The 72,089-nt window shown below is 43.9% G+C and overlaps 2 protein-coding genes across 2 annotated transcripts; one reads left to right on the top strand and one right to left on the bottom strand.

Annotated features, from left to right (window-relative positions):
- The first annotated feature begins 19,642 nt into the window (after nt 1–19,642).
- LOC138661689 (inositol-tetrakisphosphate 1-kinase-like) lies at nt 19,643–43,579 on the top strand. Its single transcript, XM_069746543.1, has 10 exons — nt 19,643–19,928; nt 30,418–30,442; nt 31,891–32,013; nt 34,144–34,261; nt 35,005–35,100; nt 39,280–39,320; nt 40,393–40,558; nt 40,824–40,891; nt 41,669–41,828; nt 41,936–43,579. The coding sequence occupies exons 1-10, from the start codon at nt 19,834–19,836 to the stop codon at nt 42,157–42,159; spliced, it is 1,116 nt and encodes a 371-aa protein (XP_069602644.1). The 5' UTR covers nt 19,643–19,833; the 3' UTR covers nt 42,160–43,579.
- Nucleotides 42,318–61,984, bottom strand: CCER2 (coiled-coil glutamate rich protein 2). Its single transcript, XM_069746544.1, has 6 exons — nt 61,793–61,984; nt 60,664–60,710; nt 54,028–54,121; nt 53,589–53,657; nt 49,697–50,436; nt 42,318–42,939 (listed from the first exon to the last, which is right to left on the bottom strand). Exons 1-6 carry the CDS (start codon nt 61,836–61,838, stop codon nt 42,865–42,867), a joined length of 1,071 nt encoding a protein of 356 aa, XP_069602645.1. The 5' UTR covers nt 61,839–61,984; the 3' UTR covers nt 42,318–42,864.
- Between the last annotated feature and the right edge of the window lie 10,105 nt (nt 61,985–72,089).

Below are 72,089 nucleotides of genomic sequence, written 5' to 3'. Positions count from 1 at the left end.
CATGACCTGACCAGTACAGGCTCTGGAGCCCACTGCCTCCTTCTCGGCCCGACCAAGCCTTTTATATTTCGCAACTGCGACACAACTGTCACCTGACCCAGCGCCGTCTTCAATCTCTTCCCTGGGAACATGCACTTCCACTCTTGGGGTTACTACTACTCTAATCCTGTTTGCTTTCACTTTCTCTACAGTCTTTGACTAGCAGATGGCACTGTTCGCTTGCAGTTACTCGACTAGGCATTAACTGTGTGCGTCTTCTCTCTTGTCTGCCTCCTTACAGATCCAGAAATAGAAAAGATATAGCTTTTGGAAGGCAAGGAGGAAAAAATGAAAGTGAAGAGGAACCCACAGGGATTCTTTTGCCCAAGGGCAGAGGTCCCCAACCTTTCTGACCTTGAGAGCCGCATCCATTAATGAAAGAGGGTCACGAGCCACATTCACCTCTGAGAGAGGGTCGCGAGCCACAACCAGCTCCTTCCCCACTCACAGTAGTGACACCGAGAGCCTCCATTACCGGTATGATGATAACCAAAGCTTTTCCACTGAAATCACACCAAGGCAGTATGCCAAGCAAAACGGTTTCCTATCTCACCCCCATTCAGATCTGCTCTTCCATACAGGGCTACACACAAAAGTCACCATTTAGACATCTGCTCTTAATAGTTCTTTACACCTGGTGTTATTGGTGCCCAGATGCAACTGTGCTTATTTTTTCTCCATAAAAAAAAACCTTTGGGGTCGGAGAGCAAGGATGAAGTTGGCATTATGGACTCCCATGTCGTATGGTACCAATTCCTAAACTAGAGATTTGACCTTACAACAGTGGCATCACTTGAAGTTTGTGGGCTCCAATGCAAAATCAACCTTAGGGTCCCCAAATAAAATGTTATCATATGGGAACCTTTGAGGCACCCTAGGCTCCGGGGTCTTGGTGCAAGTGCTATTCCCTGCACCCACTGTCCTGCCCTAGTATATCTGGTAATATCCAGTGATTACCACCTCTAAATAATTACACTACATGGCATTAGCTGAATACACTGGTATCAGGGATTTTGTTCGCCTACGAGAAACTCTAGACTTAAAGATATCAAATGCAGTTATAGACGTTTCCTTGGCCAGGAAAAACTGGTTCTTCCGCATTTTATTGAGGATACCTCAGACAAACCGTCTTTTCCAAAAGTAATGCCCCATAAGGTCCTGTCCTGTCAGAGAATTGCTTTTATGACAATTTCTTCAATATAACGTAACTATTACTATTGCTTTACTAGCCTTCAGGAAAGTGTAGGATTTCATGCAATATCTTCTGCCAAGGTTTTTGAACTTCCATTTGGGGTGAAGCTAACATTTCCCACTTTTGGGAACCATGGGGGTCCTATTGCACGTGTTGTGTTATGTTTGCTAATGACAGGTGTTATGAAGGCAATCCAGAAACACAGTGTGCTTAGCTATCAGAGCGCACACAGTGATCTGACAAATACCCAAAAATACAAGAACGAGCTCTGAGACGTGGAAACTCTGTAGACTGCACACCTGATCCTATCCTAAACACAACTAAAAGCGGCTGTGGATTGCGCCTAACAACTACCTAGGCAACTCGGCACAGCCTAAGAAACTAGCTAGCCTGAAGATAGAAAAATAGGCCTGACTTGCCCCAGAGAAATTCCCCAAAGGAAAAGGCAGCCCCCCACATATAATGACTGTGAGTAAGATGAAAAGACAAAACGTAGGGATGAAATAGATTCAGCAAAGTGGGGCCCGATATTCTAGGACAGAGCGAGGACAGTAAAGCGAACTTTGCAGTCTACAAAAAACCCTAAAGCAAAACCACGCAAAGGGGGCAAAAAAAAACCACCGTGCCGAACTAACGGCACGGCGGTACACCCTTTGCGTCTCAGAGCTTCCAGCAAAACAAAAGACAAGCTGGACAGAAAAAAAGCAACAAAAAAGCAAAAAGCACTTAGCTATACAGAGCAGCAGGTCACAGGAACAATCAGGAGAAGCTCAGATCCAACACTGAAACATTGACAAGGAGCAAGGATAGCAGCATCAGGCGGAGTTAAGTAATGAAGCAGTTAACGAGCTCACCAGAACACCTGAGGGAGGAAGCTCAGAAGCTGCAGTACCACTTGTGACCACAGGAGTGAATTCAGCCACAGAATTCACAACAGTGTTGTCATTCAAAATGCTTTAAAAGGAGAGCAATTGTCACACTGAGTCACTTCTCATGGCCAAACCGTGAGACGGAATAGTGAAAGAGTCAGAGGTCAGAAGTCAGGAGGGTACGTCATGGACAGAAGGAAGAGACAAAGCCGTAGTCAGGTAATGTTTCGAGGTCAAAATACCAGGAAGATAGCGGATCAGAACAATGGGGTTAAACAGACAAAACGAGGTCCAATGTCAGGCAACGAAAGATCTACAATCAGAACACAATACACAGAGAGACAAACCACACAGTAGCTGAATGTACGACTGGCAGAGGTCTGGGAGTAGTAACCTGGTTAAGTAGCCTGGCAATTACCTGGGACACTGAACACCTGGAGACAGCCTCCCAGTCTCACTGACAGCTCAGCACGCCCCTGCACCAGACTGGATGACTGAACTGTCAGTAACTGCATCCCAGACACACTAAGGGATGGAACCGTGACAGCAATGAAGAAAAGAAAAAATGAAAGAGGAGGCTGAGCATGTGTTCTGCTTACACTGTTTTTGACTATGGGAGTTATGGAAAAGACACAACTTACCAGTTGTTGATACCATAATGTTTATGGTTAAAAACAGAATAAGTGCTTCCTTTTACTCGTGCCCATACACATTAAATGTATGTCACTTGAAGCAGAACTCGACGATGATCCAATATGTATCCAAATGGCAGACGTTTGGGAAAAAAATAATTGTGCATGTTAGATTTCAACATGTCCAATCTTTTTGTTCTCATGGGATATAAGATGCCCTTAGAGTTGTCTGACAGTGACTTACTCTGTCTATTCAATACACATGCATTCCTGGCCAAACTGAGCATACATGTGTATAAGTGGATCTAAGAGAAATAACTTTAACCCCAATGAGCATTTGGCTAACACTGATTGATGGTTAATAGACAACATGAAGGGGTTCTCAGGGACTAAACAGTTTATCACTCGCAGCTGTTTTCTGCTCCGATGCTTGCCGGCTATAAGCAATGTACAGGGTGGGACACAGTAGCCCCTTTACGTTGTTTTGTGACCTCTGCGGCTTACTGCACCTTATCTCCTCTTACCTCATCTCATTATTTTATAACAATAGGCAAATGCTGTCTGGTGATTATTTTTCAATCTATAAATTCTGAATACTAGGTGGACCGCCGCCCCGCCTGCCCTTGTGTCATATATTTGCTCTTGATAACAGCATACATTACAGCCTTTTGTGTTCGTCGTCTCATTTGGTTTCAGTCACCAAACATATGAACTATAGTTGATGGCCATAGTCATTGCGGGAACAAAGTTGTAGAAGGGGTCGTCTGGTTTAGAAAATGTGAAAAATTAATTGTGGGGGGTCATCTATCAGGATCTCTTTTGATTAGTCATATCAGTGATTGGTTAGAAGCAAAAGACATGCAGCCCACTGATTACAATGAAAGTACAGGTGCTTTTCACAAAATTAGAATTTCATCAAAAAGTGAATTTATTTCAGTTCTTCAATAGATAAAGTAAAACCCATATATTATATAGAGTCATTACAAACAGAGTGATCTATTTCACGTGTTTAGTTCTGTTAATGTTGACTATTATGGCTTACAGCCAATGAAAACGCAAAAGTCATTATCTCTGTAAATTAGAATAATTAACAAAAAACACCTGGAAAGGCTTCCTAAGTGTTTATAAAAGTCTTTTAGTCTGTTTCAGTAGCTCCAAAATCATGGGGAAGACTGCTGACTTGACAGATGTCCCGAAGTCATTGACACACTGCACAAGGAGGGGAAGCCACAAAAAGTCATTGCTGAAGTAGCTGGCTGTTCACAGAGTGCTGTATCCAAGCATATTAATGGAGAGTGGAGTGGAAGGAAAAAGTGTGGTAGAAAAAGGTGCACAATCAGCCGGGATAACCGCAGCCTTGAAAGGATTGTTAAGAAAAGGCCATTCAAAAATTTGCTGGAGATTCACAAGGAGTGGACTGCTGCTGGAGTCATTGCTTCAAGAGCCACCCCACACAGACGTGTCCAGGACATGGGCTACAAGTGTCACATTCCTTGTGTCAGCCACTCATGACCAGTAGACAACGCCAGAAGCGTCTTACCTGGGCCAAGGAGAAAAAGAACCGGACTGTTGTCAGTGGTCCAAGGTGTTGTTTTCACAAGTAATTTTGCATTTCATTTGGAGGTCGAGGTCCCAGAGTCTGGAGGAAGAGTGGAGAGGCCACAATCCAAGCTGCTGGAGGTCTAGTGTGAAGTCTCCACAATCAGTGATGGTTTGGGGAGCCATGTCATCTGCTGGTGTAGGTCCACTGTGTTTTATCAAGACCAAAGTCAGCGCACCCGTCTACAGGACATTTTAGAGCACTTCATGCTTCCCTCTGCCCACAAGCTTTATGGAGATGGAAATGTGATTCTCCAGCAGGACATGGCCCCTGTCCACACTGCCAAAAGTACCAATACCTGGTTAAGAAACAACAGTATCACTGTATAGAGAATCTACAGAGTATTGTCAAGAGGAAGATGAGAGACACCAGACCCAACAATGCAGACGAGCTGAAGGCTGCCATCAAAGCAACCTGGGCTTCCATAACCCCTCAGCAGCGCCACTAGCTGATCGCCTCCATGCCATGCCACATTGATGCAGTTATTGATGCAAAAGGAGCCCGACCAAGTATTGAGTGCATTTACTAAACATACATTTCAGTAAGCCAACATTTCGGATTTTAAAATCATTTTTCAAGCTGGTGTTATAAAGTATTCTAATTTACCGAGAAAATAACTTTTGGGTTTTCATTGACTGTAAGTCATAATCATCAACATTAGCAGAAATAAACACTTGAAATAGATCACTCTGTCTGTAATGACTCTATAGAATATATGAGTTTCACTTTCTGTTTTGAGAAACTAAAATAAATTAACTTTTTGATGATATTCTAACTTAGTGAGAAGCACTTGTATGTAATACTTTCTTTGTCCTGTGGTGGCGCTGCAGGAAAATCGAATACTTAGCAAAAATTACATCTGATCGCTGAAGATCCTAGCAGTTGGAAACTCTGAAATCACTTATCATCAGGAGACCTTTAAAATACAGAAGGATTGAATAAAAGCAGACACCCCTTTATTTCACTCGTTGATGTTAGAGTAGCGAAGCCCTTACTATGACTTGTTAGCTGTACTGACGGGATTGATCTACAGGTCTCAATACCAACTACAGCCTGTACAACTGCAATCCGTCTGTGCATACCTCTCCGCACAATGAGTATTAGCTCAGGGTGTTTTCATGAAACAGGACACATGGCCTCATGCTAACGTCATGAAAATGCATCAGCTGGAGGGAAACCTCTAGAAGCCAATTCTCTTGACCCAAGACAGTATCATTAGACTTCATTGTTATGAATGTGAACATTTATTTTAAGTAGAAGTTACAGTGGGGAAAATAAGTTTTTGATACTCTGACAATTTTGCAAGTTTTCCCACCTACAAAGAATGGAGAGGTCTGTAATTTTTATAGTAGGTACACTTCACCTGTGAGAGACAGAATAAAAAAAAAATACAGAAAATCACATTGTATGATTTTTATATAATTAATTTGCATTTGATTGCATTAAATAAGTATTTGATACAATAGAAAAATGGAACTTAATATTTGGTACAGAAACCTTTGTTTGCAATTACAGAAGTCAGACGTTTCCTGTAGTTCTTGACCAGGTTTGCACACATTGCAGCAGGGATTTTGGCCCCCTCCTCCATACAGATCTGCTCCAGATCTTTCAGGTTTCGTAACTGTCGCTGGGCAGCATTGTGTTTCAGCTCCCTACAAAGATTTTCTATTGGTTTTAGATCTGGAGACTGGCTAGGCCAGTCCAGGACCTTGAAATGCTTCTTACAAAGTCACTCCTTAGTTGCCATGGCTGTGTGTTTTGAGTTATTGTCATGCTGGATCTTCAATGCTCTTACTGAGAGGAGGTTGTTGGCCAAAATCTCACGATACATGACCCCATCCATCCTCCCTTCAATACACTGCAGTCAGCCTGTCCACTTTGCAGAAAAGCACACACAAAGTATGATTTTTCCCCCACCATGCTTCATGGTTGGGTTGGTATTGTTGGTGTTATAGTTATCCTTGTTCTTCCTCCAAACACGGTGAGTGGAGTTGATACCAAAAAGTTTTATTTTGGTCTCACTTGACCACATGACCTTCCATGCATGCTCTGGATCATTCAGATGGTCAATGGCGAACGTCAAACGGGCCAGGACGTGTACTGACGAGAGTGTGGGTACCTTGTTGCGTGCCCTGTTAGATTTTAATCCATGACGGCATAGTCTGTTACTAACGGTAATGTTTGAGACTGTGGTACCTGCTCTCTTCAGGTCATTGACCAGGTCCTCCTGTGTAGTTCTGGGCTTTCCTGACCTTTCTCAGAATCATCCTTACCCCACGATGCGAGATCCTGTATGGAGCTCCATACTGAGAAAAACTGACAATCATCTTGTGTTTCTTCCATTTTCTAATGATTCTGCCATCAGTTGTTGCTTTCTCACTGTAACAACCCTGCCAGCATCACTGCATGGCCGCCTATCCCCCACCTGCCTTACACACCAATTTACTCACTACTCCGGGCCATGCTGTGATTTCTGTCTTCTGCCGGCTCCATGCTGTGTGCCTCTTGTCTCCTGCATGCTCTCTGCATACTTCCTGGCTGTGTGCATAGGGGGTGGTCCCGGTTATCCCAAACTTTTATTGAAACTGTGTGCATTCTCCTAAGTTGTCCTCAGCCAATTGCCAAGAGGTATCAGGTACTTAAGGCATTCCCACCCCTAGGGGAATGCCTGAGCAACTTCCTTCCTCAGTGAATGTCTTGCTCCTGAGGTGCCAGGTCCCATCTCGCTATTTCTCTTGTGTCAGCCACCCAGTGGGGCTTTGTACCCTGGCCTGTGCCTGTGTTTCTCTTGTGTCAGCCACCCAGTGGGGCTTTGCAGGGCTGAAACTAGAAATTTTGGGGCCCCACACTGGCAAAATTTTCGGGGCCCCCTTGAGACTCCGCCCAGGCTCCACCCCAGCCCCGCCTCCAGGCTCCACCCCTCGAACTGTCCACAGTCCCACCGCTCTCTCTTGGAAAAACTCCACTTCTCACCTATCACACATTAACAGTTCCCATCACCAGATCACACATATAGCCGGCAGCTTTTGTTTTGGCCAAAAGATTTTTTAACCCCTATCTGACCTCGGACGGGATAGTACGTCCAAGGTCAGATCCCCTGCTTTGATGCAGGGCTCCGCGGTGAGCCCGCACCAAAGCCGGGACATGTCAGCTGTTTTGAACAGCTGACATGTGCCCGTAATAGGCGCGGGCAGAATCGCGATCTGCCCACACCTATTAACTAGTTAAATGCCGCTGTCAAACGCAGACAGCGGCATTTAACTACCGCTTCCGGCCGGGCGGCCGGAAATGACGTCATCGCCGACCCCCGTCACATGATCGGGGGTCGGCGATGCGTCTCCATTGTAACCATAGAGGTCCTTGAGACCTCTATGGTTACTGATCGCCGGTGGCTGTGAGCGCCACCCTGTGGTCGGCGCTCACAGCACACCTCCATTTCTGCTACATAGCAGCGATCATCAGATCGCTGCTATGTAGCAGAGCCGATCGCATTGTGCCAAAGTAAAAAAGTAAAAAAAAAAAGTTGAAAAAAATGTTAAAAAAATAAAAAAAATATAAAAGTTTAAATCACCCCCCTTTCGTCCCAATCAAAATAAATCAATAAAAAAAATATCAAATCTACACATATTTGGTATCGCCGCGCTCAGAATCGCCCGATCTATCAATTAAAAAAAAGCATTAACCTGATCGCTGAACAGCGTAGCGGGAAAAAAATTCGAAACACCAGAATTACGTTTTTTTGGTCGCCGCGACATTGCATTAAAATGCAATAACGGGCGATCAAAAGAACGTATCTGCACCGAAATGCTATCATTAAAAATGTAATCTCGGCATGCAAAAAATAAGCCCTCAACCTACCCAGATCACGAAAAATGGAGACGCTACGAGTATCGGAAAATGGCGCAATTTTTTTTTTTTTTTTTTAGCAAAGTTTGGAATTTTTTTTCACCACTTAGATAAAAAATAACCTAGTCATGTTAGGTGTCTACGAACTCGTAATGACCTGGAGAATCATAATATCAGGTCAGTTTTAGCATTTAGTGAACCTAGCAAAAAAGCCAAACAAAAAACAAGTGTGGGACTGCACTTTTTTTGCAATTTCACCGCACTTGGATTTTTTTTCCCGTTTTCTAGTACACAACATGCTAAAACCAATGATGTCGTTCAAAAGTACAACTCGTCCCGCAAAAAATAAGCCCTCACATGGCCAAATTGAAAGAAAAATAAAAAAGTTATGGCTCTGGGAAGGAGGGGAGTGAAAAACGAACACGGAAAAATTAAAAATCCCATGGTCATGAAGGGGTTAAGCCGCCACCATAACACGGTAGACACTTTTGGCCGGGCCCTACTCTGCTGTATCCTATTAAATATTTGTTAAAATATGCAATACAATTTAGGTATATTTTTATTTATTTTTCAATTTTTAAAATGACCTATAATACTACATACAAGGAACAAATACCACAACACCATGACCAGATGACATATTACCACCACAGTGATCGAATAATATAAAATACAAGGAACAAATACCACCGCATCATGACCAGACCACATATTACCACCACATAGTGACTGAATACTACAATACTGATCAGTAATAAAAAAAACCTCCACAATACTATCACCATCAGTGCCATTATACACAGGAGATCTATACTTAGTAAGCAGTGTAATACAGTGATCACTGGTGACATTGTACACAGGAGCTCTGTATATAGTATACAGTGTATAGTGTCAGTGTATAGGTAACACTGACTCACCAGTGACATCTCTAGGTGAAGTCCTTCATCTTTCATCCAGCACAGACCGCCATCAATTCATCCAGCCAGGACTCATCTCTGCAGGAAATAACACAGTTATCTCGAGTTCCGCTTGTAGAATACATTACTTAATTTTCCCAGCCTCTACATTACACCTCATGAAGAAGGCGACATAGTATCACTCTACACAGTAACAGGACCGCCCCCCATTTAAAACAGTATACTCAAAAAATAAAATAAATGCATCACTGCAATAATAATATCCCTTAATTAGCCCCTATGGTAATAATATTCTCCATCCTAGCCCCCGTGTGTCTCATTCCAGGCTCCAGCCATATGTTCTCCCATCCTGCCCTCATGAGTATCCATTCTGCCCCATATGATCTCCCCATCCTGCCCCATCTGTCTCCATCATATCCATCCTGCCCCATCTGTCTCCATTCTGTCCCATCTGTTTCCAATCCTGCCCAATCTGTGTCCAGCACTCTGCCCCATCTGTTTCCAATCCTGCCCAATCTGTGTCCAGCACTCTGCCCCATCTGTTTCCAATCCTGCCTCATCTGTGTCCAGCACTCTGCCCCATCTGTGTCCAGCACTCTGCCCCATCTGTTTCCAGCACTCTGCCCCATCTATGTCCAATCCTGCCCCATCTGTGTCCAGCACTCTGCCCCATCTGTGTCCAATCCTGCCCCATCTGTGTCCAGCACTCTGCCCCATCTGTTTCCAATCCTGCCTCATCTGTGTCCAGCACTCTGCCCCATCTGTGTCCAGCACTCTGCCCCATCTGTTTCCAATCCTGCCCCATCTGTGTCCAGCACTCTGCCCCATCTGTGTCCAATCCTGCCCCATCTGTGTCCAGCACTCTGCCCCATCTGTGTCCAGCACTCTGCCCCATCTGTGTCCAGCACTCTGCCCTATCTGTGTCCAGCACTCTGCCCCATCTGTGTCCAGCACTCTGCCCCATCTCTGTCCAGCACTCTGCCCCATCTCTGTCCAGCACTCTGCCCCATCTCTGTCCAGCACTCTGCCCATCTCTGTCCAGCACTCTGCCCCATCTCTGTCCAGCACTCTGCCCCATCTCTGTCCAGCACTCTGCCCCATCTCTGTCCAGCACTCTGCCCCATCTCTGTCCAGCACTCTGCCCCATCTCTGTCCAGCACTCTGCCCCATCTCCGTCCAGCACTCTGCCCATCTCTGTCCAGCACTCTGCCCCATCTCTGTCCAGCACTCTGCCCCATCTCTGTCCAGCACTCTGCCCCATCTCTGTCCAGCACTCTGCCCCATCTCTGTCCAGCACTCTGCCCCATCTCTGTCCAGCACTCTGCCCCATCTGTGTCCAGCACTCTGCCCCATCTCTGTCCAGCACTCTGCCCCATCTCTGTCCAGCACTCTGCCCCATCTCTGTCCAGCACTCTGCCCCATCTCTGTCCAGCACTCTGCCCCATCTGTGTCCAGCTTTTTGCCCCATCTCTGTCCAGCACTCTGCCCATCTCTGTCCAGCACTCTGCCCCATCTCTGTCCAGCACTCTGCCCCATCTCTGTCCAGCACTCTGCCCCATCTCTGTCCAGCACTCTGCCCCATCTCTGTCCAGCACTCTGCCCTCATCTCTGTCCAGCTTTTTGCCCCATCTCTGTCCAGCACTCTGCCCATCTCTGTCCAGCACTCTGCCCCATCTCTGTCCAGCACTCTGCCCCCATCTCTGTCCAGCACTCTGCCCCATCTGTGTCCAATCCTGCCCCATCTGTGTCCAGCACTCTGCCCCATCTGTGTCCAATCCTGCCCCATCTGTGTCCAGCACTCTGCCCCATCTGTTTCCAATCCTGCCTCATCTGTGTCCAGCACTCTGCCCCATCTGTGTCCAGCACTCTGCCCCATCTGTGTCCAATCCTGCCCCATCTGTGTCCAGCACTCTGCCCCATCTGTGTCCAATCCTGCCCCATCTGTGTCCAGCACTCTGCCCCATCTGTGTCCAGCACTCTGCCCCATCTGTGTCCAGCACTCTGCCCCATCTGTGTCCAGCACTCTGCCCCATCTGTGTCCAGCACTCTGCCCCATCTCTGTCCAGCACTCTGCCCCATCTCTGTCCAGCACTCTGCCCCATCTCTGTCCAGCACTCTGCCCATCTCTGTCCAGCACTCTGCCCCATCTCTGTCCAGCACTCTGCCCCATCTCTGTCCAGCACTCTGCCCCATCTCTGTCCAGCACTCTGCCCCATCTCTGTCCAGCACTCTGCCCCATCTCTGTCCAGCACTCTGCCCCATCTCCGTCCAGCACTCTGCCCATCTCTGTCCAGCACTCTGCCCCATCTCTGTCCAGCACTCTGCCCCATCTCTGTCCAGCACTCTGCCCCATCTCTGTCCAGCACTCTGCCCCATCTCTGTCCAGCACTCTGCCCCATCTCTGTCCAGCACTCTGCCCCATCTCTGTCCAGCACTCTGCCCCATCTCTGTCCAGCACTCTGCCCCCATCTCTGTCCAGCTTTTTGCCCCATCTCTGTCCAGCACTCTGCCCATCTCTGTCCAGCACTCTGCCCCATCTCTGTCCAGCACTCTGCCCCATCTCTGTCCAGCACTCTGCCCCATCTCTGTCCAGCACTCTGCCCCATCTCTGTCCAGCACTCTGCCCTCATCTCTGTCCAGCTTTTTGCCCCATCTCTGTCCAGCACTCTGCCCCATCTCTGTCCAGCACTCTGCCCCATCTCTGTCCAGCACTCTGCCCTCATCTCTGTCCAGCTTTTTGCCCCATCTCTGTCCAGCACTCTGCCCTCATCTCTGTCCAGCTTTTTGCCCCATCTCTGTCCAGCACTCTGCCCCATCTCTGTCCAGCACTCTGCCCCATCTCTGTCCAGCACTCTGCCCCATCTCTGTCCAGCACTCTGCCCCATCTCTGTCCAGCTTTTTGCCCCATCTCTGTCCAGCACTCTGCCCCATCTCTGTCCAGCACTCTGCCCCATCTGTGTCCAGCTTTTTGCCCCTGTGTCCAGCGTTCTTCCCTGCGCCCCCCGGATCGCCGCGCTCAAGAAAAAAAAGAAGTTCTTCTTACCTGGCCGTGCTCCTGCGGCGGGCGAAGTTCTCTATCTCCACGCAGCTGCAGCGTTCACTCGCCGGCGACTGACAATGATGTCAGACGCCGGCGACATGCACGCACGCTGCGGCTGACGTCAGCTGCCAGCCTCAGATTGGCTGGCGGCTGTTAACTATTGACGTGCGGGCCCGCACGTCAATAGCTTTAAACAGCTGCAGCGTCGGCGCTAAGGGCCCGGTTAGCCTGCGGCTTCCGGTAGGGGCCCGGTGAGTAGATGAGACGGGGCCCGATGCGGGCCCCCTCTGCCCACAGGCCCCATACGCCAGTCACGGCCGTCATGCCCTGATGGCGGCCCTGGGGCTTTGTACCCTGGCCTGTGCCGTGTCCTTTGTTTCGCCTTACTGCCACCTAGTGGGGCGTCGTACCCTGGTCTCAGTCCTTGTTTCTGTGCCTTGTCCCGTTCGTGACCTTGTCTGAACTTAGTCCTATACCTGTGTCCGTTTGTAGTTATTCCTATTCCGCTGTGTGTTTCTTTGTGTTTACTCGCTCGGCTCTTTGCTCCTCCTCTTGTGGCTCTTGTCTTTGCTCCTCCTCTTGTGGTTCTGCTCTTGGCTCCGCCTCCAGCAGTTCCGCTCTTTGCTCCGCACCCTGCAGCTCTGCTCCACTCTTTGCTCCGCACCTTGCGGCTCCACTCTGCTCTTTACTCCGCACCTTGCGGCTCCACTCTGCTCTTTACTCCGCACCTTGCGGCTCTGCTCTTTACTCCGCACCTTGCGGCTCTGCTCTTTACTCCGCACCTTGCTGCTCCACTCTGCTCTTTACTCCGCACCTTGCGGCTCTGCTCTTTACTCCGCACCTTGCGGCTCTGCTCTTTACTCCGCACCTTGCTGCTCCACTCTGCTCTTTACTCCACACCTTGCTGCTCCACTCTGCTCTTTGCTCCGCACCTTGCGGCTCCGCTCTGCTCTTTGCTCCACACCTTGCATATCTGCTCCTTGCAATGCACCCTGTGGCTCTGCCCTGCTCTCTGCTCCGCACCCTGTGGCTGTGCTCTACATCCGGCGGCTCTACGTCGCTCTTTGCTCTGTACCCTGCGGCTCTCCTCCCTTCTGTGCTCCGCACCCTGCGGCTCTCCTTCACTCTTTGCTCTGCACCCTGCGGTTCTGCTCCACTTTTTGCTCCACACCTTGCAGCGCCGCTCTGCACCTTGCGGTTCTGCCTTGCACCGCACCCTGCGGTTCTGCTCTCTAGTCTGAATAGGCTCGTACCAGTTCCCATGTACCATCCATACTTGTCCATATTTCTGTTCTCCCTGAATCAGTCCCTGCTCCTCCAGTCTGAACAGGTCCCTACCTGTTCCCATATACCACTCACACCCATCTGTGTTCCTGTCCTTCCCGAATCAGTCTCTGCTCCTCCAGTGTGTGCCGGTCTCTAACTGTTCCCATATACCACTCACACCTACCCGTGCTCCTGAGCCTTCCGAGTCAGTTCCTGTCACTTCTGTCTCAGCCATGCCCGCCTGCCAGTGTCTCAGCCGTGCCCGCCTGCCAGTGTCTCAGCCGTGCCCACCTGCCAGTGTCTCAGCTGTGCCCGCCTACCAGTGTGTCAGCCGAGCCCGCCTGCCTGCCAGTGTCTCAGCCGTGCCCACCTGCCAGTGTCTCAGCTGTGCCCGCCTACCAGTGTGTCAGCCGAGCCCGCCTGCCTGCCAGTGTCTCAGCCGTGCCCGCCTGCCAGTGTCTCAGCCGTGCCCGCCTGCCAGTGTCTCAGCCGTGCCCGCCTACGAGTGTGTCAGCCGAGCCCGCCTGCCTGCCAGTGTCTCAGCTGTGTCCGCCTGCCTGCCAGTGTCTCAGCGTGCCCGCCTGCCTGCCAGTGTCTCAGCCATGCCCGCCTGCCTGCCAGTGTTCCGTCCCAAAGTGGGATCAGCAGCCACAGCCAGACACCACCCTGGAGTGGTACCTGCTAGCTGGTACCTGCCGCACAAGCCTGACCTCACCATCAGAGGCTCCAGTGAGCACCAAGGCAGCTGCTTAGTCATCCCCTTCCAGGGTAGTCTGGTTTGTGGCACAGTGGGGCCAAGATACCACATACACGCCATCCAGTCTGGGCGTGAGCATTACACTCACCAATCTGCTTGATTATTGTCCTGTAGCCCATCCCAGGATTATGCGGGCCTACAATTTTGTCCCTGGTGTCCTTAGACTGCTCTTTGGTCTTGGCCATGGTGGAGAGGTTGTGGGTGTGATTGAGTGTGTGTGGACAGGTGTCTTTTACTGTATACATGTAACAAGTTCAAACAGGTGCAATTAATGCAGGTACTGAGTGCAGAGCAGGAGGGCTTCTTAAACAAAAACTAATGGGTCTATGAGAGCTAAAATTCTTGCTGGTTGGCCGGTGATCAAATACTTATTTCATGCAATAAAATGCAATTAAATTATTTAAAAATCATAAAATGTGATTTTCTTTTTTTCTTTTCTTAGATGCTGTCTTTCACAGTTGAAATGTACCTACGATAAAAATTACAGACCTCTCCATTCTTTGTAGGGCAGGAAACTTGCAAAATCAGCAATGTAAGCAAATCAACAAGTGTCCAATAATTTCTAGGGCACTTCATCAAAACATGACAACATATCCCACATTATTAAATGTACAGGACAAAGAAGAGATCCCAATCCGTACAGAGAAAATCATCAATTTTTATTAGTCAAACCAAAAAAAAACCAATAAACAACCATAAAAAACAATAATAAAAAAGCAAAATGCCGTTTAGGGGACGCCAGATTATTCCCCACACACCAAAAGGTCCACAATTTAAATACAAACAATTTTTACAGACAATTTTCAGAAACTATTTTTTTATCCACAAATTGGTGGTATAGAGTGTTAACAATACATAATTATTTATATGAAAGACCTTTATAAACTTATTTATTTCCAAAAACAGCAACCTGACACTTTACCAAAAAATAAATAAATAATCAGGCTCAAAATATCAAGAGAAAATTCTACCAGCAGTCTTATGCCTAAATCTCAATCAGAGATGTGGGAGGTCTATCTCCAAGGATAATCACATAATCACATAATCTCCTTCAGTATGCACGCCAATGCTTTTACCTAGTATGCAACTGATAATATAGAAATATATGGCAGAATATGGAGGTTAATAATTACCTGAGGTGTGGATGGTCCCGGCGTCCCCTCACCCCGACGCGCGTTTCGCCGCCTGCTTCTTCCGGGGGCGTCAGCAATGTATCAAATACTTATTTTCCCCACTGTATGTAGGAAATACTATGGAGGTGACCCAACATACTACTACTCGGTATGAAATAGTGCTTCCAAGGGAATTGGCTTTCCACAGCTGATGGTTTAGTAGTATGGATTTCCAAATACAGGTACCATAATCTATAGGCAGAAGACACGAAAACACGATATGGTCATAAGAAGGACCCTGAATGCAAAACAATCAAATTTTCATGCCTGCTCTGCTACAGCACGAGACAAATCTAAGATCCATGAGTTATGTACAAGTTGAACCCAAAAGTGAAGGCCTCCAAGATATTGGTCTTTAAGAATCTGTGTGAAGGTAGAGAGGGTCACTGTTGGACTTGCTGACAGCAGGACCATCATAGGTAGTTTTACTGCCATTGGTAGGAACACTTTAATCCTTTTCCGACATCGGGCGTAATAGTACGTGTCACGGATCCCATCGTGCTGCCACCAATTGCCACGGATCCGCTCTCAGCACGTGACTTGGGGCTGCCCCTGCAAGGGTTAATCTATCTCCCCTCCCTCAGTCCAGCATTCAACCTCTGTTCTATGCTGTAATGGGAGCATAAATCACACACTGACCCAGGCCACACACCTGCTCATACATGCTGCCACCACTCACCAAACACACGGGCAATGAGTCCCGGAAATATTACTAATACTTTCTGCCAATCATAAGGATCAAATACTTTAAGGCTATGGCTTCTTTAGAACAAGCAACGTTCAACTTGTTAAAGTTTTATGCTTTACTACAAAAAGGTACAGTGCTTACAATAAAGAAAAAGGTATAAAAATATGGAAACTCATATTGTCAGACTGTTTGAGGGTGTGCACAGGTGTCTTTTTATACTGATAACAAGTTTAAACAGGTGCCATTACTACAGGTAATGAGTGGAGGAAAGAGGAGACTCTTAAAGAAGAAGTTACAGGTCTGTGAGAGCCAGAAATCTTGATTGTTTGTTTCTGACCAAATACTTATTTTCCACCATAATATGCAAATAAATTGTAAAAAAAAAACAGACAATGTGATTTTCTGGATTTTTTTTTCTCAGTTTGTCTCCCATAGTTTAGGTCTACCTATGATGTAAATTACAGACGCCTCTCATCTTTTTAAGTGGTGGAACTTGCACTATTGCTGACTGACTAAATACTTTTTTGCCCCACTGTATGTATACAGGCCTGATTTCTAGAGTCACTCTGGAGGTCAGATTTCTAGACCAACTTCTCAGGTTGATATTATAATTGATTGTTTTTTCATTGGCCCATGGCCACTCCACCAATGAATATATTAATTTCTCTGAAATTCTTGGTGTAAAGTTTCCCACAGACAGATAGCATCAGGCTGTAATTGACATCTCTCTTCAAAAGAGCTAGAAGGTGTGAAATGTTTCCCCTTCTTCCTGGTTCCCAGCAAGACCCCCTGGCGAGATTGGAGACAGTAGACTGCCTTCTCAAAGATACATATGTTGTGACCTTTGTGAGACCTGCAGTTTCAGGACAGATGATAAACTACTGCTGGTTACACATATAAACCTATACATATTTCCCTACACACATATATATCTATACATATTTCACTACAATACACCAATGTCGGACTCCCTCCCTTTGATGTGGGTTCCGGCGGTGAGCCCACAACTTTCCAGCGACATGTCAGCTGTTTTGAACAGCTAACATGTGCCCACAATAGCCGTGGGTGGAGTCGCGATCCACCCTTGGCTATTAACTAGTTAAATGCTGCTGTCAAACACAGACAGCGGCTGTCATGATCCAGACCGGGTTTTGAGTACTGTCTTCCATTTTCCAGGTCTCATCATGTCAGGAGTTAACTTTTCTCAGCCTACGGCGTGTGTAGCTGACTCTGGTATATCCCGACTTGTCCTGCTGCGTTAGCTGCCTGAACTCTGTTTTCTCCAATCCCAGTCTTAACTCAGTGTTTCACTTTTACGTGTTTACTCCCTGGTTTTGACTTGGCTTGTACGCTGACCTGATTCTGCCTTCAATCCGCTCCTGACTAGTATTGACCTTTTGGCTTGTCTCTGACTCTGTGTTTTTCCTATTCCTTTGGTACCGCGCTACTGACTATATCTACCTGGCTTGTTTGACTTTCCTGCTGCCACCTAGTGGTAGCCTCGCTGCTGCACGACAGGTCTGCTTTGTCTAGGTGCAGCCCTCCTTCTACTCTATAGCCATCTTGTGGAGCTTGCACCTACCGGCATTGCAGCAGCGTGACAGTGGCATTTAAATGGCACTTCCAGCAGTCGCTCTGAAAATACGCACATCAGTGACCTGCTTCACACTATCGCAAGTCACCAGTGTGTCGAAATGTCAACCCGAGGTCTCCTGGAGACTTCTATGGTTGTCAGTGCCGGATTGCTGTGAGGGCCACCCAGTGGTCAGCGCTCATAGCAAGTCAGGAATTCTACTACATAGAGGCGATCTAACCATCGCCTCTATGTAGCACAGAAAATCAGGCTATGACAGCTTCTAGTCCCCTATGGAGATTATTGAAGCATGCCAAAAGTAAAAAAAAATGTGTTTAAAAATATATAAAAAAAGTTAAAATCACCCCCCTTTGCTCCATTCAAAATAAAACAATAAAAATAAAATCAAACATACACATATGTGGTATCTCTGTGTTCAGAATTGCCCGTTCTATCAATAAAAAAAAAGGATTAGCCTGATCGCTGAATGGCGTAGTGAGAAAAAGTCAAAATGTCAGAATTACGTTTTTTTGGTCGCCGCGACATTGCATTAAAATGCAATAACGGGCGATCAAAACATCGTATCTGCACCAAAATAGTATCACTAAAAACGTCAGCCTGGCACGCAAAAAATAAGCCCTCACCCAACTCTAGATCACGAAAAATGGAGATGCTAGTGGTATTGCAAAATGGCGCAATTTTTTTTAGCAAACTTTGGAAAAAAATTTTACCACTTAGATAAAAAAGAACCTAGCCATGTCTGGTGTCTATGAACTCGTAATGACCTGGAGAATCATAATGGCAGCTCAGTTTTAGCATCTAGTGAACCAAACAAAAAAGAAGTGGGGGATTGCCCTTTTTTGCAATTTCCCAGCACTTGGAATTTTTTTCCGTTTTCTAGCACACGACATGATAAAACAAATGATGTCGTTCAAAAGTACAACTCATGCCGCAAAAAATAAGCCCTCACATGACCATATTGACGGAAAAAGTTATGGCTCTGGGATGAGGGGAGCGTAAAACGAAAATGCAAAACCGAAAGAAGCTCTGGTCATGATGGAGCTAAGCTGTAGTATTCGTCTTCTAGCGTCTATGCTGCCAACATCAAAATCATGTCTGAAGTTTGCGCAGATATTCACAGGTCCTATATCACAAACATGCTTGCAGCTGAGAGGGAGTGAAGATCTTTGAAGACCATCACACTTGATTTATTGACATTTTTTTTCAAAGCCAAAGATGTCCCTAGACCTGCCCAGCTGTCTATTGGGTGTCTAAGGTTAATTGGGAATGTTAGAATCCAACATGGTCGATTCTTGTTTGCACAATTATTAGAAAATGGAAGAAACACAAGATGACTGTCAATTTTCCTCAGTCTGGGGCTCCATGCAGGATCTCGCCTCGTGGGGTAAGGATGATTCTGAGAACGGTCATCGGTGACTCCCGTTAGGGTCCGTGTGGCGTTTAGTGTTGCCTATAGAATGATGCCGGTGACAGGCCCAGTAGTGACGGTGACGCCCTTGAGGTTGGGGGGTATTAGGACTAAGACATCGCTGACGATAACAGTTACTTAATGGTAGTAATAGAACGATAGTGTGTAAAACGCATTGTGTCAATATACAGTTCTTCTGAATTACTGTATTTTTTCTGTAACATAACTTGTTTATTTTCACCGATTGATCTACCCCCTGATATAGTGCTGTTGATTTAAGTACCGCCGTCTCTTCGCTGCCTGCTTTGTTGCAGCCGCGTACCTGCTAACACATGAAATATAAAACACATGCGTTTTGATTTAATTTTGCATTTAATATTAAAAAATGGATCTTTACAGTAACAGCTTTGCTTTCCTTTGGGTCAGTTTTTAAGTGTCTTTATCGATTCTATGCACATAAATAATATACTGTACGTATATAAATATATCTATATATGATCCATGCCGTATATATGACTACTCTGCTGCTGATCCCATAGCTCAGTCATTGTCGCTGTTCCTCATCAGGAGGAGTGTCATATGCCATGTTCCTGGTGACTGTGAACTAATCGATATTTATGGCAATCAGCTGATAGATGCCCGTCCCAAACCACACGTATTCTAGTCCTCACTACCCTTAGTCACCGCCATTGGTGGACCCATCCTACTGGAGCAGGAAGAATGCTGCAGGGAGGTCAAAGGTGACTGGAGCAGACTGGTGTTACCTGGGCGAGCTGGTTTACAGTGTGGGGACTGACGGCAGGTGCGGTGATCATGCCTTCCCTGAACTCCAGGAAAAGGATTGGAGTATGTCTGAACGAGAACAAGAAGAGAAAACTCAATTTTCACATCTTTGAGGATCTGTGCAGGTCAGTCCGATTTCATGGATATTACACATCCTATATGTACAGGTGTGCTGCTGGGATCATGGACTATGTAGTGATCTGATACAGTCTTCTACCTGTGCACTATATTACGGTATGCATTCTGTTATGTGGGGGCATATAGCACATGTTGCACCTCGGATTAGTGGATTACACAGGTAGGTGTGTTTTTGTGATATGTGAAACAGCAGAAATAACCTCGCCATGCCACTTATTAAGCGGTGGGTTTACCTGCAGTCCCATGTAAAACAAAATGCGATTGGCAAACACATAATATACCTATATATCTGTATACATTGCATTATTATTAGTGATGAGCGAATATACTCCTTACTCTGGAAATCTCGAGTAGCGAGTATATTCGCTCATCACTAATTATTATCCCATGTGATAATTGGCATATGCATTATATCATATGGATTGGGCGTAGGCTAGAGTCTCAGGACTTTGTAAGCTGAAATAGATATAGAAAACTAATTTTCTGATAGTTCCTTCAAGAAAGAATTTTGGATTAATAGAGGAGAATTTTTAGAGGATCAGGACACCTACATTTTTACCAAAGTAGAGAACAGGTCTTGGAGGACCCGGCATGTCCATGCGTTACAATGACAGATTATTCAATTCCAAACCATCTGTGCAATTTTTAGTTTATCCTATGCTGTCTCTCTGTGATCAACCTATGGTTGGGGGATTCCTTTATCAAAGTGAAATATTTAAATATGACCCATATAAATATAAAATAAATTATGTCTTGACAGATATTTCTTCATAGTAGCATATAAGGTGCATATATATGAGTAGGAGACATTTCAGGTGAAGAAGTTCCATTACAAGGTAGCTTATGAGACCTTGATCTCTTGAAGAAGATCCCTTATAAAATCTCTTGAGGATCAGACAATGTGCGATAATAATTAAGTGTTCATTATAAGGCCATTTTCACAATTTCTACATTCATGGTACTGGTATGGACTCCGATATCCAGACCAACCACAATTCTGGACATCGTGGTCCATACTCTAATCTCAAATATTCGACCTATGAAACAGATGTCCTAAATGCTTAAAATCTATAGGTAACCAACCCAATTTTCCCTTTTCTTATAGAAAATAAAAAACAGTGAGGTCCCAGATTATGTAGAACTGTTTTCATGTTTAGGACAAAGCATCATATAACAACAATTAGTACACAACATTGCTGTATAAAATAATATTATAATATTAGCATGCATGTTCATTTTCTGCCTGCGTTAAGAGCTATATCACCCACCACCAACTGAAGCGTTGCTAATGCCAAAAGCTATATCCCACACCATGATCTTAATTAATGCCAAGTCTTATATTTCCCACCATCATCTTAACCAATGCCAATGTCAAGTGTTATATTCTCCACCATCATCACAAACAATGCCAAAAATTATATCTCCATCCATCACCTTAATGGTTAAGGGAGATAAAAATTTTAGGCATTAGTAGTTTGATGGTGGAAAATGCTATATTTCCAACCATCATCTTAAGTAACGTCGAGTGCTATATTTCACTCCATTGCAATAATCAATGCCAAGTGCTATAATTCACACAATCAACTTAATCATTGCCAAACATTATATACCCACCATCACCTTAACCAAATCCAAGAGCTATATTGCCCACCATCACCTTAAATAAATCCAAGAGCTATATTGCCCACCATCACCTTAACCAAATCCAAGAGCTATATCGCCCACCATCACCTTAACCAAATCCAAGAGCTATATCGCCCACCATCACCTTAACAAAATCCAAGAGCTATATCACCCACCATCACCTCAACCAAATCCAAGAGCTATATCGCCCACCATCACCTTAACCAAATCCAAGAGCTATATCACCCACCATCACCTCAACCAAATCCAAGAGCTATATCGCCCACCATCACCTTAAATAAATCCAAGAGCTATATCGCCCACCATTACCTTAAATAAATCCAAGAGCTATATCGCCCACCATCACCTTAACCAAATCCAAGAGGTATATCACGCACCATCACCTTAAACAAATCCAAGAGCTATATCGCCCACCATCACCTTAACCAAATCCAAGATCATATATCGCCCACCATCACCGTAAACAAATCCAAGAGCTATATCGCCCACCATCACCTTAACCAAATCCAAGAGGTATATCACGCACCATCACCTTAAACAAATCCAAGAGCTATATCGCCCACCATCACCTTAACCAAATCCAAGATCATATATCGCCCACCATCACCTTAACCAAATCCAAGAGGTATATCACGCACCATCACCTTAAACAAATCCAAGAGCTATATCGCCCACCAACACCGTAACCAAATCCAAGATCATATATCGCCCACCATCACCTTAACCAAATCCAAGATCATATATCGCCCACCATCACCGTAAACAAATCCAAGAGCTATATCGCCCACCATCACCTTAACAAAATCCAAGAGCTATATCACCCACCATCACCTCAACCAAATCCAAGAGCGTTTGATACCGTGCCGCACAAGAGGTTGGTACACAAAATGAGAATGCTTGGTCTGGGGGAAAATGTGTGTAAATGGGTTAGTAACTGGCTTAGTGATAGAAAGCAGAGGGTGGTTATAAATGGTATAGTCTCTAACTGGGTCGCTGTGACCAGTGGGGTACCGCAGGGGTCGGTATTGGGACCTGTTCTCTTCAACATATTCATTAATGATCTGGTAGAAGGTTTACACAGTAAAATATCGATATTTGCAGATGATACAAAACTATGTAAAGCAGTTAATACAAGAGAAGATAGTATTCTGCTACAGATGGATCTGGATAAGTTGGAAACTTGGGCTGAAAGGTGGCAGATGAGGTTTAACAATGATAAATGTAAGGTTATACACATGGGAAGAAGGAATCAATATCACCATTACACACTGAACGGGAAACCACTGGGTAAATCTGACAGGGAGAAGGACTTGGGGATCCTAGTTAATGATAAACTTACCTGGAGCAGCCAGTGCCAGGCAGCAGCTGCCAAGGCAAACAGGATCATGGGGTGCATTAAAAGAGGTCTGGATACACATGATGAGAGCATTATACTGCCTCTGTACAAATCCCTAGTTAGACCGCACATGGAGTACTGTGTCCAGTTTTGGGCACCGGTGCTCAGGAAGGATATAATGGAACTAGAGAGAGTACAAAGGAGGGCAACAAAATTAATAAAGGGGATGGGAGAACTACAATACCCAGATAGATTAGCGAAATTAGGATTATTTAGTCTAGAAAAAAGACGACTGAGGGGCGATCTAATAACCATGTATAAGTATATAAGGGGACAATACAAATATCTCGCTGAGGATCTGTTTATACCAAGGAAGGTGACGGGCACAAGGGGGCATTCTTTGCGTCTGGAGGAGAGAAGGTTTTTCCACCAACATAGAAGAGGATTCTTTACTGTTAGGGCAGTGAGAATCTGGAATTGCTTGCCTGAGGAGGTGGTGATGGCGAACTCAGTCGAGGGGTTCAAGAGAGGCCTGGATGTCTTCCTGGAGCAGAACAATATTGTATCATACAATTATTAGGTTCTGTAGAAGGACGTAGATCTGGGGATTTATTATGACGGAATATAGGCTGAACTGGATGGACAAATGTCTTTTTTCGGCCTTACTAACTATGTTACTATGTTACTATGTTACTATGTTACTATATCGCCCACCATCACCTTAACCAAATCCAAGAGCTATATCGCCCACCATCACCTTAACAAAATCCAAGAGCTATATCACCCACCATCACCTCAACCAAATCCAAGAGCTATATCGCCCACCATCACCTTAACCAAATCCAAGAGCTATATCACCCACCATCACCTCAACCAAATCCAAGAGCTATATCGCCCACCATCACCTTAAATAAATCCAAGAGCTATATCGCCCACCATTACCTTAAATAAATCCAAGAGCTATATCGCCCACCATCACCTTAACCAAATCCAAGAGGTATATCACGCACCATCACCTTAAACAAATCCAAGAGCTATATCGCCCACCATCACCTTAACCAAATCCAAGATCATATATCGCCCACCATCACCGTAAACAAATCCAAGAGCTATATCGCCCACCATCACCTTAACCAAATCCAAGAGGTATATCACGCACCATCACCTTAAACAAATCCAAGAGCTATATCGCCCACCATCACCTTAACCAAATCCAAGATCATATATCGCCCACCATCACCTTAACCAAATCCAAGAGGTATATCACGCACCATCACCTTAAACAAATCCAAGAGCTATATCGCCCACCATCACCTTAACCAAATTCAAGATCATATATCGCCCACCATCACCGTAAACAAATCCAAGAGCTATATCGCCCACCATCACCTTAACAAAATCCAAGAGCTATATCACCCACCATCACCTCAACCAAATCCAAGAGCTATATCGCCCACCATCACCTTAACCAAATCCAAGAGCTATATCGCCCACCATCACCTTAACAAAATCCAAGAGCTATATCACCCACCATCACCTCAACCAAATCCAAGAGCTATATCGCCCACCATCACCTTAACCAAATCCAAGAGCTATATCACCCACCATCACCTCAACCAAATCCAAGAGCTATATCGCCCACCATCACCTTAAATAAATCCAAGAGCTATATCGCCCACCATTACCTTAAATAAATCCAAGAGCTATATCGCCCACCATCACCTTAACCAAATCCAAGAGGTATATCACGCACCATCACCTTAAACAAATCCAAGAGCTATATCGCCCACCATCACCTTAACCAAATCCAAGATCATATATCGCCCACCATCACCTTAACCAAATCCAAGAGGTATATCACGCACCATCACCTTAAACAAATCCAAGAGCTATATCGCCCACCATCACCTTAACCAAATCCAAGATCATATATCGCCCACCATCACCGTAAACAAATCCAAGAGCTATATCGCCCACCATCACCTTAACAAAATCCAAGAGCTATATCACCCACCATCACCTCAACCAAATCCAAGAGCTATATCGCCCACCATCACCTTAACCAAATCCAAGAGCTATATCACCCACCATCACCTCAACCAAATCCAAGAGCTATATCGCCCACCATCACCTTAAATAAATCCAAGAGCTATATCGCCCACCATTACCTTAAATAAATCCAAGAGCTATATCGCCCACCATCACCTTAACCAAATCCAAGAGGTATATCACGCACCATCACCTTAAACAAATCCAAGAGCTATATCGCCCACCATCATCTTAACCAAATCCAAGATCATATATCGCCCACCATCACCGTAGACAAATCCAAGAGCTATATCGCCCACCATCACCTTAAACAAATCCAAGAGCTATATCGCCCACCATCACCTTAACCAAATCCAAGAGCTATATCGCCCACCATCACCTTAACCAAATCCAAGAGCTATATCGCCCACCATCATCTTAGCCAAATCCAAGAGCTATATCGCCCACCATCACCTTAACCAAATCCAAGAGCTATATTGCGCACCATCACCGTAACCAAATCCAAGATCATATATCGCCCACCATCACCTTAACCAAATTTAAGAGCTATATTGCCCACCATCACCTCAACCAAATCCATGACCTCTATCGCCCACCATCACCTTAAATAAATCCAAGCACTATATCACCCACCATCACCTTAACAAAATCCAAGAGCTATATCGCCCACCATTACCTTAAATAAATCCAAGAGCTATATCGCCCACCATTACCTTAAATAAATCCAAGAGCTATATCGCCCACCATCACCGTAAACAAATCCAAGAGCTATATCGCCCACCATCACCTTAAACAAATCCAAGAGCTATATCGCCCACCATCACCTTAACCAAATCCAAGAGCTATATCGCCCACCATCACCTTAACCAAATCCAAGAGCTATATCGCCCACCATCATCTTAGCCAAATCCAAGAGCTATATCGCCCACCATCACCTTAACCAAATCCAAGAGCTATATTGCGCACCATCACCGTAACCAAATCCAAGATCATATATCGCCCACCATCACCTTAACCAAATTTAAGAGCTATATTGCCCACCATCACCTCAACCAAATCCATGACCTCTATCGCCCACCATCACCTTAAATAAATCCAAGCACTATATCACCCACCATCACCTTAACAAAATCCAAGAGCTATATCGCCCACCATTACCTTAAATAAATCCAAGAGCTATATCGCCCACTATTACCTTAAATAAATCCAAGAGCTATATCGCCCACCATCACCGTAAACAAATCCAAGAGCTATATCGCCCACCATCACCTTAAACAAATCCAAGAGCTATATCGCCCACCATCACCTTAAACAAATCCAAGAGCTATATCACCCACCATCACCTCAACCAAATCCAAGAGCTATATCGCCCACCATCACCTTAACCAAATCCAAGAGCTATATCACCCACCATCACCTCAACCAAATCCAAGAGCTATATCGCCCACCATCACCTTAAATAAATCCAAGAGCTATATCGCCCACCATTACCTTAAATAAATCCAAGAGCTATATCGCCCACCATCACCTTAACCAAATCCAAGAGGTATATCACGCACCATCACCTTAAACAAATCCAAGAGCTATATCGCCCACCATCACCTTAACCAAATCCAAGATCATATATCGCCCACCATCACCTTAACCAAATCCAAGAGGTATATCACGCACCATCACCTTAAACAAATCCAAGAGCTATATCGCCCACCATCACCTTAACCAAATCCAAGATCATATATCGCCCACCATCACCGTAAACAAATCCAAGAGCTATATCGCCCACCATCACCTTAACAAAATCCAAGAGCTATATCACCCACCATCACCTCAACCAAATCCAAGAGCTATATCGCCCACCATCACCTTAACCAAATCCAAGAGCTATATCACCCACCATCACCTCAACCAAATCCAAGAGCTATATCGCCCACCATCACCTTAAATAAATCCAAGAGCTATATCGCCCACCATTACCTTAAATAAATCCAAGAGCTATATCGCCCACCATCACCTTAACCAAATCCAAGAGGTATATCACGCACCATCACCTTAAACAAATCCAAGAGCTATATCGCCCACCATCATCTTAACCAAATCCAAGATCATATATCGCCCACCATCACCGTAGACAAATCCAAGAGCTATATCGCCCACCATCACCTTAAACAAATCCAAGAGCTATATCGCCCACCATCACCTTAACCAAATCCAAGAGCTATATCGCCCACCATCACCTTAACCAAATCCAAGAGCTATATCGCCCACCATCATCTTAGCCAAATCCAAGAGCTATATCGCCCACCATCACCTTAACCAAATCCAAGAGCTATATTGCGCACCATCACCGTAACCAAATCCAAGATCATATATCGCCCACCATCACCTTAACCAAATTTAAGAGCTATATTGCCCACCATCACCTCAACCAAATCCATGACCTCTATCGCCCACCATCACCTTAAATAAATCCAAGCACTATATCACCCACCATCACCTTAACAAAATCCAAGAGCTATATCGCCCACCATTACCTTAAATAAATCCAAGAGCTATATCGCCCACCATTACCTTAAATAAATCCAAGAGCTATATCGCCCACCATCACCGTAAACAAATCCAAGAGCTATATCGCCCACCATCACCTTAAACAAATCCAAGAGCTATATCGCCCACCATCACCTTAACCAAATCCAAGAGCTATATCGCCCACCATCACCTTAACCAAATCCAAGAGCTATATCGCCCACCATCATCTTAGCCAAATCCAAGAGCTATATCGCCCACCATCACCTTAACCAAATCCAAGAGCTATATTGCGCACCATCACCGTAACCAAATCCAAGATCATATATCGCCCACCATCACCTTAACCAAATTTAAGAGCTATATTGCCCACCATCACCTCAACCAAATCCATGACCTCTATCGCCCACCATCACCTTAAATAAATCCAAGCACTATATCACCCACCATCACCTTAACAAAATCCAAGAGCTATATCGCCCACCATTACCTTAAATAAATCCAAGAGCTATATCGCCCACTATTACCTTAAATAAATCCAAGAGCTATATCGCCCACCATCACCGTAAACAAATCCAAGAGCTATATCGCCCACCATCACCTTAAACAAATCCAAGAGCTATATCGCCCACCATCACCTTAAACAAATCCAAGAGCTATATCGCCCACCATCACCTTAACCAAATCCAAGAGCTATATCGCCCACCATCACCTTAAACAAATCCAAGAGCTATATCGCCCACCATCACCTTAAACAAATCCAAGAGCTATATCGCCCACCATCACCTTAACCAAATCCAAGACCTATATCACCCACCATCACCTTAACCAAATCCAAGAGCTATATCACCCACCATCACCTTAAACAAATCCAAGAGCTATATCGCCCACCATCACCTTAACCAAATCCAAGGTCATACATTGCCCACAATCACCTTAAACGAATCCAAGAGCTATATCACCCACCATCATCTTAAACAAATCCTAGAGCTATATCGCCCACCATCACCTTAACCAAATCCAAGATCATATATAGCCCACCATCACCTTAAACGAATCCAAGAGCTATATCACGCACCATCACCTTAAACAAATCCAAGAGCTATATCGCCCACCATCACCATAACCAAATCCAAGGTACATTGCCCACAATCACCTTAAACGAATTCAAGATCATATATCACCCACCATCGTCTTAAACAAATCCTAGAGCTATATCACCCACCATCACCTTAACCAAATCCAAGATCATATATCGCCCACCAACACCTTAACCAAATCCAACATCATATATCGCCCACCATCACCTTAAACAAATCCAAGAGCTATATCGCCCACCATCACCTTTTTATAGTGCCATTTATTCTATGGCACTTTACATGTGAAAAGGGGGCAAATATAGACAAATACAATAAACATGAGCAAAAACAAGGCACTAACAGGTACAGAAGGAGGGAGGACCGTGCCCGTGAGGGCGCACCGTCTACAGGGGATGGGTGAGGATACACTAGGAGTTGGTAGAGCTGGTTGTCCAACAGTTCAGTAGGTTGAGGATCACTGGAGGCTGTAGGCTTGTCAGAAGAGGTGAGTCTTCAGGTTCTTTTTGAAGGTTTCTGTGGTAGGCGAGAGTCTGATATGTTGGGGTAGAGAGTTCCAGAGTATGTGGGAAGCATGTTGTTGTGGGAAGAAGAGATAAGAGGGGAGTAGAGAAGGAGATCTTGTGAGGATTGAAGGTTGCGTGTAGGTAAGTACCGGGAGACCATGTCACAGATGTATGGAGGAGACAGATTGTGGATGGCTTTGAATAATCATTATTATTTATTGTTATAGCGCCATTTATTCCATGGCGCTTTACATGTAAGGAGGGGTATACATAATAAAAACAAGTACAATAATCTTAAACAATACAAGTCATAACTGGTACAGGAGGAGAGAGGACCCTGCCCGCGAAGGCTCACAATCTACAAAGGATGGGTGAGAATACAGTAGGCGAGGGTAGAGCTGGTCATGCAGTGGTTTGGCCGATTGGTGGTTTATATGTCATAGTAAGGGTTTTGAACTGGAGTCTCTGGATGATAGGAAGCCAGTGAAGGGCTTGGCATAGGGGAGAGGCTGAGGAATAGCAGGGAGACAGGTAGATCAGTCGGGCAGCAGAGTGTAGGATGGATTGGAGTGGTGCCAGACTGCTAGAGGGGAGGGCAGAGAGTAGGTATTGCCCACCATTACCTTAAACACCGCTAGTGCAAAGTGTAATTTTACTATCACCTTAACTAACTTGTGGAAGGGGGCCATCAAAAATTCATGGGGATTCCCGATGTTGAGGAAGTAGGATTAAACAGAACAGGAACATGTAGTGTTCAAAATTTCAAAAAGTATTAAAAATTGTTCCAGAGATCTTCTCTCAAGGACCATGACGTTTAACGAAGCCGTATCTGTTGGCAATGGGAACAACTGTATGGGCTTCCTCTATGGAGAGGGTATGGACATCAATTTCTATGCCCATAATTGTCCTTGTAGCTATCTATGTATATGGACTCCAGGAAGACAATTATTGGTTCCACCTTCGTCATGGAAACTGATCTACAAGTCTACATTTTGCCTTGTGGTATCATCGGTTTGATGAGAGCCCTATTAGAAAACTTGCCTCTCGGTGGCTTTCAGCTCCTGCTTGACATCTCTCATGTGTTAGTTAGATGGTGGCCATACGTGCAGACCATTGCTAATAGCAAAGCTCTCTGTCAAATTGACGAAAGCATCATGTGGTTCATCATCTTGGCTTGTTTTGGTCTTGGATGTATCTGACATTGTCATACATTACTATATCTATTTACCCATAACTTCATTGCTCTGTTTAGCTGTTATTTGTGTTCTGTGAATGTCATTTTGACACATAACCCATGTATTGTTTTGTGTCTGTATCCTAGGAATCAAGGATATGACATTGTAGAGGTAAGATTTTTAAGAATTTTGGCTTTTTATTACATGAGTGCCTGAGATCCATGTTTGATTGTGGAGTCCACACCCTTCTTAGGGGGACTTATTCTTAAGGTCTACTTAGACAGACCTTTAATGAGGAACGAGGGTATGGCTGACATTCCTCAAATAAGAGGTGATAGTAATAAACAACTCGTTAACTTGCAATGGACAATAACTAGAGTTTTGATAAATGAGGCCCCTTGTTCCTTTATATCAACATGTATTTTACTATATTACATTAAAGGGGTGTTCCCATCTCCAAGATCCTATCCCAATATGTAGTAGGTGTAATTATAATAATATTAGATAAAGGCCTCCAATTAGAAATGTAGTATAGTTCTTCTAATTCACTATGTCGCTTACTCTATGTACAGGACCACTCATATAGTGCCAGTTAGTTAGCGGTTAGTAACCATTAATACCTAAGCTGCCATGAACATGGGGTAAGCGACATAGCGAATCAGAAGAACTATACTACATTTCAAATGGCAGTTATTAGCTATTATTATTACACCTATTACATATTGGGATAGGATCTTGGAGATGGGAATACCCCCTTACGTATAATGTCTTTCACCATGTTAGTCCTTCTCAATGACGATTACTTCTCAGTCATATTTGAAACCGAGTAGTGTTTCATTGAGTTGAACATTTTAATCACATTAAAAAATAGTCTAAACAGGTGGTCTTCTTGAGACGATGGGGAATACGTATAATATATGGTGGAATGGAAAATCAGTCACGTGAAATCTGGTCTGGGTTAGGAGGTGGTCTTCCCAAAATGTGGTCTTTTGAAGAGGTTCCACTGTAGGTGGTTGGAGCCTTCACCCACACTCAACCTCTGGTTTACAACATTTCTTTCATCACGAGAAACAAGGAATCGTGTCCATGGGGGCTAAGGATGTAATCCCACAAACTATGGGATAGGTGATAGATGTATGTATAGATTTATGACTGGTGGAGGTCCAACTGCTGGAACCACCACCAATGTGGAGAACATGGGTTCTTTGTTGTCTGTGTGAATGGAGCAACGTCGCCCATAAAGGACCACCGCTCGATTCAATTCTATGGGTCAATGGACGCGGTACAGCACAAATGTGATCACAGGTCTATTCAATTCTATGGGTCTATGACAGCGGTAGCGCACATGTGTGACCACCACTCCATTACCTTCGATTAATCTACGAGAGAGGTAGTACACATGCGTGACCACTGTTACCAAAGAAGCACACGCTCTACCACTTCATTCACATGAAGAGACAGGACTCCAGTATCCATGAGTTGCAGGGGTCTCAGCCATCATGGTCCCCACCAGTTATACATTTATCCCTTATTCACATTTTGTGCTTGTGATAACCCTGTTATCCAAATTATTACTCTGTAGAACTTTATTTTATCTTTCCGTATTGTGTCATCTTCAGGTTGACCTCACCAAATGTCTCCATAGCCAAGGGCCATTTGACCTCATTATCCACAAGTTGTCAGACCTCTTGGTGGAAGCGGGTCAGGACCTGGCGTCCCATCACCTTGTCCAGAGGCTTCAGGTAATGGCATAAAAATGGAGAATGAGTTAATAGTCCACAAATAATAAAGAAACTAAAAATACAGCTAAATGTCATGCAGGTCTATGCTGTATCCATAAAGGGTGTATAAATATACCTATATATACTAGTCAGTACAATGGCACACAACTTTCCCCTTTGTAGATATATACATTAGCAAGGTGTAAATTACCTGTCAAATGAGCAAATATTGAATTTATACATACTAATGTCACGTACTCACATAGATAGCAGCATATTGTTCAGTTTCCTAGGCAAGTATAGTAGTATTTATAATAGGGTAGTAAAGTACGACTTTATATAGTTACACTCTTTCTGCAATAAACCAGTGAAACAAGAACAATAAAAACGGCTCAATACAAATAATATAACACAAGTGGTTTCTCCAAATTGACCACAAGATGCCACATTTACGGACTACTGCAGTCACAGAATTATTCAAACCATCCTGAGAAGCGTCTTTCAAATTTAATAGAGCCCATCTGGCTGTTGTGACCTGCTCCAAATGGGATGGATAACCAGACACCTGCTTCTAGCAGCGTTCCTGATGAATCTTAGCCGGTTCTTCATGGGCAATGGCCTCCAGGTGACTAATATTTTTTAGTTGTCAAGAGAGTGGTCCGAAAAGTTACGAGAAGATCATTGCACAAAAGGAAAGATAAGATACAAAGCATTGAATGTTACCTATAGCAGGAAGCAGAGTTCACGAGTTCAAAGTTACAGGAACACTGGCTACACTATCTTGACATGGCGGAAAGAGGAAGTTTTCACCGATTCTCACCAGATTCCTGAGAAGGCAGGTGGACACAAGTTACTGTAAAATAACCTACAGCAAGATTTGGTGACAGCAGAGGCTTCAGTTTGCATAGTGAGTTGTATACTAAATTCTGGAGGTCTCCATGCCCAAACTCCAAAAAATAAACCTCTACTGACCCAAAAGCACATAAAATGTTGTCTCCAAAAAGCTCAAGACCAATAAAAAAGCCACAGAAATTTGGGGATTAGAATGATGAGACCAAACTTTAACTTTTTGGGGCTATGGATCAGCAGTATGTCTGAAGATGGAAAACATTCTTCCTACAGTGAAGCTTGATAGATTTTCGGTGATGCCTACAGTGAAGCATGGTGGTTGCTTGGTGATGCTTGCCTACAGTAAAGCATGGCAGTGGATCAATGATGTCTACAGTGAAGCATTTGCATTTGCCCTACAGTGAGGCATGGCTGGGGCTTGGTGATATCTACAGTGAAACATAACCGTGAGTCGGTGATGCTCTGATGTTTCTTCTGATACTTGAAATCTGAAGTGAGTGGATGGCAAGACGAGTGCATCAGGAAATTCTAATATCTGTAGCGAGACCAAACACCTTCTTACAGGACATTGATCACCAGCAAACCTTCAAGTCCACCAAGGCTTGGTTGAAGAAGAAATCCTTGAAGATTCTGGAGTGGCCATCACAGTCATCTGACTTGAACTCAGGCTCGGACTGGCCCACAGGAGAACAGTAGAATCCTCTGGTAGGCCCCCATGCAAGGATGAGCTCTCTACTCCACCTACATGAGAAGTAGTTGGCACAATACATTTGTTTCACTATGTTCAGACAAGGGCATCATCTCCACATTCATTTAACAAACTACCTCATCTGTTGTTATGCAGGAATATAGATAATTTTGTGAATGAGGGTAATGTGATATTTTCATGTAGCTGAACGGTGGGACACTAGAGTCAATGCTTCTGGTGGGCCCTTGTCACTCTAGTCCGCCACTGCTTGAACCCCATAGAAAATCTGGGTTTTCATCATGTTTCAGCAGGTTATAACAGCCAATTTGGCTCTACTAAATTCTAAACATACTTGTCATGAAGGGATGAATAATTCTGAGACTGCGGTAGACAATAAAATTGGTATTTTGTGCTGAATTTGGAGAAATCACTTGTTTTTATAGCTGTGTTCTTGTTTGCTTCATTGATTGCAGACAGTAAAAAGTTTGTACATTTTACTAATAAACTGAATTTTCAATAGGCCGGGAATTTTTGAATGCAGTAGTGGTATAGTAGAACATATTATAGGGTGTTTATGTAGTAGCATATGTAGCATTTGTTTTGCTATTTCACAGGTCTATCTGGAAACTCATCCCTTTACCATCCTTCTGGACCCCCTCCCAGCTCTGCATACACTTCTTGACCGATTCCAGTCGTATCACCTTCTACGAAGCTTGGAGACCCAAAGGCAAGGTCAGAGACATCGTTACGGAAGGCAGTGATACCAGATATCACAGTCAGGACATGATAGCATCCTTTTAGACACACATTATAGGGGTCATGGGATGTTTCGAATTAGCTGCTGCTCCATGTTATGGAACTAACTTATGCAGAAGAGATTTGAAGGACATTTGTAGATCCTGGGTCACTTGTTTGGTCATGTGGTGACCATGTCTCTTGCCAATACAGATAGATGGTCTCCTGTCCATTTTTGGACTTCGTATTAATTTTTTTTTGTAATTGACTAATATGTGTTTTTTTTCTGGATATATTTTACCTTGTGTAGGTCCTATTTTGGACAGATACTCTTTTTTTTAGAATTAATTAGCTTAATCCAGTAATTTTTGAGGATAGTAGAAAACAGCTTTTATGGTTAAAGTTGGAAAGAATATGGGTAAAAGGTCCTGTATGTGAATAGAGCAGTAGACAGTAAATGGAGCAGTGGCCAAACATGCTCAGTATCGCTCCATTCACATAGGGGACTTTGGGACCCCCATTCTGGGCATCAGTGGGGTGCCAGTGTCCAATCCCCCAGTGATCAACTTTCCTTTGGACCGTTTCTTAAGCCCTTTGATGAAGTCACATCAGTATTGTGAGGAGCCAGTATTTCGTTTACATAATCCAGTAGGAAGGTTGTTGTACCAGGGCAGATATGCAAATATGGGCAATGTAATTTGTATTGACGAAAGTCTTTATGATGTTTCTGTTTTCTGTAGGCGTCAGTGCCGTGTTCTCCCCTCCATGTGTGGAGCTGATGTTCAAACGCAATGATATGGTGGCTTTGGTTAGAGAACATCTCACCTTTCCTATCAGTAAGAATACTCAATTTATCAAACCTGGGGTTGGTTTTTGCATGTAGATGGGTTTTGCGCTAGGACATAGATAATTGTGTGCCTATGTAGTAAAAAGCATGGAGTACATCCTAAAGGCCCTCAACCCTTTCATCACATACTTAAGGTGCTCAACCAGTTCAGCTCTCAAGCCATTTTGGTGATGAACCACATTGAGTATTAAAAGTAAAATTGGCTAGTAAAGTTTTCATCCTAATACCAAGGTTTACTAATACCATGACATTCCTGGCGCCCATAGTCTATGATATGAAGAAAGCCACATGCTTTTGAGACACTAGTGGAGAAGATGGTCGTAGATGAGGCCAAAGTAGTTGATGGCAATGGTAGATTGCGTACTTACCAATATTGTCATTGTCAATATATGGATATTTAAGTTCCACCAAAGAATGTGACCCAGAATGCCTCCAAAATTGCCCCAAAATAAGAGTGAGAGTCTTACCAAATTTGTCAGGATTTTAACCAAATAGTTAGGACAGTGCCACCAAATTCCAAATTCGTGACTGTTGGCAACGATGAAACAGGGACATGCCTATTGGCAGTTTAAGTCTGTAAGGCCGGGTTCACATCACGTTTTAGCCACATGTGAGTGGCTCCATCGGCAGAAAAACATCACAGACTGGAGAAACGGAAGCCATAGAGAGCACAAAGTGACTCCGTCTGCTTCAAAGAAAGTCAATGGGTCAGTCGGCGGATACAACTGAATTTTTTTTTTTAGGGTTTCAGATAAAAGCCAGATATGAGCCAAAGGTGTGTGGCTAATACACGATGGCTACTCCTGTGGCCTAATCCTCCTCTGACCCCACGACATAAGCAAAGACTGAGAAAATAGCAATACCTTCTCATCCCCTATGGTGGCACACCATGTAGGATAACAGCAGCAAAAAGTTTATTACAAACTAGACAGGGAAACGTTAACCACACATCTATCAAGGGAAGGTCACATCAGATAATAAAACAAAACTCCCTTGTGACGGAGGTGACATCTCCTGCCAACCCCAGGTGCCTACCCATCTGTCCATGGATGGTTCCAGGATCTGATTAGGACTGTTGGGTGGTATTTACCTGTGGGCATAGGGTGGTGGCCGCCCCCTCCCTGGTTTAATTACTCATTATCTCTAGTACAGTGTGGAAACTGAGTGTAGATTTGTGTCATTCAGACGGAGGGTGCAAAGTTCTCCAGGTGTGTCCCTGTGTCCAGGGTGAGGTATGAGCACCCTCCCGCTGGCGTCACCCATCCGTGTACTGCACCATACTATTATTGTTCTTAGCTTTACTACCTCTGCACTTAGTTTATCTTGGTGTATGTTTTTTTTCATGTATGCACTGTTATAAATATTTGTATACAGACTCCCTGGAGACGTTGCTGTCGATAGCTACGTGTATCTGCACATCACGTGTCAAACAAATCCTGATAGCAACATAACACAGTCATCACAATTCAGGGTCATTATATCCGCAGACTTCATATTAATGATTGCTGGAAACAACACAGAATTAATTATACATTAATTAATACCTTTAAGACCTAATTCTGACATCCATTTTTTTTTTTTTTTTACATATCAGACTGGTTAACATAAGGATTTATTTTTTTTCTGTATTCGGTCCGTGTGTCCCTTTCTACATTCAGTAACAGCAGACATTTACAAACTTCTATTTGTGTCAAGATCAGATATTTCTCCATTTTTTTTCTTTTTTTTACAAAAAATAATCCATATGCACATACTCATCTAATACATAACGGTGGATGATGGACGGGTGGCGCCTGCGCAGTGTGGCGCCGGAGTCAGCGTGTGCATTCCGCACTACGGCACCATTCTAGTGAAGACACTACGTTTGTGGATTTGCAGTCACAGTATCTTCATCAAAATGGTCGCGGATATCGCGGTATGCGCAAGCGTTGACTCCGGCGCCATTTTATTGAAGAATTGTATAACAACATCAACATAGCAGTGAGCACGCGCTGGACGTCACCATTATCCCCTGCTATGTTGATGTTGTATTGCATTAATTCAATAAAATGGTGCTGCAGTTAGCGCATGCACATACCATGAAGATACTGTATACATTTACCAATAAAAATGCTCGCCTTCTTGGCATAGAATGGGTTCAGTAGCTAGTAGAATGTAATGGTATGTGTTCTATTCGAAAAAAACAAAAACAAAACAGAACAGATACGTGAAACCATAACTCCCACCTGTCCTGCTTCTAGTGGGAGTGTCCCAAGTTTAAGGAGTTGCCTCTCCGTCCCGGGAGATCAGGGGTATGTCCCGACTTCAGATATTTGTGTCCTGTACAGTAGAATATAATGGCGGAACAATAAACTACCAGAGCCCACCATTCCATTTATATAGATTGTAGGCCCCGCCAGGACCGGTAGGTCATGTGACATTCTCAGCTCACGTTACTAGGCAGCGTTGCCAAGGAGTAGGACACAGACAAGGTGTGTGCATGTGCTTTGATGTAGCAGAGCTGCGTGTTTGGATGTAGCGTAGCAGAGCTGCATACGTTGATGTAGAAGAGCTGCATGTGTATACTGTGGAGGGTATCAGACTGTGTGGGGGGAAAGTACTGTGGAGGCATCATAATTCTGTGGGGACCTAAGAGGGCATCATACTGTGAGTGTGGGGAGAGCTGTGGGGGCATCATACTGTGTGTGGAATGACTGTGGGGGCATCATAATGTGCAGGGATATCATGCTTCTGTAGGGAGGGGTATCATACTGGATAGATGGACTGTGTAGGCATCATGTTGTCACGGGTGTGACTGCAGAAATTATCGGCAATTTGCTTTGCAGACTTCTTCCTGGTCCTTGTGACTCTAGGACCCAGTTGCAACTTTCCCCCGGCTCTAGTTTACACACCTGGACTGCGATGTTTATAACTTCCAGCTTGCTGTTGGGAGTTACCAGTGATATTTTCATTTCCATTTCCCTGTTGAGGCTTGGAGCTATAGCAGTCGGCTATCTTCCTCTCTGGTGTTTGGCAGACGTCTGTGTTTCTCTCTGAGTCTACTCAAGCTAGGTGTTCCCCCTTGTTTGTGTATCTCATCTGTCTTTAGTTGTGATGGGGATTGTCTAGTGCTCATCCTATCCTTCCCTATGCAGGGCTTATCACCAGGGTCAGGCAGGGTTTAGATATCCTGCTCAGCGATAGGTGCAGAACCTATATAGGGACGTTAGGGCAGACAGGGTGACGTTAGATCTGCCCAGGGGTCTCCACTTCCCCCTTCCCTAGTGATGGGATCCCTTCCCATTATATCTTCGTGCTACAATTAGTCTTTCTTACACTGTGCGTGACACGTTGTGTGTGGGAAGCTGGGGCATCATACTGCATGTGGGGGAGCTATGGATGCCATTATACTGTATGTGAGAGAAGTGGAATCATGACACTCCTGTGTGGGGAAGTAGATTCGTCATACTGTAAGGGAGGACATTATTGTATGTGAGTGGACCATGGCAGCACCTTACTGTGTGTGGGTGGCTGTTGAGCATCATACCGTGGGTGAGGGATTTTACTGTGGTGACCTCATTCTGTGTGTGGGAAGCTATTAAGCTGTCTGGGCATCATACTGTGGTTGTGGGGGCTTCCTGCTGTATGGGAGCACTGTGCAGGGTATCAGTGTATGTAGGGGCACTGTGGAGGCATAATACTTTATGGGGGCACTGCAGCTGCATCATGTTTAGGGGGGCACTTTATGTGCTTCATAGTGTATGGTTATTTTGAAGGCATCAAACCGTATGGGGTTGTGGGGTGAGTGCGGAATGTAGGGGCATCATATTGTGTGTGGAGGTCAGTAGGAATATAATGTAATGGGCTTTATACTGGGTATGGGTGGCTGTGAGGGCATCATACTGTGTTTGAGTGGCTGTGGGGGCATCATACTGTGTGAGAAATTCTACTGTGGGAGCATCATACTGTGTGTGAGGCTGTGGGGGCATTGTACCATGTGAGGACGTTATACTGAATGGTGGGGTATGTGTGGTCATCATACTGTGTGTGGGTGGCTGTGGGGTCATCAAAGCTGATTTTCAAAACTGGACATCTCCTTCCATGTGGAAAATTAGGACGTGCATATGGGGAACATTACAATTTATCACTATTCAATAATAATAATGATGTAATGTTCTTTCTCCCGCAGTTTGCAAAACCCGGGTGGCCCATGGACCGCGCTCCCACGAGGTCTGCATTGTGTATTTGTTACTTTATATATTATCGTTGACTGGTTTTGTATGACACCATTCACTATACCATATAATGTACCAAGAAAACAGAAAAAAAAAAACAAGTTTGATGAAATGGCAAAAAAAAATGGAATTCAGCCATTATTTTAGGTTTCAGTTTTAAGTCTTTCATTGTTCAGTAAAATTGACCGCGTTACATTATTCTTCAATGAGACCAGACTTGTGTAGGTTTATTTTTTTAGTATGTTAATGATTTTTTTTTTCAGATGATGAAATTAAATGAAATGAAAAAAAAATAAAACGTAAAAAAAATAATTTGGATTTATTTATTTACTTTACACACTGTGTCCCAAATAAGATCTTAAAATACTTCTATGGGGGCATTTTAATATATTAATTTTTTTTTTATTTCTAATTTCCCCTGTAACTGAAGCTTAGCTCTAGTTACAGAGGAATTTCAACCTCCTGGCTACATAGCAGTGCTTTCCTAGGACTCAGAAACTCCTGTTCCCTCCCTACACCCATTGAGCACATGTTCACTGGGTGTGGAGAAGGAAGCACGGTAAGTGCTACTGCTTTCTAATATGCATTCACTGCTTCAGAGCTGTTTATGCAGAGAGCAAGAAGGAAAACATGGTAATAAACCAGGTATGTCTTCTCTCCTGGAAATTTGTCTGTGTGTTTCACCTCCCGACAGCTACAATACAACTGTATTGTGGTTATTTTCCCTGCAGTGCCTCCACAGGTGAAATCAAGTATTACACAATTTCCATTAAAATCAATGAGCTGTCCGTGTAATGCATGGACATGAGGCTTCTCCAGAGTTGCAGACACTGTGTTCCCTCACTGACTAATAGACTTAGGTATTCAGTAGGAGAATCCTCTCTATTACTTTACAATATTCTGATAGGGTAGTTGATATTGACCTCTGTAAAGCAGATAACCCCTATAAGGAGTTTAACCATAAAACAGTGCCACACATGTCCACAGGTTATATGTGGTATTGCAGAAATTCATGTGGAATGTTTACAAATGTTTTAGCATCTAACCACTGCTTTCCTGTATTGCAGATGTCCTTGATATTCAATGAAAAGGGCCTAAAGGATGTGACGCCCCCTTGTCTTCTCCAAAGCTTCATTAATCACAGTGCCACACTTTACAAGATTTTTGTTGTGGGTTCACAGCACTTTATCGTCAAGAGGCCATCCATACATGATTTTCCCATAGGGGAGGCAGGTCGGTGTATCCATGTATATGATCTGTAGCTTTTGGTCATGGCATACAGGAACCTTTTCAGACTGTTTTACTTATGACTAACTTTTACACTGATTGCACAATTAATTAAATATTGATTTTTTTATCTATTTGTTAGCACTTTAAAATGCCCATACGTTATAGAAATGTAGGTGTTAATCAATCAATGAAGAATCAATACTAGCATAGGTAACCCGGCCTACAATATTCTCATACATTTTGTACATTTTTTTTTTTTTACCTACAGACCAATCGACAATCTACTTTAACAGCCATCAGGTCTCCAAAGCAGAGTCCTGTTCACACCTGTCTCAAGTGAGTCTACGGGGTTTCACTTACTTTTTCATTTACATGGTACTTATAATGTGTTCCACCATTTAGTAACCCTGTAAATTTTGGGGGCCTAGGCAGGATCTGATGATATAATCATGCACACAGTAGTATGAAGGAATATGTGCCGCTACGAGCTTGTGCCGCACCACTAGTTTTGTATAGTAAAGGCTATGAAGGATATGATTATGCTTGTACTATGTAGTCTGAAAGCACTCAGATAGGTGACATGTATCTATGTACCTCCATGTGCCTTTCATACTGCAATTTTACAAAGTCCATGTAAAGGAACTCCCTTTCAGATCTCCAAATGGATTTACGAAAGATGTTGTCCCTTATCCACCAGAAAGGTTCATAAATTTATGATCCGACTGCTGTGACTCCCACTAATCACAAGAATGGCGGTCCCAAAGTTATCTGTGTGAATGGAGCAGTAGTGAGCATGTGCGACCCCTGTCTATAGGAGGGGTGGTCGCACATGCTCACTGTCTCTGCATTTACACATTGAACCTTCGAATTGTGGAGATGGGATCTCAGCAGCCGGACCCTCAGAATTTATACGTTTCTCATCTTTCCTACGGATGGGTAATAAATGTCATTTTTAAACATCCCCTTTAATGAATTTATGAATGTATCTCTCCATGTCCGTAGCTGCATATTTTTAGTGGTCACATATAGATATTTTACTTAAAGTATATTTAGTAAAATGTTTGGCAATATTTTGGCTAGAATTTTCCTAATGGTCTTCTTTCGTGGTTCCAGACACCCCTATATCCAGATGTCCTTCCTCCATCAGAGGATGTTGTCAAACAGGTGGTTCAGGGTCTTCAGGAAGCTCTGGGGATGTCTCTCTTTGGGGTGGATTTAATCGTGGACACACAGAGTGGTCGTTGTGCCGTCATTGACGTCAATGCTTTTCCAGGTTAGTTATTCTTGCACTCCATCCATAAGAGACATTCTGAATCCCCTATATATAAGTAATTTCCATCCATCTAAGGGTTTGAATTCCATAAATCCCTTCATTTTTAGGCTATGAAGGCGTTCCTGAATTTTTCCCAGCTTTACTGTCACATGTAGACAAAATCCTCAAAGTCAACAAAGAATCTCCATCAACTTTTGAAGATTCCTCTGATATGCCACCACGTGAAGATCGGAAGATGGACCTTAGATCTCTCCCGGAGCCTTGTAAAAGACAAGTCAATAGCACATCTTACTTTACGATGCGTACACCAACCGTCTCGGCTGATTGGTGACGATGGAGAAAACCAGAACAATGGACCTTACCTTGTAATAAATTAAACCTTGACATGGACAACCTTTCGTTATTACAATGAGACTACTGCTACCTGAGCCTCGTGAGAAGACAACCAGAGAAACCTTTAGAAATAAAGACTACCACCAATAACCAAAGTTTACGTAGGCTTATACCCTGAATTTGCCATTTTTAATTCGGATCTCACAGCAGAACATGAAAATTACCATTAGACAGACACTAAAAAGACTGTGATCAAAAGAAGACGTAGTCTTGTAGAAATCTCCCGTACTGACCAGGATCTTCTGCTTCTGTATACCCCTAACATTGCTTCTGTAGAGCTGATTGTAATTTAATTAATGAACAAAACATTTCAAAAACAACAATGTAAGATAGAGAAGATGAAAGAGAACATTAATATTATTATTGACATTCAAACAACCGGGTAATTCCAATCTCTTGCGATTTTTTTTTTTTTGTCTTTTCGAGGTACCTGTGGACATATGTATAATCTTGGTGACTCTGAAGCCAGGATCTGTTCTGAGAGTACTATCAGGCCAAAACTTTACTTTATAAAACAGCCACGAAAGCACAGGCCCAAGCCAACTGTGGAAGAATTGTGTATATACAGGGTACAAGAACACGTGCAAAGCGTTGGCAGATTATAGCCTGGAAGACAGAAGTTTGAGGCCTACTCTTCTTCTTCTTAACCCCGGTGAAGTTCTTGCAGTCGTTCTGCCGCCTTTCTTAGCTCTTCCTCCACCTGATGGAAGTCCCTTTCCTTAAACACACACACAAAATATAAATGAACAGCATTAATTAGATTTTACATGTTAAAAAAAACAACTTTTTACAATATTTTTTTTACATCTATTAGACTTTATTCACGTTTGAACATCGAATTCAGATCTACCCAAAAACAAATGCCTGACAGAATCACGGCGACCTCATCCCATTAGGTCCCTACCCGAACATAGTACATAGAACATGGCCACAATGATAAAGCTTAACCCTAATTGTCCACTTGACCGACAGTTATTCCCCTAATGCTCAGGCCAGCTGGGAGGCAAAAGGTATAAAACGCTGCCGGACAGCTCTGATAGCAGCTTATCTCCCCTGAGAACTAAGGAATCAAGCAGTCATATTATGCCCGATCCTTCTTTCACCCCGGCATCAGTTACACTAATGTGTATTGGCACCTACGCTCTCCTAATCTGTAGCTAGCTGACTGTAGAGTTTAGAATTCAGAGGACAAAGTGTCTGTGATAAGTGGTTTTATTGGTGTCAGTGTTCTTATTACGGTAAAATTACTAAAGTCCATCCGTCATAAAACAGGATGATAGCAAACACACACAAATATACCAGCAATGATATTACTTTTATCATGGCCCTGTAATAAACCTAAACTCACAAGGAGAACAGATCCTCTAGAGCAGCGATGTCAAACTCATTTTCACCAAGGGTCACATCCATGTTATGGTTGCCTTGGAAATTCCAGTTGTAATTGTAAGGGCTCATGCAATGCACTGACTGGCCAGTGGCTATAAGAGAGCTGTCTCTGGGTAGTAGGGATAAGAGAGCAGTTTCTAGGTAGTAAGGATAAGAGAGCTGTCCCTGGGTAGTGGGAATAAGAGAGCAGTTTCTGGATAGTGGGGCTAAGAGAGCTGTCCCTGGGTAGTGGGGCTAAGAGCTGTCCCTGGGTAGTGGGGCTAAGAGCTGTCCCTGGGTAGTAGGGCTAAGAGAGCTGTCCCTGGGTAGTGGGGATAAGAGAGCTGTCCCTGGTTAGTAGGGCTAAGAGAGCTGTCCCTGGTTAGTGGGGCTAAGAGAGCTGTCCCTGGGTAGTGGGGATAAGAGAGCTGTCCCTGGTTAGTAGGGCTAAGAGAGCTGTCCCTGGGTAGTGGGGCTAAGAGAGCTGTCCCTGGGTAGTGGGGCTAAGAGAGCTGTCCCTGGGTAGTGGGGCTAAGAGAGCTGTCCCTGGGTAGTGGGGCTAAGAGAGCTGTCCCCGGGTAGTGGGGCTAAGAGAGCTGTCCCTGGGTAGTGGGGATAAGAGAGCTGTCCCTGGTTAGTGGGGCTAAGAGAGCTGTCCCTGGTTAGTGGGGCTAAGAGAGCTGTCCCTGGGTAGTGGGGCTAAGAGAGCTGTCCCTGGTTAGTGGGGCTAAGAGAGCTGTCCCTGGTTAGTGGGGCTAAGAGAGCTGTCCCTGGGTAGTAGGGCTAAGAGAGCTGTCCCTGGGTAGTGGGGATAAGAGAGCTGTCCCTGGTTAGTAGGGCTAAGAGAGCTGTCCCTGGGTAGTGGGCTAAGAGAGCTGTCCCTGGTTAGTGGGGCTAAGAGAGCTGTCCCTGGTTAGTAGGGCTAAGAGAGCTGTCCCTGGGTAGTAGGGCTAAGAGAGCTGTCCATGGGTAGTGGGGCTAAGAGAGCTGTCCCTGGGTAGTGGGGCTAAGAGAGCTGTCTCTGGGTAGTGGGGCTAAGAGAACTGGCCCTGGGTAGTAGGAATAAGGCTACGTTCACATTAGCGTTGCGCGCCGGTGCGTCGGCGACGCAACGCACGACGCACAAAAAACGCGCGCAAAAACGCTGCGTTTTGCGACGCGTGCGTCGTTTTTTGACGAAAATCGGACGCACAAAAAATGCAACTTGTTGCATTTTCTTGCGTCCGACGCTAGCGTCGGAAACGACGCACGTGTCGAAAAACGCCACCAAAAAAACGCACGCGTCCCCTATGTTAAACATAGGGGCGCGTCGCCGCTGCGTCGCCGACGCAACAGCGACGCACATTGGCGGAACGCCAATGTGAACGTAGCCTAAGAGATCTGTCCCTGGGAAGTAGGGCTATAAGAAAGCTGTGCCTAGAGCTATAAGAGAGTTGCCTTGGGTAGTAGGGCTAAGCTCACTGTCCCTGGGTAGTAGGGCTAAGAAAGTTGTCCCTGGGTAGTAGGCATAAGCGAGCTGTGCCTGGGTAGTAGAGCTATAAGAGAGCTGTCCCTGTATAGTAAGGCTAAGAGAGCTGTCCTTGGGTGGTAGGGCTAAGAGAGCTGTTCCAGACCTCAGTCCCAGATGGACTGTTCCCTATGCTAAGTACTGGCTGCATCTGCTTTGAGTCAAAGATAGAACCACACAAAAGTGCAGGCTGACTGCTATCACTGCGTTCACCGTTTGTGCTGTCTGACTGGTATCACTTTGATTACCGTTTGTGCTGGCTGACTAGTTGCGATCACTGTTTGTGCAGGCTGCCTGCTAGCACTGCGATCACCATTTGTGCTGGCTGACTACTATCACTGCGATTATCATTTGTGCTGGCTGACTGCTATCACTACAATTACCATTTGTGCTGGCTGACTGCTATCACCACATTCACCGTTTGTGCAGGCTGACTGCTATCACTACGATCACCATTTGTGCTGGCTGACTGCTATCACCATGTTCACCCTTTGTGCTGGCTGACTGCTATCACCATGTTCACCCTTTGTGCTGGCTGACTGCTATCACTACGATCACCCTTTGTGTTGCTGACTGCTATCACTACGATCACCATTTGTGCAGGCTGACTGCTATCACCACATTCACCATTTGTGCAGGCTGAGTTCTATCACTATGATCACCGTTTGTGCAGGCTGACTGCTATCACCATGTTCACCCTTTGTGCTGGCTGACTGCTATCACTACGATCACCCTTTGTGCTGGCTGACTGCTATCACTATGATCACCGTTTGTGCTGGCTGACTGCTATCACTACGATCACCATTTGTGCAGGCTGACTGCTATCACCATGTTCACCCTTTGTGCTGGCTGACTGCTATCACTACGATCACCGTTTATGCAGGCTGACTGCTATCACCATGTTCACCCTTTGTGCTGGCTGACTGCTATCACTACGATTATCATTTGTGCTGGCTGACTGCTATCACTACAATTACCATTTGTGCTGGCTGACTGCTATCACTACGATCACCGTTTGTGCAGGCTGACTGCTATCACCACATTCACCGTTTGTGCAGGCTGACTGCTATCACTACGATCACCATTTGTGCTGGCTGACTGCTAGCACTGCGATCACCATTTGTGCTGGCTGACTACTATCACTGCGATTACCATTTGTGCTGGCTGACTGCTATCACTACGATTATCATTTGTGCTGGCTGACTGCTATCACTACGATCACCCTTTGTGCTGGCTGACTGCTATCACTACGATCACCATTTGTGCAGGCTGACTGCTATCAACATGTTCACCCTTTGTGCTAGCTGACTGCTATCACTACGATCACCGTTTGTGCAGGCTGACTGCTATCACTACGATTATCATTTGTGCTGGCTGACTGCTATCACTACAATTACCATTTGTGCTGGCTGACTGCTATCACCACATTCACCGTTTGTGCAGGCTGACTGCTATCACTACGATCACCATTTGTGCTGGCTGACTGCTAGCACTGCGATCACCATTTGTGCTGGCTGACTACTATCACTACGATCACCGTTTGTGCTGGCTGACTGCTATCACTACGATCACCATTTGTGCTGGCTGACTGCTATCACCACAGTCACCATTTGTGCAGGCTGACTTCTATCACTACGATCACCGTTTGTGCAGGCTGACTGCTATCACCATGTTCACCCTTTGTGCTGGCTGACTGCTATCACTACGATCACCGTTTGTGCAGGCTGACTGCTATCATCATGTTCACCCTTTGTGCTGGCTGACTGCTATCACTACGATCACCCTTTGTGCTGGCTGACTGCTATCACTACGATCACCGTTTGTGCTGGCTGACTGCTATCACCACATTCACCGATTGTGCAGGCTGACTGCTATCACTACGATCACCATTTGTGCTGGCTGACTGCTATCACTACGATCACCGTTTGTGCTGGCTGACTGCTATCACTACGATCACCATTTGTGCTGGCTGACTTCTATTACTATGATCACCATTTGTGCAGGCTGACTGCTATCACCACAATCACTGTTTGTGCAAGCTGACTGCTATTACTACGATCACCGTTTGTGCAGGCTGACTGCTATCACCGCATTCACCATTTGTGCAGGCTGACTGCTATTACTACGATCACCGTTTGTGCTGGCTGACTGCTATCACTACGATCACCGTTTGTGCTGGCTGACTGCTATCACTATGATCACCGTTTGTGCAGGCTGACTGCTATCACCACAATCACCGTTTGTGCAGGCTGACTGCTATCACTACGATCACCGTTTGTGCAGGCTGACTGCTATCACCACAATCACCGTTTGTGCAGGCTGACTGCTATCACTACGATCACCGTTTGTGCAGGCTGACTGCTATCACCACAATCACCGTTTGTGCAGGCTGACTGCTATCACTACGATCACCGTTTGTGCAGGCTGACTGCTATCACCACAATCACCGTTTGTGCAAGCTGACTGCTATCACTACGATCACCGTTTGTGCTGGCTGACTGATATCACCATGTTCACCTTTTGTGCTGGCTAACTGCTATCACTACGACCACCATTTGCGCTAGCTGTCTGCTATCACCGCATTCACCATTTGTGTAGGCTGACTGCTATCACTACGATCACCGTTTGTGCTGGCTGACTGCTATCACCACATTCCCCGTTTGTGCTGGCTGACTGCTATCACCACATTCCCCGTTTGTGCTGGCTGACTGCTATCACTACGATCACAGTTTGTGCAGGCTGACTGCTATCACTATGATTACCATTTGTGTTGGCTGACTGCTATCACCGCATTCACCATTTGTGCTGGCTGACTGCTATTACTGTCTATTATCACTGTTTGTTCTGGCTGACTGCTATCACTACATGCATTGATCACTCACAAAGATGACACCTACTCGTTGTGCTGGTGCCACCCATCTTTTTACTGCTGGCTGCATCGCATAAGCCCCCTGTGCCAGCTGCCTCCAAGCCTTTGCTAGACATTGGCTGTGTCAATGTAGAAGGCAGCCAGTACTTAGTGGATGAGGGCATAGCCGGCACAGGACATGGCTGCCATCTTAGATTTTGAGTTACAGCGCAGACTTCAACACTGCTCTGACCGGCTCTCCATACAGGAGAAAGTGGAAAGCCCGTCCTTCTGTGTCCTGACCTCGCGGGCCACAGAGAATGACATGGCAGGTCGGTTTCGGCCCACTGGCCTTGAGTGTGACACCTCTGCTCTAGAGAGTAGTATTTCTAATTATCTACTCTTTTAGATTATAAATGTGAAAAAAAAAGCGCAAATACAGTATAAATCACACAGTAATCTATTCCCCATATTAATCACCATTATACTACAGAGTAGGTGTCGCCCATCGTGTCTAGGGTTACCAGAACTTTTTACTAAAAAAAAAAACAGGATAGGTTTTTTTTGTATTATTTTGTTTGGGATGGAAACTTATGAAACTTTGCAAATCACTTTATTAGGGGATTTGCGCTCTTTCCTGTAAAAACAAAATATTGCATGTACTTGTCTTGCACTCCCCGCTTTTCTCCAGTCTATTTTCCGGTCTTCAGCTTCATTGATATCAGAACGTACTCATGCTCCTACAGGGGTTAAGACAAATTCCCAAATAAAGTGATTTGCAAATTTTCTTAACTTTCCATGCTGGACAAAATTATTAAGAAAATAAAAATTTAAAAAAAGTTTGTGCTGTTCCAACACGTTGGAGCAAAGTAAGCCAAACTGATCAATTGTAGCTAAACCAGACGGCTTTGGGGGGGACTCCCAAATATTCTTAGATGATTTTGAGGGGAAGAAGGATCGGACATGTTGGCCTTCAATGCTCGATCCTTTTGTTCTTTCTTAGCCGCCGCAAGAGGGGTCTGGAGGTGACTTTTACTCCCCTTACTCTACTGAATAGACAATGGGCCGAGCTTATGGGCATCCTTGGAGTGAGTCAGACATTAAGGGTATGTGTCCACGTTCAGGATTGCATCAGGATTTGGTCAGGATTTTATGTCAGTATTTGTAAGCCAAAACCAGGAGTGGAACAAATAGAGGAAAAGTATAATAGAAACATATGCACCACTTCTGCATTTATCACCCACTCCTGGTTTTGGCTTACAAATACTGACATAAAATCCTGACCAAATCCTGATGCAATCCTGAACGTGGACACATACCCTAACTCTCTGTAATTCAGGTACTTCTCCTCTGATCTAAGCTCTGACTTTGGGGTTGTGCAGCCATGTTGGCAAGGAACACATTCACAGTTGCTGGATATTATTGTCTCTGGCTCTCTGCAAACTCTCACCACCGCCGCTCCCACTCTTGACTTAGTCCTGACGCTGCTGAAATACCCAGGACTGGCCGGTCTGGCAAAGCAGGAGAGTCAGATCAGAAATTCAGAATATCAATTAACAATTACTTCACTCCACTGGTAATCAAAAATATCAGTACTCGCCATTGGACAATACAATCTTTTCTACTTGCACTAGCCTGCCAGTGTAAATGGCAATTGGTTATGGGACAGTGGTTTATTGGGATAGTGGCAACCATAAACATTGGACAATACAACCTAGTGATGTCATCATGAGATGAATGTCCTCCTCTTCTTACCTTAGCCCTGTGTTCTTCACGTTCTTCCATCTCCTCCAACTCCCTCTCCTCTTCTTCCTCTCTGTGGTCATGGTTTCCATTATAATGATGCCTCTCTCTTCCCATCTCACCTTCCCCTTGGTCATAATAGGACCTCTCCCTTTCCATTTCGCCTTCTTCTGGGTGGTGGATATGCCTCTTGTCTTCCCCATGATAGCCATGCATATGGGTTTTGGCGTTGAAGTATTTCAAGCCTCGGTCTTCAGACTCAAACTGGGCTGTTTCTTCCTGACTGGGGTCTTCTGCCACCCTTTTTCTTTCTTCCCATCCTTCATGGTTCCTGTGGTACCACCCATCTTTGTTCCCATGGTAGCCCCTCTCATGCTCATGTTCCTCTGAGTTTTCTTCATCACTCTCGTCGCTAAAGTGTTTTTTATCTTTTCTGGCAGCCATGTCACTCTTGACTTCTTTTCCATCTTTTTTCATCATATCTCCACTTCTCTTATTTTGGGCATTCCTTTTTTCCTCTTCTTCCAGCAGCTCGTTAACCTTGTCCTCAGCAGAAGTGCCACCATGTTCCCCATGTTCCTTCTCTTTCACATGCACCTTCTCTATTTTCTCAAACTCTTTGGATTCCTCACTTGAAGATCCCCTTTTTGACTCCTCGGCTTTTTTGGATGGAGGAACTGGAGGCTCATTGGCTCTCTTTTTAAGTTCTTCTTCTTCCATAGTGTCTCTTTCTGCATGGAGATGCGACTTTTCTATGGGCACAATTAATGCAAAAAAAAGTTTAGTTTCGCAAAACTCACGTGAAAAAAATCTTGACTGATGTCAAGAAATTGTGATATCAATTCCGATATACCCAACTATGTGCCAACGTTGGGGTGTGAGGCAGAACCTTGATGACTATAAATGGATTATAAATGGAAAGAAAACCAACGATTTGTCTACACATGGACCATACAAGATGCCTGTGGTTCTACACTTCATGCATGAAGCCTCAATATTGGGGAACATAAAAGTTTGTTTTAACCCCATGTGTTCTGTCGAGAAGAGTCGAGAAGTGGAAGTGTTGACATAGTAATTAGGAAGGAGATGACAAACGGGAGGGAAATAATGATAAATGGGTTTAGAATTAATTCGGACAAGAAGGTAACAGTCAATAGTACTAAAGCAACAGGAGAAATAGGGAAGTCATCATTGATCAGGTCATAGGATATGTGCAAAAATATAGTTGATCTCAGGAGTGGACACAGACAGAAGAGGACCACAGTGCAAAAACACAACAGTCCAAAAATGTGTCTGTGGAAGAAGCTACTTACCGCTTCTGGAGATGAAAGTGGGCCCCCTTACATCTTTGCCCCAGTGTTATGTCCACCCTCAGTTGACCTGATAATGTCACCACATGGCTGTAGGCCTAGACTGGCCCGCCAGCATGCTAGAGGTTCTTCCGCTTGGCCAAGACGCAATAATGTACCCCAAAAGTCCAGGAGAAGACAATCCAATGGTACTTGTTGCTACCCAAACCTACCGATTTCATTGGATATGGGAGGTTACCTGATGTCTAAGGGTGGAAAGTGAATATGTTTAGGTCACTTTGACATTACTATTACTGTCTATGCGTTAAAGAGCTTTAAAGGGTTTGGTTTCAGTCCTAGGAGACCTCAGAGTGTTACACATTTGTGGCAATTAGAGGCTTTGATTTTGTCTGCTAGAATTTTTGGGCCAAAATGAATTTTAGAAAATCCGCTCATCTCTTCTTCTCCCTTCTCCTCCTTATGTCTTTTAGGGGTCGGGGAAATAGTTTTATGGAGGGGTTTTCTTTGCTGGCATAAATTTATATCCATTTTTTGGGGGGGGTTAACAATGCCTGGTCCAGATGACATTATCAGAACCCAATTAACCATAGACCAATCATCAGAAAAAGTTTGTTGTGATGAACGTAAAAAATTTTTTTCCAAGGGAGCGGGAAGACGCTGTTACATAGGTTCGGAGAATCAAGTGTTTAAAGTGAAGGACAAAGTGAAAAGGGCGGTGTCCAGGCTGGGAAAGGAGAAGAATAGGGCAAGGTAAACAGATAAGGGTGTGATGTAGATAAGGAGCAGTTACAGGGACGGACCAGACTCATAAAACAGAACACAGTACAGACAGTTCACCTTACGGTCTGGTGTGGGCGCTATAAAGTGTAGTAGAGTGAAATAACACACATCATAGGCCACTGGAAAAATAAACATTACAAAGTGCAGGGGACGAAGAACAGAGCCGCGAATGAAGGAGAAGCAAATATGAGATCCCTTTAAATAATGGCAGCAATCAAAGGGGTTTTCCACTTAGGTAAATTTGTAGGTGTTAGAAGGATCCCTTTAAGGAGACAACAAAGTCTTCTCCAGCTTTGGCTTTTGTGAAAACAGCTAATTGTAAGTTTTTCATTTCCCTGCAGCACCTCCGGTGGCCAAATGAAACATTACACAGTGTATATTCAAGTCTATGTGTGCCCTGTGTAATGGCGGACAGGACGGGTCCTCCAGAGGCAAAGACACTCGCTGTAACAATTCTGGTCATGAGACGAGGATCAAACCCAACACTATTAACTCAGAATTATCTAGCAAATTATATCAAATTGGATTTTTTTTTTTACCCTAGACAACCCCTTTTAGGTCAGACATCTGCTGCTGCGCTCTCCAATAAATGTTATTTAAAAGGGATATTCACCTTTGTGAACATATTTTTATTTGTGCTTAAATGCATGTACTTGGGGCTAAAATAATGTTTGCAGTTGGGTTTCATTAATATTGTTGCACTATTTCTTTTTAAAGCTATTGAATTGCTGGCTGCAGGATGAGCTAACTGGGAATGCATCAGTGAGCTCGTTCTGACGGTCCGATGAGAGAGTTTATAGCGCTTTTACCTTTGTTTTACCGAGCTCCTCTCAACTGATTTATGATCACGGGAAAGTTGAATGTGATGGTATACAAAAGCCAACAGCAATATCCAACTTTGATGTGGACTGTGGTCATAAAATACACTGAGAGGAACTCAGAGAAAAGCAAAAAAAAGTTAAAAAACGCTACCATAAGATCATAAGAATGAGCTCACTGATGGAATGTCAGTTAACTCATTCTCCAGCCAGCAATAGACAATATTACATAAAGGCTATAGAAGATAACATTTTTAATGAAATCCAATTGAAAAAAATGTTTGTTTTTTTTAGCTTCAAACACACACATTTAAGTAAAAAAAAGTTAAATAAAATTGTCCCAAAAGTTGGACAATCCTAACATAATACACTAAGCCATAAAAATAGCTTCTGCGGTGTTGCCGTCTCATCGGCCATACTTGACTTAGTTTTCCTAACCTATCAATATGTAAAATTTAAAGGGAATCTGTCAGCAGCCGTATATATATATATGTGTGGGGCCTTATTCCAGCGATATGTCACTTGCTGGACTGCTTGGTGCAGTTTTGATAGAATCCCTGCTTTCTCTGTTGTAAATGTGTCAGCGAATAGAATGTTAAGGCAGTGTAACCCCGCCCTCACTCATGATTGGAAGCTTCCCGTGTACACTGTTGGCAAGCTGCCAATCAGTGGTGGGGGCGGGGTTACACAGATTAGCCTGACTACTGTGCACGTGAAACCTAGTCTAGCAGTGATAATAGTAAAACACTGATTGTACAACACACATCCAAATAAGTGACACATCCCTGGAATCGGGCTCACTTGATCTATATTATGCTGCTCTCAGATTTAATAGCAAAAACCTGCTGACAAATTCCCTTTAAGATCTAAGCCTGGTATAAATTCCTACTTTCTAGAATGATGTGACCCGCCGTCATTTTAATAATTTGCAGAAGAATTTTCTGCCATCATTTTTTTCATACTTTTTCTGCCCCTTTTTGCTATATCATCAGTTACCTCGCTGAGTCAGATCCTCCAGTTCTCTGAGCATATGTTGGTGCCGCAACATGGCGATCAGACGCTCATCTGCAAAAGCCCAAACATCCTTACTTTAACAGAAGGTCCATAAACCCCCCCACATCTTTCTATAGAATAATATGATAATTCCCTAAAGGAACAGTTTACCCCAAAAAGATCATACATTTCTGGAAATATCAGGGGTGCAGCTATCGTACCCAGGTCTGGCTGCTGAGAAGGACCAATTCTCCCATACAAGATAGCTAGGTATGATTGTTAGTAATGGCCCGTGGTGGGTGGGGGCCATGCAGATCTCTGGGAAGCTTACAATAGAAGAACATTACTAATAGAGTCTGAAGGCGAGTGGGAAAGAATAGGGAAACAAGGAACAAGGATTTGGGCAAGTGGAGACCATGGATAATAAAAGATGGCTCCCAACCTTCTTTGAGTATTCGGATGCAGCCGCTGCTGACCCGTTCTGGCCCAGGTGAAGTCAACGACTCTGCCAGGACCTCCATGATACATCTAGTGACCTGGAGGAACAGAAAGGTATAATTAATCCAGAAAAGTAATCTGGGGCTTATGTATCGACTCTAGTTCCATATTGAGCTCCATGAAGAGTAATTATTTGTACAACATATTCTTTGTTGCACAGGCTGGTTTCTTAAAGGGGACCTTTAACTGGATTTTGTAATTTAAACTAAGCCATTCCTCCAATTGTCACTGTTCGGACGATTCTGGAACAGTTTTTCTTTTTCTTCTGTACCTTTCCGTTTCAAAGTTATGCCCCCTGTAACAATGGTGCAAATTTTCTCCTTCAACTACTTGTGCGTGTACAGCAGAACTTCACTGTGGGCGAGGCCGGGTTTTGATTGGTCAGTGTCAGAGAAGAAAAAGCCAACGCCCACATAGAAGTTCTGTTGTCCACGCCCAGTTTGCTAAAGGGAAAATTTGCACCATAATTACTGGGGGGCATAACTTTGGAACGGAGGGGCACAGAAGAAAAAGAAAAACTGTCCCAGAATCAGGAGAGCAGCGACAATTGGAGAAGGCTCTCACTTTTAATATAATAAAAACAGTAAAAATTCCTCTGAATGGCTTTAAAAAAAGCCAAAAGTCACTAATGAAGAACAATTGTAATTTTTCTTCACCCCTTACCTCTACAGGGGGCGACAATGAGCACAAGGAAAAGCTCCTCAATATAAAACCTATTTTTCGACAGAATAACATAAAATCATTAATATCTAACTACACAGTATGGAATGACATTAAAATGTCTTGTCTATAGAGGGGGCTCTGGTAATAGTCGTGGGTCCATAATAAGGGACTACCTCTATAATGCCAAAATGTGGGGTGAATCTGGATAGTGAGATGACGTCACACTTCACAGCTTAGTCATAGAGCTAGGGAGAAAAAGCCATAAAACATTGAAGAAACAGTTCAAATAGTATGTAACGGCAGATTTGCTGCCACTTTTGTTTACAGGCTGTTTCTGGTATTACAGCTAATCCCTATCTAAGTGAATCAGTCAAAATTGCAATACCAGGCACAACCTACTCACAAGAGTGGCGCTGTTTCTAAGGAAAAAAGCTATCCATGGACAACTCCTTTAACTATGCAGCTATGTAATAGCGGAAGTGTAACCAATATACCATAGAAAACCAATTCTAATCTACTGGAGCCACAATCTCCGCTCAGTTAACGAGCTCTCGTCCCGGCAGCCCTTCTGTCGATATCTCATGTACTACCACCGTTTGCTGTCTGCGGGAGGATTTAGTTACTAATTAAGCAGCTGTAAAACTTGTCGCTTCGACGCGGGGAGTTCAGCTTGTCGATAATATTGAACAGCGACCTTTTGTTTGATTTCAATGAGCTCGACGGCTTTATTTCGATTGTGACAATCCCCTTCCGTAACATGATAAGTGAGAGCGACTCAGGGCAAAACAAACAGCAGAACGGCAGAGATAAAGTATTCTGGATCCTAACAGTCATTAAAAAGGTATTAGAAAAAGGTGATTTATTCTCAAAACAGCGCCACATCCATCTGCAGGTTGTATCTGGTATTGCAGGTCAGCCAAGCTAGATAATGTATATTATAAATGGAAAAGATGGACAGGGTCGGTAGAGAAGAAGACTGCGCTGACTTTTGTGAGTCCCCATCCTGAAATTGACTGTAGTAATGTACAAGTCCTGCCAAAAATGGCAAACGACATTTTACACAAAGCAGAAGATTGTCTCAGCTAGAGAAAGCTCACATGAACTCAAGACTTTATCATAAGACTTTGCAGATATCACATCACGTGGTACAGCACAGGCAATCAGGAGAGACTATGGTAGCCTGTATAAAAGCCAAGGCAGGGAATGTAGAAGCTATTGTAGGGTGAATCTGGATAGTGAATAAACTGTACAGATGATGTTTGACAGCTCAGCAGGGTAGAAGAAGATAAGTGTCTGAGGAACAGACTGTTTGTTACCACCATATATATATACACACAGTGGGTATGGAAAGTATTCGTACCCCTTTAAATTTTTCACTTTTTGTTTCATTGCAGCCATTTAGTAAATTAAAAAAAGTTCATTTTTTTCCCATTAATGTACACGCTGCACCCCATCTTGACTGAAAAAAAACCAGAAATGTAGTAATTTTAGCAAATTTATTAAAAAAAAAAGTGAAATATCACATGGTCCTAAGTATTCAGCCCCTTTGCTCAGTATTGAGTAGAAGCCCCTTTGGAGCTAGTACAGCCATGAGTCTTCTTGGGAATGATGGAACAAGTTTTTCACACCTGGATTTGGGGATCCTCTGCCATTCTTACTTGCTGATCCTCTCCAGTTCCGTCAGGTTGGATGGTGAACGTTGGTGGACAGCCATTTTCAGGTCTCTCCAGAGATGCTCAATTGGGTTTAGGTCAGGGCTCTGGCTGGGCCAGTCAAGAATGGTCACACAGTTGTTCTGAAGCCGCTCCTTTCTTATTTTAGCTGTGCGCTTAGGGTCATTGTCTTGTTGGAAGGGGAACCTTCGGCCAAGTCTGAGGTCCAGAGCACTCTGGAAGAGGTTTTCATCCATGATATCTCTGTACTTGGCCGCATTCATATTTCCTTCAATTGCAACCAGTCGTCCTGTCCCTGAAGCTGAAATACACCCCCATAGCATGATGCTGCCACCACCATGCTTCACTGTTGGGATTGTATTGGGCAGGTGATGAGCATTGCCTGGTTTTCTCCCCACATACCGCTTAGAATTATCACCAAAAAGGTCTATCTTTGTTTCATCAGACCAGAGAATCTTATTTCTCATAGTCTGTGAGTCCTTCATGTGTTTTTTAGCAAACTCTATGCGGCTTTCAAATGTCTTGCACTGAGGAGAGGCTTCCGTTGGGCCACGCTGCCATAAAGGCCCGACTGGCAGAGGGCTGCAGTGATAGGTGACTTTGTGGAACTTTCTCCCATCTCCCTACTGCTTCTCTGGAGCTCAGCCACAGGGATCTTGGGGTTCTTCTTTACCTCTCTCACCAAGGCTCTTCTCCCATGATTACTCAGTTTGGCTGGATGGCCAGGTCTAGGAAGACTTCTGGTGGTCCCAAACTTCTTCCATTTAAGGATTATGGAGGCCACTGTGCTCTTAGGAACCTTGAGTACTGCAGACATTGTGTTGTAACCTTGGCCAGATCTGTGCCTTGCCACAATTCTGTCTCTGAGCTCCTTGGCCAGTTCCTTTGACCTCATGATCCTCATTTGGTCTGACATGCACTGTGAGCTGTGAGCCTCTATATAGACAGGTGTGCGCCTTTCCAAATCAAGTCCTATCAGTTTAATTACACACAGCTGGACTCCAATGAAGGAGTAGAACCATCTCAAGGAGGATCGCAAGGAAATGGACAGCATGTGACTTACATATGAGTGTCTGAGCAAAGGGTCTGAATACTTATGACCATGGGATATTTCAGTTTTTCTTTTTTAATAAATTTGCAAAAATTACTACATTTCTGTTTTTTTTCAGTCAAAATGGGGGCAGAGTGTACATTAATGAGAAAAAAATGAACTTTTTGGAATTTACCAAATGGCTGCAATGAAAAAGCGTGAAAAAATTAAAGGGGTCTGAATAATTTCCGTTCCCACATATACGTTTTGGTCACTTTGACGTCACTAAGGCTGTGCTTGCAGTAAAGAGCTTGTAAGGAGATGGATACAGTCCTAGGAGTATTCAGAGTGTTGCATACATCTTTTTAGATCAATTGGGGGTACTTGTAAATCAATTTGCCATAAGGTTAAATTTTTAATTTTTTTTTTCAGATTTTGACAAAATATACAAATAAAAATGGATACCAAATGGAGACTTTAGTTTCCGGTTTGTGTCCGGCCCGTCTATTTTTGTTCTGTTTTGAACAGATTCGTGTTTACTAGAGGGATCTATGAAGATCTCTATCATTCTGGGCATGTGCAGAACGGTCACTCTAGCTCTAGTCCCTGCCTGGCGCCATCTTGTCCTTCTTGACTGACAGCTCCTTTGCCTGATGTCACACAGAACAAAAGCTGTCAGTCAAGCAGGAGGAGGCGGCTCTGAGCGGGACATAGAGCTGGAGTGGCAGAGGATTCAGATCTACCAGAGCCCTTCAGCCTCATTTGCATATCAATTCAAACACTCATTTCTCAGTAATGAAGGAACGGACCGGCCATGTGAAGGTATTGCTGGACATGTCTATGAAAGAGCGATATAAATAGTTTTGGGGGTGATGAAATCCTGCTGTCAGATTCCTTTTATTGTAAAATAATGGAAGCCTCCGTTCAGTCGCCTGTTTTTGTGGATGGAAAAAAAGAGTTTTGCAGACTATGAGCTTTTTTTTTGTCCATCCCAAAAAAAAATATCAGATAGAACGGATGCAAAATGATGACATTTTAGAAAGATGAAATCCATTTAATACGGTTAGGGCCAGAAATATTTGGACAGTGACACAATTTTCGCGAGTTGGGCTCTGCATGCCACCACATTGGATTTGAAATGAAACCTCTACAACAGAATTCAAGTGCAGATTGTAACGTTTAATTTGAAGGGTTGAACAAAAATATCTGATAGAAAATGTAGGAATTGTACACATTTCTTTACAAACACTCCACATTTTAGGAGGTCAAAAGTAATTGGACAAATAAACATAACCCAAACAAAATATTTTTATTTTCAATATTTTGTTGCAAATCCTTTGGAGGCAATCACTGCCTTAAGTGTGGAACCCATGGACATCACCAAACGCTGGGTTTCCTCCTTCTTAATGCTTTGCCAGGCCTTTACAGCCGCAGCCTTCAGGTCTTGCTTGTTTGTGGGTCTTTCCGTCTTAAGTCTGGATTTGAGCAAGTGAAATGCATGCTCAATTGGGTTTAGATCTGGAGATTGACTTGGCCATTGCAGAATGTTCCACTTTTTGGCACTCATGAACTCCTGGGTAGCTTTGGCTGTATGCTTGGGGTCATTGTCCATCTGTACTATGAAGCGCCGTCCAATCAACTTTGCAGCATTTGGCTGAATCTGGGCTGAAAGTATATCCCGGTACACTTCAGAATTCATCCGGCTACTCTTGTCTGCTCTTATGTCATCAATAAACACAAGTGACCCAGTGCCATTGAAAGCCATGCATGCCCATGCCATCACGTTGCCTCCACCATGTTTTACAGAGGATGTGGTGTGCCTTGGATCATGTGCCGTTCCCTTTCTTCTCCAAACTTTTGTCTTCCCATCATTCTGGTACAGGTTGATCTTTGTCTCATCTGTCCATAGAATACTTTTCCAGAACTGAGCTGGCTTCTTGAGGTGTTTTTCTGCACATTTAACTCTGGCCTGTCTATTTTTGGTATTGATGAATGGTTTGCATCTAGATGTGAACCCTTTGTATTTACTGTCATGGAGTCTTCTCTTTACTGTTGACTTAGAGACAGATACACCTACTTCACTGAGAGTGTTCTGGACTTCAGTTGATGTTGTGAATGGGTTCTTCTTCACCAAATTAAGTATGCGGCGATCATCCACCACTGTTGTCATCCGTGGACGCCCAGGCCTTTTTGAGTTCCCAAGCTCACCAGTCAATTCCTTGTTTCTCAGAATGTACCCAACTGTTGATTTTGCTACTCCAAGCATGTCTGCTATCTCTCTGATGGATTTTTCTTTTTTTTCAGCCTCAGGATGTTCTGCTTCACCTCAATTGAGAGTTCCTTTGACCGCATGTTGTCTGCTCACAGCAACAGCTTCCAAATGCAAAACCACACACCTGGAATCCACCCCTGACCTTTTAACTACTTCATTGATTACAGGTTAACGAGGGAGACGCCTTCAGAGTTAATTGCAGCCCTTAGAGTCCATTGTCCAATTACTTTTGGTCCCTTGAAAAAGAGGACGCTATGCATTACAGAGCTATGATTCCTAAACCCCTTCTCCGATTTGGATGTGGAAACTATCATATTGCAGCTGGGAGTGTGCACTTTCAGCCCATATTATATATATAATTGTATTTCTGAACATGTTTTTGTAAACAGCTAAAATAACAAAACTTGTGTCACTGTCCAAATATTTCTGGCCCTAACTGTAGGTGGGGTCCAGTATGGGAACTCTTTATTTCTCCTAAAAAGTATCATAAAACTGGAAAGAAAAACTGACGTGTGAACACAGACTTATAGAGCAGGAAGAGCTGAGAAGATTGATATATATTTTTTGTATATAAGATTAAGTATAACTGGTAATACAATCACTTAAATCCATGATCTTTCTGTGCTCAAGTGTCCAGTGGGCGGTCCTATTCAGTGACTGAGACCTCCCACTGGACTCCTGAGCTTATAAAGTTCATAGATTTAAGTGAATTTATTACAAGTTAAACTGAATCTTTTCCTACAAACCTATATATCGATCTGCTCAGCTCCTCCTGCTCTATCTCCTGCTGCCCACAAATTAGATGCCACGTTTAATGTGACAGGTATGATATATTACATGTAAAGTATTGTGACAGACGGTGTTCATATTTTACACATATAATAAATGAGTAAGTCATGTGTTACCAAATAATGGATATAGATATGTATCCATAACGCTCACCTTTTCTTCTTCTTCGGACAGCTGGCTGGACAGGGGCATGGTGGAAACTAAAGAACGAAACAGAAAGATTAATTCTTCAATATCGATGACACTTCTGGGGCTTCTACAAGGCTCTATGGTAGTGACCTCTCTGGAGATCAAATCAATGATGGAGAAGAACCTTGACCTCATCATCCAGAATTTTTTTTAGAACTGACCAGATTAGACCTTTATCTTTTACTTCTTAAAGACCCGACTTATAAGAAAGCACGGAGACTTAAAGGGGATCTATCACTTACCAAAAATATGCCGATTTTTAATCTGGTGTAAACGCCGCTGTTCTCCTGAATCCGGCGATGTTTTTCTTTTTTTCCTGGGCCTCTCCGTTCCTGAGATATGGCCTCTTCTTTCCCTTATGTAAATCTAGTCTTTTTATCCAACTGGGTGTGATCCTCCGAGAAGAACGGAGCATCACGCCCACTTGGAAAACAAGACTAGATTTCTACACAAGGAAGAGGAGGCCATATCTCAGGAACGGAGAGGCGCAGGAAAAAAAGAAAAACATCGCCGGATTCAGGAGAACAGCGGCGTTTACACCGGGTTAATAAAATACATATTTATGGTAAGTGATGGATCGTTTTTGAAAGGGGAAATAAATAAAGAATCGGGAACAAGAAGTATGGAGGCAAACATAAAGAATAAGAACATGGCATGGTCACCAGGAGTCAATATGAACTTGTGGGCACCGTAATTATTAATGTGCTTGATGTAACTCTCAGCAGACCCCTTATGTACAGCAATATATTATATTAATTGCATCATTTCACCTTATATAGGATTTTATGGAAATAACCTAATTACCAGGGAACGCAGGCAATAACCCCAGGGATGATAATACCGTTATCTGGAATAGATCATGTATAATTGATGACCTACAACCAAATCTATGAATAGGAAACATATCCTCGAAGGATTACACTTATACGGAGATCACATATTTGGAATGTAAATGGATTTTTTTTAGCATCATGCATTAATAACTGGTAATACCAGTCTGGTCATGTATTACTGCAGATCCAGGTCTCACCTTGGAGGTGGAGGGGTCTTCCCCTGACAGAGGACATTGCACTTGGCAGACTGCAGTTCTTACCTTGCAAGCAGACAGCTGCAAGCAGTAAACACTTCACAGGTCCCATGATGGACGCGCGGATGCTGATGATGGTGGTATTCCCTCAGCCCAGGCTTATGATGAGGCAGATACAGGAAGGATGCAGAGAGCCTGAGCCCCGGGCTGGACCACAGTTTGCACAGTGTGTCTGTAGCTGCAGAATATATAGCTGGCAGGGTGCACGGCGAATGTCGTCACATCGACACCCCCTCCATCTGCTGCTCTGTACCTGTGGCTCCTCTTACACCCCCTCCCAAGCAGGTGGCTCCATCCATCATAATGTAGCCACCGCTTTATATAATCTTCCTTCTAGATTGTATATGCCTTCACCTTTACCCTTGTGACTGTAGGTTCATATATAGTGTGGCGGGTAACGTGAATGATGGTATATGGAAAAAAAGATAAAAATCAGGGTCAAACACTGATGACAAAAGGTTCTGCCCGGTGCAGGACGTGTCCGCCTCTATAACGACCCTCTCATATACATGCCCGTGTATGAAATGCTGACATACACATTACACAACCATGCACACATGTACAATATGTACACATTACACACACACACACACATATACAATATACATACACTACACACACACATATACAATATGCATACATTACAGACACACATATACAATATGCATACATTACACACACATTTACAATATGCATACATTACACACACACATGTACAATATGTACACATTACACACACACATATACAATATACATACACTACACACACACATATACAATATGCATACATTACAGACACACATATACAATATGCATACATTACACACACACATTTACAATATGCATACATTACACATACACATATACAATATGTACACATTACACACATATACGATATGTACACATTACACACATATGATATGTACACATTACAGACACATATACAATATGTACACATTACACACATATACGATATGTACACATTACAGACACATATACAATATGTACACATTACACACATATACGATATGTACACATTACAGACACATATACAATATGTACACATTACACACATATACAATACAGTATATAAACATTACACACACATATACAATATGTACACATTACACACACAAACACCATATACAATATGTGCACATTACACACACAACATGGATACAATACACAACACATACACTATATAAAATATTTATACATTACACACACACACACCATATACAATATGTACACATTACACACACAATATGGATACATCACACACATATACAGTACTAGATGGTGGCCCGATCCCAACGCATCCGGTATTCTAGAATTTGTATGACAGAACTTGTTCAGTAAACATAAATGTAGCATATAGCACAGCCCATGTAGCATATAGCACAGCCACGTAGTATATAACACAGCCACATAGCATATAGCACAGCCACGTAGTATATAACACAGCCACATAGCATATAGCACAGCCACGTAGTATATAACACAGCCACGTAGCATACAGCACAGCCACGTAGTAAATAGCACAGCCACATAGCATATAGCACAGCCACGTAGTATATAACACAGCCACATAGCATATAGCACAGCCATGTAGTATATAACACAGCCACGTAGTACACAGTATAACACAGCCCATGTAGCATATAGCACTGCCACGTAGTATATAACACAGCCACATAGCATATAGCACAGCCACGTAGTATATAACACAGCCATGTAGCATATAGCACAGCCACATAGTATATAGCACAGCCACATAGCATATAGCACTGCCACGTAGTATATAACACAGCCACGTAGTATATTGCACAGCCACGTAGCATATAACACAACCATATAGCACAGCCACGTAGCATATAACAGCCTATGTAGTATATAGCACAGTCATGTAGTATATAACACAGCCACATAGTATATAGCACAGCCACAAAGTATATAGCACAGCCACGTAGCATATAGCACAGCCACTTAGTATATAACACAGGCCATGTAGCATATAACAGCCCACATAGTATATAGCACAGCCATGTAGTATATAGCACAGCCACGTAGTATATAACACAGCCACATAGTATATAGCACAGCCACATAGTATATAGCACAGCCACATAGTATATAGCACAGGCACAGCACACATAGTATATAACACAGCCCACGTAGTATATAGCACAGTCCTCGTAGTATATAGCACAGTCCACGCAGTAAATAGCAAAATCCACATACTATAAAGTACAGTCCACATAGTGTATAACAAAGCCCCTGTAGTATATAGCACAGTCCACGTAGTATATAGCACAATCCATGTAGTATATAGCACAGTGCACATAGTATATAGCACAGCCACGTAGTATATAGCACAGGCACAGCCCACGTAGTGCATAGCACAGCCACATAGTATATAGCAGACACGTAGTATAAAGCACAGCCACGGAGTGTATAACACAGCCCACATAGTATATAGCACAGCCCACGTAGTACATAGCAGTGTGGGCACTATATCCCTGTTAAAAAAATAATTAAAATAAAAAATAGTTATATACTCACCTTCCAGCGGCCCCCAGATCCAGCCCAGGAGTTAGCGATGCTCTCACCAGGTCCGTTCCCAGTGATGCTTTGCGGTAAAAACCCGTGATGACGTAGCGGTTTCGAGTGATCCTACGTCATCTGGGGTCATTTCGCAAAGCAATACTGGGAACGGAGCTGCTGAGAGCATCGCGAGGATGTGGAAGGCTTCGGGGGCCGCCGGAAGGTGAGGATAGCACGATTTTTTATTTTTTTTAAATTATTTTTAACATTATATCTTTTTACTATTGATGCTGCATAGGCAGCATTAATAGTAAAGCTTGTCGCTGATTGGTCGCGGCCAGCTGGGCGTGACCAATCAGCGACACGGGATTTCCATTACAGACAAACAGACGGAAATGGACCTTAGACAATTATATATAGACTAGATGGTGGCCCGATTCTAACGCATCGAGTATTCTAGAATATGTATTTATGTATATATATAGCAACCACATAGTATATAGCACAGGCCACGTAGTATATAGGACCCATGTAGTATATAGCAGACAAATACTACGTGGCCTGTGCTATATACTATGCAGCTGCTATATACATACATATTGTAGAATACCCGATGCGTTAATACAGGCCACACAATATATAACAGTGGCCACGCAGTATATAACACAGCCACGTACTATATAACACAGCCCACGCAGTATACAGCAGCCACGCAGTATATAACACAGGCGACATAGTATATAACACAGGCCACACAGTATATAACACTGGCTACGTAATATATAGCACAGCCCATGCAGTATATAGCAGCCACGTAGTATATAACAGCCCACGCAGTATGTAACAGTGGCCACGTAATATATAGCAGAGCCCACGCAGTATATAACACAGCCCACATAGTATATAGCACAGCCCACACAGTATATAACAGTGCCTATGTAGTATATAGCAGCCAGGCGGTATCTAACACAGCCCACGTAGTATATAACACTGCCTATGTAGTATATAGCAGCCACGCGGTATCTAACACAGCCCACGTAGCATACAGCAGTGTGGACACCATATCCCTGTTAAAAAAATAATTAAAATAAAAAATAGTTATATACTCACCCCCTGGGATCCACCGAAGCTCCAGCGATACGCGTGCGGCTGCCACCATCTTCCGTTCCCAGGATGCATTGCGAAATTACCCAGATGACTTAGCGGTCTCGCGAGACCGCTAAGTCTTCTGGGTAATTTCGCAATGCATCGCCAGGAACGGAAGATGGTGGCAGGCGTGAGCGGCTCGGCGGACTACGGAGGGTGAGTATAGCACGTTTTTTGTTTTTTTTTAATTATTTTTAAACATTACATTTTTTACTATTGATGCCGCATAGGCAAGTTGGGGTCACACAGGGTTAATAGCAGCGGTTACGGAGTGCATTACCCGCGGCATAACGCGGTCCGTTACCACCGGCATTAACCCTGTGTGAGCGGTGACTGGAGGGGAGTATGCGGGCGCCGGGCACTGACCGAGGAGTAATGAGCGGCCATTTTCTTCCGGACTGTGCCCGTCACTGATTGGTCGTGGCTGTTTTGCCACGACCAATCAGCGACTTGGATTTCCATGACAGATAGAGGCCGCGACCAATGAATATCCGCGACAGACAGAGACAGAAGGACAGACAGAAAGACGGAAGTGACCCTTAGACAATTATATAGTAGATGTACACATTACACACACGCAACACACACACACAATATGGATACATTATACATACCAAATATACAATATGTATACATTACACATATGTACAAAAAGTATACATTACACACACATATACAATATGTATACATTACACACATACACCATATACAATAAGTATACATTACACACACATACACACATATACAATATGCATACATTACACACATACACCATATACAATAAGTATACATTACACACACATATACAATATGTATACATTACACATACACCATATACAATATAAATACATTACACACATACACACATATACACCATATACAGTATGTCAGTATGTATACATTACACACATATACAAAAAGTGTACATTACACACACCATATACAGTAAGTATATATTACACACATATACAATATGAATGCATTGCACACATATACACCATACAGCACCATACACACGCATACACACATATACAATATAGAAAAGGGGGATTTATATCCAGCTCACCATCAAGTGTGTCCACCGGTAGTGCAGGGATGTGAAGCCTGTGTTGGCCGCCAAGTGCAAAATGAATCAGAAGAATTCATCCAGCAACAGTTCCAGAGGAAAACAATATTTTTAAAGCAACAGTTTATTAGCCCTGTGCTGATGAGGGCCTAAAGCCCGAAACACGTGTCCACAGGTAGGAATTGGTTGGCTGTGTAAATTTAGAAACTAATCCGCAGCATTGCACGCTTGGCGGTTCCAAGCGCTGTGGATTAGACAGGGGTGGAAAGAGATGATTTGCATAGCTCCGCCTACTGCAAAGGATTCTGGGTAAACCTGCTATTCTTTGTATTATGCTGCTTGCAAGTACTTTCCGTTTCAGGAAAGCATCCACTATGTATTTCCTTTGAGTAGAGGGCTTTTCGGTCTCTTTCGTCCCGCTACATTTAGCCCAACTTGGGTCTCTCCCTAAGGTGGCTAGCATGTATGTATCGCTTGCTCACCGAGCCCCACTCCATACAGCCAACCAATTCCAGCCCTGTGCTGATGAGGGCCTAAAGCCCGAAACACGTGTCCACAGGTAGGAATTGGTTGGCTGTGTAAATTTAGAAACTAATCCGCAGCATTGCACGCTTGGCGGTTCCAAGCGCTGTGGATTAGACAGGGGTGGAAAGAGATGATTTGCATAGCTCCGCCTACTGCAAAGGATTCTGGGTAAACCTGCTATTCTTTGTATTATGCTGCTTGCAAGTACTTTCCGTTTCAGGAAAGCATCCACTATGTATTTCCTTTGAGTAGAGGGCTTTTCGGTCTCTTTCGTCCCGCTACATTTAGCCCAACTTGGGTCTCTCCCTAAGGTGGCTAGCATGTATGTATCGCTTGCTCACCGAGCCCCACTCCATACAGCTAACCAATTCCAGCCCTGTGCTGATGAGGGCCTAAAGCCCGAAACACGTGTCCACAGGTAGGAATTGGTTGGCTGTGTAAATTTAGAAACTAATCCGCAGCATTGCACGCTTGGCGGTTCCAAGTGCTGTGGATTAGACAGGGGTGGAAAGAGATGATTTGCATAGCTCCGCCTACTGCAAAGGATTCTGGGTAAACCTGCTATTCTTTGTATTATGCTGCTTGCAAGTACTTTCCGTTTCAGGAAAGCATCCACTATGTATTTCCTTTGAGTAGAGGGCTTTTCGGTCTCTTTCGTCCCGCTACATTTAGCCCAACTTGGGTCTCTCCCTAAGGTGGCTAGCATGTATGTATCGCTTGCTCACCGAGCCCCACTCCATACAGCCAACCAATTCCAGCCCTGTGCTGATGAGGGCCTAAAGCCCGAAACACGTGTCCACAGGTAGGAATTGGTTGGCTGTGTAAATTTAGAAACTAATCCGCAGCATTGCACGCTTGGCGGTTCCAAGCGCTGTGGATTAGACAGGGGTGGAAAGAGATGATTTGCATAGCTCCGCCTACTGCAAAGGATTCTGGGTAAACCTGCTATTCTTTGTATTATGCTGCTTGCAAGTACTTTCCGTTTCAGGAAAGCATCCACTATGTATTTCCTTTGAGTAGAGGGCTTTTCGGTCTCTTTCGTCCCGCTACATTTAGCCCAACTTGGGTCTCTCCCTAAGGTGGCTAGCATGTATGTATCGCTTGCTCACCGAGCCCCACTCCATACAGCCAACCAATTCCAGCCCTGTGCTGATGAGGGCCTAAAGCCCGAAACACGTGTCCACAGGTAGGAATTGGTTGGCTGTGTAAATTTAGAAACTAATCCGCAGCATTGCACGCTTGGCGGTTCCAAGCGCTGTGGATTAGACAGGGGTGGAAAGAGATGATTTGCATAGCTCCGCCTACTGCAAAGGATTCTGGGTAAACCTGCTATTCTTTGTATTATGCTGCTTGCAAGTACTTTCCGTTTCAGGAAAGCATCCACTATGTATTTCCTTTGAGTAGAGGGCTTTTCGGTCTCTTTCGTCCCGCTACATTTAGCCCAACTTGGGTCTCTCCCTAAGGTGGCTAGCATGTATGTATCGCTTGCTCACCGAGCCCCACTCCATACAGCCAACCAATTCCAGCCCTGTGCTGATGAGGGCCTAAAGCCCGAAACACGTGTCCACAGGTAGGAATTGGTTGGCTGTGTAAATTTAGAAACTAATCCGCAGCATTGCACGCTTGGCGGTTCCAAGCGCTGTGGATTAGACAGGGGTGGAAAGAGATGATTTGCATAGCTCCGCCTACTGCAAAGGATTCTGGGTAAACCTGCTATTCTTTGTATTATGCTGCTTGCAAGTACTTTCCGTTTCAGGAAAGCATCCACTATGTATTTCCTTTGAGTAGAGGGCTTTTCGGTCTCTTTCGTCCCGCTACATTTAGCCCAACTTGGGTCTCTCCCTAAGGTGGCTAGCATGTATGTATCGCTTGCTCACCGAGCCCCACTCCATACAGCCAACCAATTCCAGCCCTGTGCTGATGAGGGCCTAAAGCCCGAAACACGTGTCCACAGGTAGGAATTGGTTGGCTGTGTAAATTTAGAAACTAATCCGCAGCATTGCACGCTTGGCGGTTCCAAGCGCTGTGGATTAGACAGGGGTGGAAAGAGATGATTTGCATAGCTCCGCCTACTGCAAAGGATTCTGGGTAAACCTGCTATTCTTTGTATTATGCTGCTTGCAAGTACTTTCCGTTTCAGGAAAGCATCCACTATGTATTTCCTTTGAGTAGAGGGCTTTTCGGTCTCTTTCGTCCCGCTACATTTAGCCCAACTTGGGTCTCTCCCTAAGGTGGCTAGCATGTATGTATCGCTTGCTCACCGAGCCCCACTCCATACAGCCAACCAATTCCAGCCCTGTGCTGATGAGGGCCTAAAGCCCGAAACACGTGTCCACAGGTAGGAATTGGTTGGCTGTGTAAATTTAGAAACTAATCCGCAGCATTGCACGCTTGGCGGTTCCAAGCGCTGTGGATTAGACAGGGGTGGAAAGAGATGATTTGCATAGCTCCGCCTACTGCAAAGGATTCTGGGTAAACCTGCTATTCTTTGTATTATGCTGCTTGCAAGTACTTTCCGTTTCAGGAAAGCATCCACTATGTATTTCCTTTGAGTAGAGGGCTTTTCGGTCTCTTTCGTCCCGCTACATTTAGCCCAACTTGGGTCTCTCCCTAAGGTGGCTAGCATGTATGTACAGTTTATTAGAAAAATTTTCAAAAAAAATTTCCTTGTTGTTAAAAAAAAGGCGTGCTCAATTCACCTAAGTATGGTTGTACTGAAGCGTTTCAAACTATATGTTCTTATTCATAGTATAGCACAATACCTACTATCACTAGCGCGGTTTTATATAATGACTATAAAGGATATGACATCATGGAGTGATCATTTTGTTATTGAATAATAGCGCTATGTGCGCTTCTACGAGTCTAAATCCGATTGTTGTCTCCACACATTCCACCCGCCGCTATTTTTTAACCTCTGTTAATAAAGGATTGCGTCAGGAGCAGTGAGTGCTGCCTTTCTCTGATCTCTTAGGCAACCATTCATTACCACTCTTTGAGTACAGTCAACTGACCCAATTACAAATCCTCCTAACAGTAGCCTTGTCAATCCCATACTTGGTCATTGTTTTCAATAATGATAGTATGAGATACTTTATCAAATGCTTTGCTGAAGTCGAGATACACTATATCTACCGCATTTCCCTGATCCACCCAGTCAGTGATTCCATCGTAGTAGGACGTTAGATTAGTTTGGCATGACTTTGCTACATGCTGGATCTGGTTAATTAACGTATTCTTATCCAAGTACACTTACTTACTGTACATCCATGCTGTTTAATAATTTTTTCAATGATCTTCTCTGGTATAGGAGTAAGGCTCACTGGCCTGTAATTTCCTGGCTCTGTCTTCTTTCCTTTTTTTGAAGATAGGGACATTTGCCCTTCTCCTATCTTCTAGGACGTCTCCTTTCAGATGAGTGTCTTGTGTAATTGCAATCACGAGACCCAAACTCCTACAGATTAAGTAACCGCTATTGTGATCTAAGTTTGGTCTTGCGGCTGTCATATGAGTATTAAAGGGAATGTGTCATCAGAAAATGGCCTATTGCTCAGATCAGATTCTTATGTTAAATTTATTTTTCATGAACATTATTCATTTCCCCTAGATTTAAAAAATGAACAGAAATCTTGCAATTCTTACACTTGGTCTATCATTAGGCTCATACTTCCAGCTCTTTTGATCAGTCATATAAACATAGGTAGCAACAGACTGACTCTAGCTTAGTGACTTTTACAGACTTTTTTTCTGCACATAACCTGTTGTGAATGGTGGATCCTGTGTTATATACTGTATATAGAGGTGTTATCAGTCATTGTGCAGGAGGAGGAGGTGAGCTGTGACATCACCTATTGTGAATGGTGGATCCTGTTATCTACTGTATATAGAGGTGTAATCAGTCATTGTACAGGAGGAGGTGAGCTGTGACATTACCTATTGTGAATGGTGGATCCTGTGTTATCTACTGTATATAGAGGAGTTATCAGTCATTATACAGGAGGAGGAGGTGAGCTGTGATATCACCTATTGTGAATGATGGATCCTATGTTATCTACTGTATATAGAGGTGTTATCAGTCATTGTACAGGAGGGAGAGGTGAGCTGTGATATCACCTATTGTGAATGATGGATCCTGTGTTATCTACTGTATATAGAGGTGTTATCAGTCATTGTACAGGAGGAGGTGAGCTGTGACATCACCTATTGTGAATGGTGGATCCTGTGTTATCTACTGTATATAGAGGTGTTATCAGTCATTGTACAGGAGGAGGTGAGCTGTGATATCACCTGTTGTACATGGTGGAGTCTATGATATCTACAGCATATTGAATGGTTATCAGTCACCGTTGATCAGAGAAAGGTAAAGTCTTTTGCACAGAGCAGGAATTATGAGTCTTGTAGGCTCAGTGAAAAGTGAGAAAATTGCAAGATTTCTGAATTTTCCACTGCGTGTAGATGTGATGTGCTCAGACCTCATCCACTTTGTATGTTGTTTACACTATGGATTTTCTGCATTTTCATCCCACAGTAAAGCGATGGGTTACGTGAAACCATATTCACATTTTACGCCGCGCCGATGTACTGTGGAACACGCCAAGGGAATAATACAGAGAGAATTAATGTCTGGTGTCGGTGGCAGACCTGCCGTTATTGTATAAATAGTCGCTGTTCCATCCGCCTCTTCCTATTGTTCCCGGCAGATCCCCGGCAGGTGTCCTCCTCTCCATTGTCTTCGCCTTTGTGTGGAGACTGCTCGCTGCAGGGGCTCCTGCCTGCCACCTGGATGGGGATGGAAACAAGCCTGGAGCCACCACAATCCAGACCACATTAGTGTGTTGTCTCCCTGCATAATGTGACTATTGAGTCAGAAAGCAGCAAAACCTATTACTAAGGAACAAACCTGCAGGACTTCCAGCAAAATGTCAGAGTCGTGCTTTGTTTGCCAGCCGAAACATTAAGTCATGGCTGCCGGCAGCTTACTGTCACTGACATGATCATTAAACCTGCAAGGAGCCCAGCTTT

The sequence above is a fragment of the Ranitomeya imitator genome, chromosome 2 (genome assembly GCF_032444005.1).
Source record: "Ranitomeya imitator isolate aRanImi1 chromosome 2, aRanImi1.pri, whole genome shotgun sequence".
Taxonomy (NCBI): Eukaryota; Metazoa; Chordata; class Amphibia; order Anura; family Dendrobatidae; genus Ranitomeya; species Ranitomeya imitator.
Note: the sequence above shows the minus strand (reverse complement) of the source record. Positions and strands in the feature narration are given on the sequence as shown.

Bases quoted from the DNA above. Each gene is read 5' to 3' on its own strand.
- LOC138661689 (XM_069746543.1), top strand. From the start codon at position 19,834: ATGCCTTCCCTGAACTCCAGGAAAAGGATTGGAGTATGTCTGAACGAG. The intron at 19,929-30,417 runs GTCAGTCCGATT...TCTGTATCCTAG, and splicing joins ATCTTTGAGGATCTGTGCAG to GAATCAAGGATATGACATTG. The intron at 35,101-39,279 runs GTAAGAATACTC...TTTCTCCCGCAG, and splicing joins ACATCTCACCTTTCCTATCA to TTTGCAAAACCCGGGTGGCC.
- CCER2 (XM_069746544.1), bottom strand. From the start codon at position 61,838: ATGGGACCTGTGAAGTGTTTACTGCTTGCAGCTGTCTGCTTGCAAG. The intron at 53,658-54,027 runs GTTGGGAGCCAT...GGGCTTTTGCAG, and splicing joins CATCCGAATACTCAAAGAAG to ATGAGCGTCTGATCGCCATG. The intron at 42,940-49,696 runs GTAAGAAGAGGA...TGTGTGTTTAAG, and splicing joins GTGAAGAACACAGGGCTAAG to GAAAGGGACTTCCATCAGGT.